Source organism: Chaetodon auriga, chromosome 11 (genome assembly GCF_051107435.1).
Source record: "Chaetodon auriga isolate fChaAug3 chromosome 11, fChaAug3.hap1, whole genome shotgun sequence".
Taxonomy (NCBI): Eukaryota; Metazoa; Chordata; class Actinopteri; order Chaetodontiformes; family Chaetodontidae; genus Chaetodon; species Chaetodon auriga.
The window spans coordinates 5,366,821-5,438,909 of record NC_135084.1 but is presented as its reverse complement, the minus strand read 5'-3'; the positions used below and the strand labels follow the sequence as shown (position 1 = coordinate 5,438,909).

The following is a 72,089-nucleotide window of genomic DNA, read 5'->3' as shown; positions in this document are numbered from 1 at the left end:
ACATCATTTACATATTATGTGCTTCTAAAGTTGGTATGGCTAACATGTTAGCAAACCGTTGCCTACATACACGGATGCAGAGCAACTTCAATTTCCACTTGTGTTTCTGGCCACCTGATGAATGTAAGCCCTGTAATCACTCTCCTTTTAGCTCCGTTTTTGGTCTTTAGCTGTTAAATGCTCCGCTGTGTTCACCAGCTGTTTGTATCAGACTCACAGAAGTATGGACTCACAAAAGCAGACGACAGACTGATACAGCTCAAAAGGTTTAATCCAGGCAATGGTCGGTACACGGGCAGGCAAACCAAACAGGCAGAGGTATCCAAAACGGCAGGCAGATGATGGTCAAAGAACAAAGACAGGGTCGAAACACACACTAGAAATACCGATACTAAGGACGCTGGAACTCTCACACGAAGGCAAAGAAGACTAAATAAACTAGGGGGGAGGTAGCACAGGTGAAGCACATTAGGGCGGGGCAGACAATCACAACGGCGGGAAGGAGAACAAAGGGAGGAAGTAAGCAGTAGTAATAGCAGTAGAGACAACACAGGGGAAAACGAGACTATCAAAATAAAACAGGAAACAAAAGAAAATAGAGACATGACAGATCATGACAGTTTGGTGCTGGGCAGTACTGTGGGTTTGTCGGAGCTTTTTTGTTGAAAACACCTGAAAAAAAAGTTGATGAGAGCAGTGAGACTGAACCAAAACAGGAAAGTTGGGGGACAATGAGCTGAAAGGTGCTAAAATGCTCTGTCCAGCTGGGGATAGTCACAATTATAGTTGCTGTTCACAACCCCTGTAAACGTTACACATAGGTATTTGATCCCTCCAGTGTAAAACGTTGATTAGTTCACCATTAACACCTCTCCTTGATTAATTGATTCTCAGTGCATCGTTTTCAGGATCTAGTAGTAATATCTACTAACAACATTTTGTGTGTCTGTCTCGTGCAGCTGTACAAGGACCAGAGGAGGAGCAGCGAGAACGTTTCCCATAAGTCCTCAGACAGTGATGTCAGCGATGTGTCAGCCATCTCTCGAACCAGCAGTGCCTCTCGCATCAGTAGCACCAGCTACATGTCCATCCAATCAGAGAGACCCCGGGGACGCTTCAGGTACCCACACATACTCACCTAGACACTAACTTTTTTGTGTGTTACCTTACAGTAAAAGGAATTATTAAGACACATGAAATAAACTTACTTTTGGGTGACATTATGTGATTGTTATTGTAAAATGTGACCATCAGCAGGGCCATGCGCGCAACGGGACGCCACATGATGAAGAGCACCAGCGTGAGTGGTGAGATCTACGGCATGGAGCACACCGACGGCAGCCAATCAGACACGGCACTCGGGAGCCTTGGAAGCGGGATCAAGAAGCGGCGCTCGAGCCTCAGCCAACGTGTCGTCGCCATCCTGCCATCCAGACGCAGCCGGAGTACCTCGCAGCTCAGCCAGACGGGTCAGAGAACAGTCCAACTGACAGTCTGAGAAAACGCCACACAAACGCACGCAGAGAGGAAGAAAGAAATACACTTATCCTTCCTAGCACTACATTTCAGCACCTGTCATAGACCCCTGTGGAATGTTGCTGTGTGTGTCATTTCTTCAAAGAAGCACCTCCACAATGATTTGAAGACATTAGTGTAATCACTGTAAATAAATAATACCGTCGCCAAGAAGATTGGCAGCCTCCAGAGGCATCTAGTCTGTTTTATATTGTGTAGCAAATCATTGCCTTTGGCAGATGATGAACAAAGTTTAAAGGCTAATATAAAATATTCATGAGTAAAGCTGAAGCAGCAGGTTTTGCTTGAAATGTGTTTTTTAATGTTTTTCTGAAAACCACAATATGTCTAATTATTTATGCAAATGCGGGCTCTTTGAAATGATTCAATCTCAGGGGATCGTAGTGGCTGTCGGCTGCAGTGTCTGCTTTAATACTACTATGAGATGTGCACTCAAAGGTACTGTGGTGGTACAGCAGTTTGTTTGTTTGTGGTGCTCTGTCATCACATGCTCGGTGAAGCCGAATGCATGCTATGAGCACGGGGCGATATGATGCCCATGTTTGCAGGCTGCAGAGGACTGTCGGTGGCTGCAGTATGCTGTGTAAGAGCAGTACAAGGGGAGGAGAGCTAAGCTAATGTGATCAATGCAGGTTTGAAAATGCTCCAAAACAAGGATTGGCTAATCTTTGTGACTTATAAAATTGATTTAGTATGTTTGTTAGGGTACACATTATGTGTTTGGGGAAAATGTGTTTGTTTACAGTGAAATCTCAACAGGGTACCTTTAATATCATTGTCAGTTCTCTAAATCTGGACAGGAGCTTAGCATTCGATTACTGTTGGAGCTACAGTTTCATTGAAAGAGACGATGGAAATGAAGCTGTCTTAAATCTTGGAGAGGCAGTGGAGTTGCATGTTGTTAACGTGGTCAAACGCATCTCTGATTGCCAATCAGAGAACCAATATTTATCATGGGTGCATTTATTTATGGATTTGATGCGTCTTCATATGAAAACAAACTGGTCTGAAAACAAACACACACACACACACACACACACACACACACACACACACACATTTGCACACACACAAACGCAGACTACACATGAAGGCTTCAATGCAGACAGACAACAGCCTCTAAGTAACTAACATGGTAACACATTTTACCAGTGTATCCAGTGTTGCTGTTGTTTCTGATGTTCTTGTTTATTGGCTTTGTTGTTGTTATGTGTGTTATTTCAGAGGCGGCGGGTAAGGCGGCGGACAGACAGAAAGGTAAAGCAGACAGACAGTTAGACAGACAGACAGTTTGAAAAGGAAGACAGCTAGACACTGTAAGACAGGAAGAAAGACACTGTGTGAAGTAACACCTACTTCAGGTGATGCTTGGCCTTATAGGAGCCATAAAGTGCATTGCTGTTGCATGATGAACCAGCATGCTATTATATTATACAGCAAGAAAGAATGTTTAGATGGTTAAAGACACAATGTAGCCGCTGTTACATGTAACTTCTCTTATGTTATTTAATTGCACTGAGTAATGTTAAAGGTTAAGTTAACCAATAAAGCATCACTATACACTTAGTATTAAGTTTTTTATACACAAAATAGACCAAACTCAGGCAGACAGGGAGCCACAGAGAGAGAATGATAGTAAGGGAGAGTTGCAGAGCAGCTCTGTTAGACAGACTGAAGTTCCATGCACCTCCAGCCCTCCCTAAACTCTGTCTCCGGCACGCTTCCTTACTCCACCCTCTTCTGCCACCATTGTGTTCAAAGGCTGGTTCAGTTCTGCAAGAAGCCTGGCTGAGTCATACATGTTTTTTCAGTAGTCTGCAGACCCGATCTGCCTTAATCTGCCAAAAAAGAAGCTAAATCTGACTCCATATATGCATGTCATTAAATGAAAGACTTGTTTTCTTGTTGGGAGCTCTGAAAGGACGTGATGTGTTTCTGACAACAGCAGGCTTTAAAAAGAGCTGAACTTCTCCTTTACGTCTGGACGTATGATTTCTTCAACCCTTTCTTTACCTTTACATCCTTGCCAAACATTGAAGAGTGGGCTGAACTGACTAAGCCATGTCATCTTCCTGCACTGACCGTATCACCTAAACAATGACAGATCATTCTTGTTTTGCAAAAGTTGCCTGATTTTCCGCACAAAACCCGTCTTTAGCATCCTGAAGATTGCCGTGTATTTGTCTTGTACAGAAATGATGTTTAGGGATGTTGGTGAGGTCACCATGGAATATTGATTTGCATGGGGAAGCCTGCAAATTGATAAAACTCAGCCTCTAGTTATCAGGCTTGTCAGAGTTGATGCCAAAAGTATGACTGGAAAAAGAGTCAACTTAACCTCTAACAACCTGTGATGTATTATATTCTATTATTTTCAACTTGTATAATATTCTTAGTCTTCATATTCTCAACAAATGCGGGTCCAGTTTGAGTTCTGGGTTGGTATTGTACGACATGAGATGCCTGATAACTGATAGCAGCCTTGGCTAAAACGGCACCTGCAAAGTCTCATTGTTTAACACCTCGTGTCTGTGTGTACCACAGAGGCGTCAGCAGGTAAGAAGGTCGGCAAGGCCGGCAGCAGCAGCATCCAGAGGAGCGTGGAGACGGGCATGGCTGTGGAATACCCGCGGGGAGGGTCAGCCATGAACCGGCAGGCCAGCAGAGAGTCGACTGATGGCAGCATGAACAGCTACAGCTCTGAGGGGAAGTACGTATACGCTGAAGGATAGGCCCGCGTGTGAACGCAGGGTGCATGTTGTACGGACTGTTGGCTCTCACTGCACTGTCTGCGCTGAGAGCCCGTCAGCCGTCTTATTCAGTCGTCTGTTTCACGAGAATGTGACGGAACAGATACGCTTCTATGTTAATCAATCCAGCTTTCTATAGAGGCTGTGTTTCTGCTTGTGTTCCACTTGGACTGTACACAACCCAAAGCACGTTTTTACGCTTCAGATCTATTTTCTACCATTTTACTCGCGTAACTGTGTATTGATTGTGTGTTGGACCATCTGTTATTTCTTTAACCCTTAATTGCTTCTTACGTGTTTTGAGTGGTGATATATGAAATGAATCTTTTGTGTGTGTGTGTGTGTGTGTGTGTGTGTGTGTGTCAGTCTGATCTTCTCAGGTATGCGGTTGGGTGCCGACAGTCAGTTCAGTGACTTCCTGGATGGTTTAGGCCCCGGTCAGCTGGTTGGCCGGCAAACACTGGCAACACCTGCTATGGGTGAGTGATAGCTCCATCAAATCCACTGCACAGTTCATACCACAAAATCCTACATCTGTTATGCCAAAAAGAAACCGCAAATATAAGCTTCTTATATTTACGGGTTTTTTATTTATATTGCTGGTGAAAACAGAAGAATGCACGTGCATTTCAACTTTTGTTAATCTAGTTATAGTATACTGTATATACTGTGTATGTGCTCCTTTTAGAACTTGGAGAGGAGCTAAAATGGGCAAACTGATACTTTTACGATGTGTCTAAATGTGATTAGTATGTGTGTTTTTATGTGCCTCAGGTGATGTCCAGATCGGTTTGATGGATAAGAAAGGCCAGCTGGAGGTTGAAGTGATCAGGGCACGAGGCCTTACCCCCAAACCAGGCTCCAAATCCCTCCCAGGTAACACACACACACACACACACACACACACACACACACACACACACACACACACAGACCTTAAATCCAGCTCTTCTGTCTGATACCTGAATGTCAAACTCAAACACACACATGACCTGACAGAGCTTTTCCCTCACGCTTCTTCTTCTCCCTCCTCCATCTTTCTGTCCGTCCTCTCTTTTTGCTCCTTCTTAACCCCACCCCTCCATCCCCAGCTCCCTATGTCAAGGTGTACCTGCTGGATAATGGAACTTGTAAAGCCAAAAAGAAAACCAAGATTGCACGAAAGACCCTGGAGCCGCTCTACCAGCAGCACTTGCTCTTCGATGAGAGTCCCCAGGGCAAGGTGCTTCAGGTAATACTCTGAGAGTGTGGGGGTGTGTGGGAGGGTGTAGCTGTAGCAGCTGAAATAAAATTTTGATTAATGCCAAAAGAGAAATTCTTTAAGTCAGGGATTAACAGGAAATGACCACATTCTAGTGTAGTTATCTCTATGCTGTGAGAATTGGCTTAGACTTGAGACTTAACTCCCTGAAGACTTGACTTGGGACTTAAAAGTAAAGAACATTGTGTCTCAGGTTTTGACTAAGCAGGCCTTGTGTGGACACACATCTTGAATATTTAATTAACCTCATCTCAGCTATATAAAGAGTAATAAAGGGATACTTCAGGTTTTCAGAGGTGGGGTTGTAAAATGGACTCATCCACGATCAGACCTACAGTGGATGGAGTACAGCCTAGAAGCTGAGCGCTGTGCTGCTGTGGATAGCATCAGAGGCAAAACGGATTTTACCCACCTAGAAAAGGCCCATCTAAAAAAATCCTTATCAGTTTAAGTGTCTGCTGTATTTAGAATCATTTCGCCGCTTTCCCTCTTCATCACACAGCCCTTTCCTTTGGCACATTTTCTAAACATAACTGTCTGCACAGTGCTGAGACAACTTGTGTTTCTGATGAGTATTATGTAAAAACCACCACCCAGTTAGCCGCATAGACACTTCCTTAAAATCACTGCTGTACCCAAACATCAGGTCAGATAGCTACAGATACATGAAGCGCCTTCCCAAACAAACAGTAAAGACATGCAGTTTCCACAGATGGGTCCCCCCTCTCTCTCGCTCTCTTTGGGCCCGTTCAGTCTCTTCTTCTGTATACTCTAGTTCACAGCAGCTTAAAACAGCTTAAAAACACACTGAAAACCAGCTCTGCATGACTGTGAGTCTGTAACTTCTGCCTTCTTCTCCAGCTCAGTGCTGATAGTTTAACTCATGTCGACCATTCTCTCCTCCAGGTGATAGTGTGGGGCGACTATGGACGATTGGACCACAAATGTTTCATGGGTGTAGCACAGATCCTATTGGAGGAGCTGGACCTCTCAAGCACGGTGATTGGCTGGTACAAACTATTTCCGCCATCCTCATTGGTGGACCCTACATTAGCTCCGCTCACGCGGCTGGCGTCTCAGACGTCATTGGACAGCTCAGGACCGCCACCAGGCGTTCGGTCTTAGTGACCGGATGGCGAACGCAAACTTCCCAATATCCCTTAAATGACAAAAAAAAATGGACCACAGCTACTGGACCAGAACTGAACACGCCCGAGGACAAGAACGAGAAGCCCTCGGTCATCCAGTGAAAAGCCAGACGGAGCGACAGGGAATGAGAGAGAGAAAGAGAGAGAGGGAGAGACAGAACTAGCCAATCAAAGCTTAGCTGGAGTCTGACAATCACGTCTCACACCTTCCCTCTTCCTCCTCCCAACGCCTTTTTGTTTTCAAAGCTTTGCTTTCTTTGTTTTCTCCTCTGAGCTGCAGCAGTGGAGGTCTCTGTCCAACATTCTTCACTTCTCTCCTCTGATGTCCTTTCTTTCTTTTCTCCTTACTTCCCTATCAGAGTCCTCCACCTAGTAGCCCTCCAGCCAATCAGAGTAGAGCTTACTGCTAGGCCACGAGGATGAGTGGCGTAAACAATGTGTCGGAGTTAGTCAGTAGCAAACGGAGGCAGCTTCGTGCAGCTGTCCCGTCACATAGAGGTTGGCTGTTGTTTCCTCTGCTGTTACCGCGCCGACAGCACTGTCGTAAACGAGCACGAGGGGCAGCGGTGTGGCGCGGCGTGGTCACCTCTTTAGATGAAGGCGACCTGCACATGCCCGTGCACATTCTTAGCCTTGTTGTGATTTATGAAAGCAAGCACAAGAGAAGCTTGGCTCGTTCACCGGGACAAAGGAAGCGTTCGCTCTTTGTCTGAACGAACAGGACAGAAATCAGAGGCCAAACTGACGATTTGCTCTTGATTTTTTCATTTGGAATCATTTTTTTCTGTCTTTGTTTTGCCCAGAGTTCAGAAAGGTACCAAACGGTGCAGACTCCCTCTGTGTGCGTGTATGTTTGGTTTTCAAGCGACGGTGCGCCAGAGGCCAGCGATAAAGGTCAGGTCACACTCGCCCGAAGACCCTCAGCCCGGCCCCTCACCCCCCGGTCTCCTCCCCCTTCCTGACCTCTCAGACTCCCCCTGTAGGAGGGAGCAGCATGACTCGGGGACGCCCCGCCCCGGCCCCAAGCTGCATGCACGTTTCTTTTGTTCTGTTTGTTTCGTTTTTTGTTTTGTTCTCTACTTTTTTGTAAAATAGAAGACGAGACAAATTAACGAACAATTCTCAAAAAAACAAAAACAGAAAAAAAGACTAGACTATGTGTGTTAGTTCCACATACTTTTAGGCCAGCTTGTATGTTGCATGTTCTTGTACAGTTTGCTCGTACTGAATATGAATACAAACCAGAAAAGCCAAGCCATCCCCGCCCCCTAACAGGAGCGGACCAATAGGGGGGGGATCAACTCCGCCCAGGCCACGCCTACCACTCTGGGTCTAAATATACATATTAGGAAGTCTCCGAAAAAAAAAATTCTCTTTGTTTCAGTTTTTTTCGTTTGTTTGTTTTGTTTTGTTTGTTTGTTTTTTAACCCTTTGAACAACAGTGCTGTTCTGTAGTACTGAGCATACTCAAGCCCCTGGCGTATCTGAGGGTGTAGGTGTCTAAACTGTAGTTTAACACAGTCGGGGCTAGAGACAGAGATAGAGAATGTGTGTATAACAGCTAAATGTATATGAAGTATCATTATGAGTTTGACAGAAATTATAAAGATATAGATATATGAATATAAAAAGAGTGTATCTGACTGCACACCCGTCACCAACACACACACACACATGCACACCTTGTACATACAAACCAGGATGAGCGGCTTGAACTTAAGTTATGAACAAACAAACATCGCTGACACACAAACATTCCTGGTCTCGTTGAAGGGAATTTGCGTCCTGTGGATGTGCTCGAGCCGCTGAGCGGCGCGGAGCCACGAGGGGGCGCTAATAGGCCTTTGTTTTTGTCCCAGTTGCAGAAAAACAAGCAGAACCAATTGGAACAAAGTTTACTTTCTTCTCCTTAAGTCCCCTCTCCCCTGTTTATTACTATTGGTTTGGACTGGACTTCTAAAGCCAATGAGAATCTGATTTTGCAGACATATTTTGCGGATGTTTCTGTCGAAACCCTTGGCGGTGTGGCCGACTGCCCTTTCCTTTGTCAGTATTACTCCAGGAATACTGATTGTTTACAGCCCATGGCTCCCCACTCCCAAACCACGATTTTAGATGAAAGACTAAGTATTCACTGCAACAGTTCTTGTTTGTATAACAGATGTGGCTCTACTGATGTGTATGTTTTATATTCAAGAGTTCATTTTTATTATTTACAAATAAAAGACTGTGTGGAAGAAGATCATGGCTTTTTCGAACCGAGTGGTCTCAAGTTCTTGACAAGCAGGTGACTTCAGAGCCTCATGTGACGTGGTGAATGTGATAGTGATGACTGGTTTTTACTGGTGGGCGCACGCACACACACACACAGCCAGAACAACACAAGGTAAACCCTTTGTCATTATATGAAGTGCACTCTCCATATTCCAGCTTTTTCTTGGAGCCACCTACTCCGTGACTGAGAGAGGAGCCGCTGTGGGAGGAAGGTTTGTTATTTGTCCAGACACCAACTTGTACCCTGAAGCTGAAACAATTATTTTTTTTAACAGGTTAATCAACAGAACATGAACCAGCATGTAATATTACAGTAACTGAAGATAAGTCATGATAAAGAAGTAGTTTTCTGTATTTATCACCACATAAGCTCTGAGGTTCCTTCATCGCGGTAGCTTCAGCTTCAACGTGCACTGACCCTAGTCATCCTCAGCCCGGGCTCCTGCTGCCACCCTGTGGTGTGATTAGGGTGACTCATGTTTAAAATACACTGGCTCGCAGTTCATTTCACTCTATATGGCCCCATTCTTAACAAAGAATATGGTAAAGTATAAGATTTTGTATACAGATCTATATTGTCTACATGTTTTCCACTAGTTCAGTACACAGCAGTGATCAGAGTTAATTAACCTTAGTTTATTAGCCATTACAGAGATGAAAATAGACCACATGTCATTTTGTTGGCACACATTTCCCATTTTTATTTTAGTTACATATCACGTACAAGGACGAATGACCTGAAACAGACCAGTATATGCACATGGAAGTGCAACACATACACACATCACTGCAGTATAACAGGACTCCTCAGGCTCATGAATGGTAACATCTTTTATCTGAGACTCACTGGCCGCTTAACAAATCTAGAGCTCTTCCTGCAGGTAAGACTTAGACTTCTTTAATGTCCATCAAACTTTACATAAAATGGAAATTTGTCTTTGACAGTGCCATAAAAACACACACACACACACACACACACACACACACACACACATCACAGACAACACTGCACAATAAATGGATGTAAATAGGAATATATAAGTAAAAACTATGAAATCAGTCCAGTTTGCTCCAGATGAGGTAAAATATACAAATAAATAAAATAAATGAGTAAGATAAAGTGCCTAACTGCATACGTCTATCTGACCACGGGCAGTTCTTTGTTAAGAACGGTCACGGCTGATGGAATGAATGACCGCTTGTAAAGGCAGCTGGGAAACGTTAACATTAAACATATTTTATTGAGGCTAGCTGCATCGTGAGCTCAGAAAGTCAGGAATCAGAAGTCTGACTTAATTATTTAGCCATGCAGTCCTAACCGCTATAAAAGAAAAAGAACCTTCTGCAGCTTAGATGACGAGGGGAAAAAAAATCAGCAGAATTTACAAGATGTAGCATGATACTCTAAACACAGCGACGGGGACACGAATGTCTGATTTTAGTGTTTCCCAATTACAACCGTTTTCATTCCAAAGTACCCAGTGTTGTGATCTGCCAGTGACACTGCTGGACAGAAGTGTGCTCAACTCTCTTCAGCTGGTAGTCACCAAATTTTGGCATTCATTATGAATACAGTGATAAACAGTGCACATTAGAGCTGCAGTAGTCAGACTGCACCTTCAAAGAGCTTTTACATCCTAGTCGTCTGGCAGCCTTCCAGAGAATCCCAGTGTTTGTTTAGACATTTAAAGTTCAGACGAGGCAGCATGCGTGGTCATCAGTGGGAAGAATAGACGGGAAACAGTGTAAAACAGCTCACTTTCATATGCTTCAGTGTGCAATAGTGTGTGGAGGTGAGAATGCCTTCAAGTAGACTTTTCAACACTACTCAATAGGGAAATAGGGCAGGAAAATGTCCTGCAGCCAGATGAACCATGAAACACACTGATTTGAACATAAAATGCATAAAATCTAATAATATACTTAGAGCACACACTAAAAATCCGGAACATGATGACACACACTGAGTGTCTGTGCAGAGGAGAGCGCCTCAAACATCTTTAGCTCTTTAATGCCATCTTGTGGTGAGTCCGGTGAACTGCATTAGGCTGTAAAAACAATGGAAACGCTGACTGACGTTCACACTCCACCTCTCAGCTGCAGCTCACTTTACATGTGTGACAGGTAAATACATGCTAGCGTTGACAAGTCATTTAGAAAGTAAAATAACTAATAGAGGAATAAAGGAAATGAAGACAATAAAGTCTAAAAATGAAAAACTGAACATTGAATTATGAAGGTATGAGATGTGCAAAAAAACAGCATTTCCTACAATGCAGTGTTGTAGGTATTCCAGCCTTTAGGTTGTATGTGCAGTACATATGTACTGTTTTTATGAAAGTACATTGATGGTAGTAGTAAAAGCAATTCATTCTTCATAATAAAAGCCAACTACGTCAATGCAAGTGATCAGGACTGATTCATTCTGAACATGGTTTCAAATACAGACCAGAGTGATCAGTGATGGACTTTTTACAGTGTGCGATACTTCACGCTCAGTGTTTAGAATCAAATTAAAAATAACTAATGAGTATTTGTTAGGTTGCTGCTCAGTATATGCATGGAATGCCAAAAGCTAAATGATGCTTCTGTCTGAACAAAGACAAAATGAACCGACAGTTTCAACAATATATATATTGAAAAAAATCTGATTTATTTCAAAATTTCCCTGAAAAAGACTTCATTCTCATACCATCTGCAGCAGATCAGGCTTTGTATCTGTGGGGGAACGAAATGTTCACTCCTGCCGGCTCCTTTGGATGCCACTTTTTTTTTAACTTCAGTTAATCTGAAGTCACTCCGGGGGCTGAGAATCTCTTCAGAACTGAGCTGTGATTTTCAGACACGCATAAATACATCAGTAAACAACTGTGCTAATCTCTTCTCCTAATTTCATCCTCAGTTTACACACCAGTCAGAGAATTCCAAGCGTCGCAATCCATCATTTATCTCGAGATGACTCAGGGATATTGTGTTGATTTCTGCCATGATGACGTGTGGAAATAAACCCTCAGCTCCAACAGACACTATCAACGATGCTGGTGTGAAAATAGTCCCATTCAGCAGAAGCGACATGCAGCAGGTACTCAGGTTGAGATCCTGAGACCAAACCCTGCCCTGATCCACACGTAAAGTTAAAGGAGATCACGCTCCTGCTGTCAGGGCTCCAGACGCTGGGACATCCCTCCTGTCGGACTCCCTCAGGCTCCCTCAGTGGCTTCCTTGCATCTCTACTTTCTCTTTTGGAAACTTGCATTTCTGTGTCTCTGTTAACTTCATCCTTTTTTTCTTTCTCAAATATGTCTCTTATTTCATTGTTTTGGCATGTTTTTGCTTTCTTTCTTTCTTTCTTTTTTTGCCCTATAAAGCACTTTCTCCTGCTGTCTGCTGACCTTAAAATATTGGACATATTTCGCTGCAGTCATTCTAAAAAGTAACCTCCTATATGCTTTACAGTAGGATGAGTGTACTGGGATCTGTTACTTCCTGTGATTTGTCATTGATGAAAACAAAGAGAAACAGTCTCATTTCCACCTGATCACACAGGATAATAATAATAAAAATAATATCTAGTCTTTGTCCCCTCAGATCCGGAGCTCAGAAGTTCAGGAGTCAGATGACTGGAGACGCTGCCTGCTGGTGGAGTGACGCCGCTGGTTAACAGGCAGGCTGAAACAGAAGGGTGTCATGTCAGATTAGATTTGTTATGTTCCCCCCTCGGTGTTAATGGTTTGAAAGCCCCCCTGGCTTGGCTGTGTGGCAGCGCTTCAGAGCCCATTAGAAAGTCGCTGCCGTCATAGCAGTCATTACCGCAGTATTCCCCCGTCCGGCCCGCGCCGCCCCTCACCGCCGCTTAATCTAATTAGGTAGCCGGCTTCTGGCTTTTTTTTTCTCCTTCCAGCCGCTGATCACTGCTGCGGAATTATTGGACTGCATTAATAATCCTTATAGACTCAATCAGTCGGACACTGTTTAATATTACAGCAGTTATAACAGTGAAATAGTTGCTGCCTTTATGTTTAGGGATATTCCCTGCAGCGGCAATAATAATAATAATAATAATAATAATAATAATAATAATAATAATAATAATAATAATAATAATAATAATAATAATGAAAATAGACAATTCAACGCTAAATAGTGTAAAGGACGTTATGAGAATTAGGAAATCTTCTCACCATATTTTTACAGGTTTGTTCAGGAGACTGTTCTGACAAATAATATATGATAAATATATTTCGTTTAAAAGAATGTTTCTAGTGAAGTCCTGGGAAGAACAACGCTGAAAGATGAATATTTTTTTTGTATTTTTGAATGATCTCTTTTAAATAGACAGTGATAATTCAAAGCACCGCTGGCAGAGGAGAGGTGATGCTGTAAAGAATAACAGGATTTCAGGGCTTTGGTCTCATTTTGAAACATATGTTACACCAAACTCAAGCAGAACACCAATCTCCAACGTTTCAATTTCAGAATTATTGCGCACTAATCCGAGCCATAAAAAAAATGACAATTACAATCACCGTTTATCTTTTGTTCTGTTGTGGTTTTTACTCCTAAATGCAGGCCACCCCCCATTTGACCAGCTTCTCTGTGTCATCCTCACTTCGTATTCAACACGAACTCTTCTCCAAGATGCTGTTTGTTTCGTTGATTTTATGACTATCTACAATGTTGTAGACCAAATTATGACATTTTCGTTAGAAAATCGAATTCTTTACATCCACCCCGGAGCTCAGCTTGATGCTGCGGGCCCTCTGCTGCGGCATCAGGCTGTAGGGACCCCACTCTAACACTTCGCTGCGCTCCTCCACTGGCTGCGTGTGGACACTAGGGGACGCAAGAGTCCGTGTTTGCAGATGTGAAGGCACGAACGTCACCTCGTCGAGAGCCAGCCTTAGAGTTTGACGAGAGCTTTCATCTCTTATTTTAAAGATTAAGCTGTGGGGCTATTAGATGAGCTCAATCACCCCCAAATACAACAGTCCACCACCTGGCCCCTGGTTCACTTAAAGGGTGAAGTTTCTTTGACACGCTGCAAGAAAAGCAACGTGTCAAAGAAACTTCTGGACATTTATCAGCTATTTAGAGTCCAGCCGACGTGACGGCATCGTTGAAATGACAGTTAACTGATCATTATCCATGAACAAATTTACATCTGTCTATTAGTTTAGCTTTTTTATTAGGTTTATTTGAGAGTTTTAGTGTTGATCTAAATTCAGATTCTTGATCCAAACATATACAATAACATGTATATGAATATTTGTAACAGATATTGAAAATCAGCTACAAAGTCACTTCTAACTTCCAACCATGATGTGTTTAAGACCATCTCAACATCACCAACACAAATAGGCCCCTCCAGACCACTCTCCTCTCACACCTCCTGTCTTAACACGTCCCTACAGCTACATAGACTCCTCTCAGAGCAGAAAATGCTCCTCCATCCCAAGTGTGCCATTCCTCTCCTGTCATTCATTCATCTTCATAACAACCCGTTTAGTGTAAAATTAACAACGACTTAACTACGGCGGACGTAAACACGTCCTTGCATCGCAGGCAGATGGATGGATGCGGATTGTGTGGCGGTGGAGGGTTGGAGAGGGGAATGCGCACCGGACAGTAAACAGTCTGCAGAGAATGCTTGTGGTCTGGGGGTCCTTTGAGGGTTTTTCAATTAGTCCCAGTACAGCAAAATGAGAGATCTTACAGCCGTGCCAATCACTTAATGTAAAGACTCCCTCTGCCCAATGAGATATACAGCGTAAATATGAATAGCCTAATTCTCCCAGCGTCCTCTAAAATGAGCATTTATCTGGTTGCACAAAGTTTGGATGCCCTCATTTCTACTTAATTTGACTGAAATGGTCTCTGATTGCCTTTTAACTCACGCGTCACATCAGTGCCACACATTTTACAGAGGAGGGAGGGATGGAGGGGGTGGAGGGAAGTGGTGGTGGTGTTGGGGGGTCTGATAATTTGGTCTATAGCCGTGTAATCCCACCTGATTTCATCTAATACCACCGGCCCGACGCAACGGCGTGCGCGCACATCCCCCGATGTGATAATGGCACGTTGTGAAATCCGCCCCGCTCCTTTATTGCAAAGCTTCTGGGATGGAAGGGTGGTGGTGGTGGTGTACAGAGTACGTGTGCGAATGTATGGGGACAGGAGGGACTGAAATTCCTCCGCAAAAAGAAGCCAGGGACTAGGTTTAACAGGGATTTGGATGTAATTCCCATCTGAAATAAACATAAAAAGCGACAACCTAGAAAAGTGTATTTTTGCCACAACGTTGCATCTGCTGTGCTAGAATTACTTGTCAAAAATACGCTTATTAGGATCTTATTTTTTCTTATTTTAAACGTAAAGCATAAACTTTTAGTTGCTTAATAACTTCAGATGAATAAGAGGATAAACAGGTGCGGATCAACAGAGTGTAACTGCCTGGCAATTAATCATAAAAAGCACAGTGGAGCTATGCTGAATTCCGCTGAGGATTTACTAAATTGCATAAAAGTAATATCAAGTTTAGCTCAGACAGGTTCGTAAAACACCGTAAAACAATTTAAAACGGTAATTTTTATGCCTGTGAATATAAACTGTTGAGGCGTAATCGTATGTACATTTTAGAAGAACACCCTGTTTTTGGAGTTGATTTTAGTGTGTGCGCGTTTTGCTTACATTGATCACAGACATGAGATCAGATCCTTTAATTTAAAAAATCATGGCTAGGCCCCATTCACCGCAGATTCAACGTGCTGGATGTAAAATTCTGATTTCATATATAACGATGTAGTATCACTTTACATGGCGCGTCTTCACGCACACACGGTTTAAAAGCAACAAAAGCAGTGGTGGGGAGGCGGGGGTGGGCGCGGGGGATGAAGGTATGAAGAGGAGCATGGAAAAGAGAGGGGATGCTGTGTGCAGGGTGGGGGTGTGGAGGGATTGGAGCTGATTTATCTCAGGAGCCCCCCGGTCATTTCCATATATTGAAATGCGCCCCCAGTCACTCAATTTCCCCGGAGCTGTCGTGCGTGCAGGGAAGGCGCGCATGTGACCACCACCGGTCTGATGCCATGCAGTCTCTCCGCTCTTTTCACACTCTTCACAAAGCCTAAATTCTCCCCCTCCCCGTTTTATGAAGCATCATCAAAGTCCGCCGCTGTCTATTCACTAAGTGCACATATAGACTGAATATATACTGTAGGCTGATGAAGGTTGTAACCGCCTTAGCAAAGCGAATAAAAGTGCTGAACATGAGAAATAAAGTTGAAGATGGTAGAGTGTGGCCTACATATGGCGCAGGAAATATACTTTTTATCTGAACACACACCAGAGTGCGGCCTGTGGCTTCCGAATCATTTCCAGGTGATAGTCGATAAAAATCTGCACTCGATTTTTTAAATGAAGAAATAAAAGATGAAATGTGGGGCTGTGAGATATATCACGCACACATGTACCCAAACACGCACCCGGGCCCTGCAGAGTGCTGCTGCACCTCCACAGCATTAAGCATGCAGCCTGACTGATGTATGACGGAACCGGCGACGCGCTGCCATTTACATATAGAGATTCCCCTGCGCGCTCCATGAGTCCGAGCAGCTCCACGGGCTTTGATCAATGTCCCGCCTTGACTTGGTGTGTGTGTGTGTGTGTGTGTGTGTGTGTGTGTGTGTGTGTGTGTATGTGTGTGTGTGTGTGTGTAAAGTCAGAGGAGGAGGCAGAGAGGAGGAGGAGATGGGAGGAAGAGAAAAAGGAAAAACACCCTTTGTTGCCAACAGATGGAGCGGGGTGCAGGGAGAGGTCAAGGTTAGCGCTCTTGGACGTGTGTGTGTGGTGGTGGTGGTGGTGGTGGTGATGGTGGTGGTGGGGGGTGTAAATGAGGGCCCCTTTAAGGGTGGGTACCAACTGGGGATAGCATGGGCTCTATTAAAATCAGGAGAACAAGTTTTGGCTGATAGATGGGCTGCGGGGCTCCCATTCTATCACGTTTCAGCCCATTATGTACAAAGCCATCAGTCGCTGCTCCGCTCTGTGAGTGAAGGCTTCTGGGGACGTAAAGGTTTGGGAATGTTGGTGCCAAAGGATGCGAGGACTTTGCCAGACCGTCCTGAAGTGAAAACAAGCCACTTTCACACACTGCCAATAGCTGATCAGTCATAAAACCTGAGAATAGAGCCCAATCAGAAGTCTCTGTTTCCTCCTGGATGTTTTTAACTCCGGGTGCAGCTCCGAACACTCCGCCGTGTCATCCAGCCTGTAAAGGCTTCTACTGTTACTGGATCAGGTTTAGTGGCCACGATGGCCGCCTGTCGCCATCCAGACAGCGATAGGCCACCCAGGACACCCGATGCCCGCGATAGAGAGCTGTACATCCTCCCATTTATCCCCAATTACGCTCTTTAATAGGACGTGTCATTTTTCAAAGGAACAATAAGGAACTGTAGCTTTTCTCTTTGCACTCTGCGGGCTCAGTTTTTCAAGCGCTTTTCTGAAATTCAGGTAAAACCAAGAGGATAAGTGTCCAGAGCGAGGGGTTAACGTCCACCTGATGAAAAGTGTAAATGTCAGGAATCTTATTGCAATCACTCCTTCCTCGGTCTAAAAAGTGCCAGAATGAGACGAACACAGACAGAAATATATCAAAATCTAAAGTTCCACCTAACGTTCACCGTCTGCGCTTTTTTGATCCACTTTGACGCCGAAAAATCTTTTTTCACATTTTGAAATCGATTCTCTAGATCCAAGCGCTGCCCGTATTCAGAGATATTGCACTGATTCACTTTTAAAAGATTTCATTCCATTCTGTGATCTTACAGCCTACTTTAAACAGATTCCTGTTATATTGTCTTTGCTTTTCACTGCTGCGTTCAAAGAAGAAAAAAAAAATCAGCTCATAATAAAAATATAATGGCCAGTCCCTCTACAGAAAGACGGCAAAGATAAAGTCTTCTGATTAAGATAATCCCCAAATCTATCAGCAGTATCATATTCAGTTGGCTTTATGACTGAACATACAACGAATGGACAAAGTATGTACGTGTACCAGTTCATGGGTGACAGATCTAACCCACCTTTGCCTCTAGATCCCACACTTTTTGTTTAAGATCATATTGTTACTAGAATTACGTCAGAAAATCTCCTCTGCTGGGTTTAAACCTGCCTGAACTTAGACACACGGTCGCAATCGGGATAATCACCCTGTGCAGGATAATCGCCGTGCGCGCACGCACACACACACACACACACACACACACACACACACACACACACACACACACACACACACACACACACACACACACAGGTCCGTCTAATAAGCCATGCAGCGAGTTGCAACCTGCAAAATATTTCACTCACTGGTCATGCATTTTTCCCCCTTGACGTTGAACCTCCTCCTCCTCTCCTCCGGCTCCTCTCTCTCTCTCTTTCTCTCTCTCTCCTTCTCATTCTCTGTGTCTCTCTCCCATCACCTCCCTTCTCCTCCTCCTCTTCCTCCTCCTCTTTCTGTCTTGCCTCCCTCCACCACCCCCACCCCCTCGGTATTAAGTGCGCGTCCTCCTCGGTCAGTGCGCGTAGCTCCAGGTCTCCGAAGCACCATTAGAGTCGCCGCTGCCGCAGCCAGTGCTGCTCCCGCTCCGGGCTCCTGCTCCGGAGCTGCCGTCGCCGCTGCCGCCGCTGCCGCCGCTCTCAGGGCGAATCTCTCCGGCTTCTCCTCCTGTACCATCCCTTCCCTGTCTTCCACCTCGTCGAAACATAACCAGTGGCTCTCTTCTTCCTATTTTGCGCCGTGTCTCCTCACTTGATATCTGTTTTCTAATACCCGTATCGCGTCGGGATGCGCGGCGCCTTTGCCGTTTTAAACCCTGCGTCTTACATTACCAAACCCCCTTTATTACAGCAGTATTTACAATCTCTTCCCCCTCCTCTTCTTCTTCTTCTCCTTCTTCCTCCTCCTTCTCCTCCTCTCCACACCCCCCGCCACCACTAGCACACCCTCCCCTGTACCGTATGCAGCTCGAACCTGAGGCACATCTGAAAGTTATTACACGGGGCGCTTATGTGCCCGCTCGCACTCCCACGGTCTGCGCGGGGCTGCAGTGTGGATTTCACGCACACAGATACAGACCAACAGGCAGAGGGGCATTGGACCCTATAGTGCCCCTTCTAAACTGCTCCCCTCGACACACACACACACACACACACACACACACACACACACTCACACACACTCTCTCTCTCTCTCTCTCTCTCTCTCTCTCTCTCTCTCACACACACACACACACACACACACACACACATACTGTACATCTCCAATGGTACAGATAGTGCGCGTTATCCACAAAGCAAGAGCTGGACTTCAATTTATGGCTCGAACACTCGTGTTTAAGTGACCCAAACCTCAAAATTAGATATGAATGTGTCTACTTTCTTAAAATGACATCATAAAACTTTTTCTTAATGTTGGAAAAATTTGTTGACTCTTCAAAGGAGTTTGGTGCGAATGTTTTCTGTCTAGGCTTCAGGAACCCGTTCCTAGACCTTTTTGTTACGAGTGTAAGTTATCATAAATCTAAATAATTATGCACGACTGTGGGGAATAGACAGGCTCGTGATCATAATAAATTATGATAAACATTTAGAAATACTTTGTTAGGAAACTGTTTTTAGATTACTTAAAGAAAAGAGTGCAATATTGCAATTCCTGGAGTTGCATGCATGCAAGGGATTCTTTGTTTTATGGGGCCGGGAAGTGATTACCATGTGTAAGCAGAGCAGCACGGACCGCTGTGTAAATGATGCTACTGCATGTTAAGCATATGTGAAGCCACCCGGGTTATATATGTCTTTCTTTCTGCTGGTGGTTCAACCTGTTCGTCCTGCTCGCTGCAACCGGATAGTTTGCAGCGCTCCTTGTCATCTGAACACGTGCGTCCCTTTCTCTCGATCTGCGTAACGCAGCCTTTATGTGCGCGCGCCTTAAGGACACACACGTATGCACAAGTCCGCGTGCGTCCAGGTGAACTTATAGCCAGCACTACGCGCTTTTCTCAGGCTGAAACAGTGGCCACCAAATGCGACAGACTTTGTACACACACACACACACACACACACACACACACACACACACACACACACCTCCGGTCTGTAGTATATGCAGCAGTACAATATCTGCAACCTCCAGTGAGCTCCTGTCCGCGGCTTCCCTTGCCCTGTTTTGCGTCCACCTCTCTCTCTCTCTCTCTCTCTCTCTCTGCATATTGCTTTCATTAGACATCTCTGCCTCTCTCTCTCTCTCACTCGCGCGCTCACACACACACACACACACACACACACACACACACACACACACACACACACACACACACACACACACTCCTCCCTCCCTCATAGTGCCTCTAGTCCGGCCCCCCTGATCTCTGTGTCCATTGGCTTCCACTGGGTCTTTTTCTCATGTCCAGCCCCCCCCTCCTCCTCCTCTCCTCCGTCCCCCCCACCTCTCTCTTTCTCTCTGCCTCTAATGACCGTCCATTGGTGTTGTTATTGCGCGTCCCGTCTGTCCCTCCTCCCACTCCCACTCCCACTCGGGTGCCTCGGCCCTGCCCATGTTTTTGTATGTCGGGTGTCTGTCCATCGCCTGACGTTCAAGTTCGCCGGGAACGTCACGTCCGTGCACTTGAACTTGCACAGCTCAGAGGGGGGGGGCGGGGGGGGGGGGGTTGAGGGGAGGGGTGGTGGGGGGGAGGGGGGGCTTTTGCCATTTTTTCCATCTCTCTCCCCTTCTCTCTCTCTCCATCTACCTCTCTCTCACTCTCTCTCTCTTTTTTCTCTGCTCTCCTTTCTCAAAAAAGCCATGACGGCGATCCCGCGATCCATCTTCGCCTCCGCGCCATCTTTGTATTATTTCTAATTTATTTTATTTTTTTTTCTTGTGGATGTCAAAGGTGTTGGATGAAGATATTTTTTTGCCCCACCGGAGTCTCCTCTCTAACCCCGGCTCTCCCCGATGTGATCCGCGCTGAACGCCGCCGCCTCCAGCCACCATGTCTCGCCGCAAGCAAGGCAAACCCCAGCACTTAAGCAAACGGGATTTTTCGCGTAAGTAAAGATGAAAAAAAGAAAGGAAAATGTCACTTCTGGCTTCCCTTCAATTCATTCAGCAAAGGGGGTGAAAAGGCAGCGAAACAGGAGCTTGTGGACACCAGACGCACCGCTCGGACCCGCGGTCAACTGGACTTAACAGCGTGGAGAAAAAGTGCGACACATCCGTGCGTAAAAGCCGCTCAGAGATCCCAAAAGCCCGAAAGAGAGAAAAAAGTTTTGTGTGTCGGTATACACCCGTTACTGCTTCTCTGTTACACGGCGAGAATGTGCATTCATCGGCTGTTAAATGCACTCGCTGTGGCTCCGGTGCCCCCACGGTCGCTCCGGTCAGTGGAAACGCGCAGGGCTCCCGGTAGCAGAGCGCGTCCTCTCCGCGGAGCTTCGTGGAGAAATCAACCCCCCGGAATATCGCTGTCTGATAAACTCTGCGGGCAGGTTTTTCATCTGCTCTCTCTCGTTCTATTTTTGGATTATTTTCAGAAAAAAAACTTGGAGGTGGATTTTTGGATCGAGGGGGGAAAAATCTCGTGTCCGACTGTTTACAACTGCCTCCCTCTACCAGCAGCTCGGCAGTAGAGACAACACAAATCGATTTATTTTTACACAGCTTCAAAAATCCTAATGCCTCTTATGTAAAGGCTGTTTATTGATGTTTAGCTTAGATGAGAAGCTTTCTTCCTAAACAGACAGCAGAGCCGCTGCAGTCCAGAGTTAGAGGCAAGAAACACAGCAACAGGACAGCAGCATATCTGGTCCTACCGCTTTTGTTATTTTTCTAGTAAAAGCAAATTTGGACCAGCAAAAAAAGTACAACTTAAGATTCTAAAGCTTCGTGTACAGTGAAGGTAAGACACAATCCGTTCATTGGTGTGTTGCAGCTGCAGCGTGTGAAGAAAAGCGACAAGATCCCAACTATTTTTAGTTGAGTCGGCAGAATCCGTCTTTACGCACGGCGTTTATTTTATTCCCAAAGCTTTATTTTTTCCAGTTTACTTGACGCACACGTCTGATATGTGACGAGAGAGCAGATAAGTGTGTTTAGAAACTGAGGGGCGACTAGCAAAGTGGCGTTTATCACCGCACCATGTGCCACACTGTCTGTCGCCTCGCAGCGTTTCAGCGTCGCTCCAAGAGTCCCGCAAACAGAAAAGAAGACAGTTGAGCATCTTTACGTTTAAGTGCTTGATTGTGTTTCGGTATGTTGACTGGCTGTCGCCTATGTTTGGTTTGGGCAGAGGAAATGTGTGTGTGTGTGTGTGTGTGCGTGTGTGTGTGTGTGTGTGTGTGTGTGTGTGTGTGTGTGTGTGGCCCCGGCTGTGTGACAGCGCAGTCACCATGGCCATGTGCCGTCGCTAGGAGGCAGAGCGCGATCAGAAAATCCAGCGCTGAACTTGAACCTGATCAGTTTCACCGCCACCCCTATCTACACGGGCTACTATTTGGCGATCTCTTTAGAATAAAGGGAAGGTATACAAGTCATGGGGAGGGAGGGGAAGGAAGCAGAGGAGGGAGGGAGGGAGGGAGGGAGGAAGGAAGGAGGACCCCCCCATATCCAAATCTACAATTCCTCTTCATCACCCCAAACCCACCTTTTCTCCTTGTATCTCATTTTTTTGTGCATCACAGTCTTACATAGATGCAGGCTGCAATCAGCATATGCAGCTCCGCTGTAATATGCCTGCAGACCTCGCCTTTTACCCCCCTCAAACTTCACACCACACACACCACACATTTCATTTTGCATTCAGATTCACATTTGTCACTAATGGATCTCTCAAGCAGCCATCCATCCCTGATTATTTCTCCTTTTCAGCCCCCGCATTCTCATCTTCTATATTCTATATTACAGTTCTATATTTTTGTTGGATTGTTCAGCATGTGCTGCATTTCTACAGTGTGCTTCTTAACGGCATGATCAGGGTGAATTTAAGCGGCAAAACTGAACAGCACTCATCAGTGTCACAGCTCTATATTTTCTCCTCCAGACAAAATAACGTTATCAGTAATTTTCATATTTTGCCAAGATGGAAATATATTTCAGGTTCTTTATTTGGGTCTGCCTTCCCACAGTCACATTTTCTAGTTGTACCAGTTTTATAGATTTATCAGACAGGTGGAACTTTCTGCTTTCAGCTTCATGAAACGATTTCTAGTTGACAGTATACTTGTATCTTTATTTTTTCCACATTATGTTCCCGCTTTAGGAAATGTGATTGTATTGTAATGCATGTTTTGATATATTAATATGGTGTACAGACACATTATCCTCATCTCTGCACCTCTCGCTGTTTATTTCACCCAGTTGTTCTGCCTTAAAAATAGAATCAAATCTGTCATTTGTGCTTGTCTCATTTTTATTCAAATTGAACTCTGTGCAGTGAAACCTGCTTTGTGTTAAAAAAAAACAAACAAAACTGTTTTAGGTTTCTCTCCATCCACATGCCCCATTAAATCAAACAAAATGTTTTTTTTTTTTTTCAAACCCCGGATATCCACTCTTGAGTTCATCTTAAGAGGTGAGGGGCTTATGCAGCTTTCATTACATTTTTTTTGTTGTTTTATCCTGTGAATTTAATGCCCCCCCCCCGGGAGCTGTTGTGTAACTTGTGGCGTTGTGTTGACCTGAAGTTAAATCAAAGAGGAGAAGGGTGGGGAGGAGGAAGAGGAGAAGAAGGAGGAGGAGGAGGAGGAGGTGTTGATAGGGTGGAGGGCGGTAGTGGTAGTGGTGTTGGTGCAAGCCGGGAATTTATCATGTTATCTCCATGTCCCAGTTTGTGCACAGATGTCGCGCAGGATTGCAGCGTTCAAATGATATTTCCTTGAGGGGATGTAGTCCAAATTCAGCCCCCCCCCCCACCTCTCTCTCTTTCTCTCTCTCTCTCTCTCTCTCACACACACACACACACACACACACTCTCTTACACATGCATGCACAGGAACCCTATCCTTTTTATCAGACAAAATCTGTACCAATCACCCAGACAGTGAAAATTAAAATCTATTTTTTGACTCTCAGTGGTTTTAAGTTCATTAAAATGTGAAATTGGCGGCTGAGTAAAGAAGGTCAACATGCATTAGGCGGCTAGCACAGAGTCAGACTCTTCACCTTGGACTGGAAGATTTCCTTTAAAAGAGGGCCAGTGAATTATGTTCTCCCGTTTCGCTTCTCTAATTCAGCGGGCCGTTCTGTTCACACTCCTCTCCCTCCACTGCAGGACGGTCTGAGCTTGACAAAAGGCTTCTTAAAAAAGTAGTCAGGAGTTAATCCGGCCTCGGAGGGGTGAGGAATCGGGTTGAACGGCTCATTTTGGGGTGATTTCCTGCTGTACAAGCGGCTGGTATCTAAGAACTATAAGTCCGGCACATGTAATCGAGGCCGAGGGAAGAGTTTTCCCTCTCCCTGACACACACTCGCTGCGCTGCCTGTCTTCCTTCTCCTATCCCCGGCACATATGTTGGACATGTTTGTGACAGCTTTCCCTTCTGCTGATTACAGGATCAAAACCTGTACAAACAAGGTTAGGCAAGTCAAACTCATCCACATATTTAGTTTTTTGGTGAATGCTGTGTTTAAGCATCATTTTCGAAGCGTCCCCTGTCATTGGCTATGAAATTGTTATCTTTGAGGAATCTGATTTGAGCTTTGCAGCTATTCGGGATATTCTTTCCCACCATTTACTCTTATGATGTGTGATCCAGATCAGCTTGCATTGTAATCATTTTTCCTGCATTACATGCATTTCTATCATTACAAGGCACATTTTCTCACCCCGTTATTGTGTACACCACATGTCAGGCTTGTGTTTAGCTTTGACTCTTTAACTCTCATCCTCTATGTGACAGAATGAGAAAGGTCGTGTGTGCACTCTTCTCTTGTCATCTATTCCCACAAATAGTTGTATCAATAGGTTTCAATTACAGGAGAGACAAAGAAAAATATAAATGCATGGTTGTTGCTTTTTTTTTTTTTTGCCAACTTCTAATTTCTTCCTTTTTTTTCTTGCTCACTCTCCCTATTTCCTCCCACCCCCCTCTTCTTCTCCCTCTTCCTCTGTGCTTGTTCCCCCCTCTGCCTCGCCAGCAGCCGAGCCCCTCTCCACGGCCATCGTCTCGTCGGAGGAGCTGTCGGAGCGCTGCTCGGAGCACTCGGAGGAGAGCGGAAGCCTCAACGGGCACCACCCGGGCTCGACGGTGGGCCGGCTGGCCCGGCTGGGTCATGATGCTCACCCTTCTCTGGAGCAGGACCTGCTGACCTGCGGCCAGTGCCAGGCCACCTTTCCCCTGGCGGACATCCTGCTCTTCATTGAGCACAAGAGAAAGCGATGCCATGGGCCACCCTGCCTGGCTGTGGGCCGGGGACTGGACAAGCCCCCCTCGCCCTCCCCTGGCCTGGCCCTCACCCCATCACCTGCACTGGGCTCCCTGCGCAGCCGGCGGCCCGTGGAGGTGGGCGTCCAGGCCACACTGGCAGATGACGACGATGACCGGTTCTCATCTCCCCGGGGGATTTGCCCCAAACAGGAGCCCCTCCCAGGTAACCAGACCAGCTTCCACACCAACCAACATACACCACCTCTGACTGGATTTGACCACAGTTACAGCAGCACTCACATTAAGAGAGAGGCAACAGCTTGCTCAGGCAGTGGCTGCTACATCGTCTTTGCAGAGGATGTGATTGGCTTTTGTGTAAATAAGGAGGTTCGATCTTACAGAATATTAAAACTAGACAATCAGCAGTTTTCTTTCCTCGAAACGTTCTCTGAAATGTTATTCGTCAAGCAATAAATGAGCTTCGCCAGCCTGTGAGCAGCTTTCCGTGTTCAGATTCTACTTTTCTAATTGGCACGTTGTCATTTTGGGTGTGTGCATTGCCCTAGATGGGGTTATTTTTGTGGGTGTGTGTTTCATGCGATGCCAGATCTTGTTTTTATATTGTCGACACAATGCGCGTGTGTTGTCGTACCACAAGCCAGCACAGTCTAAAGTCTAGTCTACATGTTACAGATGATCTCCATCCAAACCTTGTGTGGGCTGTAGTCGTCTGAGCACAGGGTTTTTAGGGGAAATACACATACCAATCCTTGTTAAGGCAAGAAATCTGATTGGCTGAGACTTGTTTGAGGGGGGGCTTGGCTGTTGTCAGACAAACAACAACAGAGGGACGTCACAGGTGGGGAGGAAACCCGAGAGAATACGCCTCTGTTCTCTTTTGCAGCTGACACAAAAGCACACACACTGGTTTGATTTAGGATGGCTTTCTCCTACTGTGTGTGTGTGTGTGTGTGTGTGTGTGTGTGTGTGTGTGTGTTTGTGTGTATATCCGAATAGTCTTTTCTCTTTACTGACTAGTGTAAAGGGCAGCGTGTATCTTCATGTGTGTGAGAGACTGTGTAAGACAATGTAACAGATCTTATCATCAACCCAAGTCTGACCAATTATCCTCCCACTGATCTACTGAGTTTACTGCAGAACGCATGTGTCAGTGAATGTGTGTGTATATTCATGTGTGCGCGTGTGTGTGTGCGTTTTCCCAGTATACCCAGTTTGGCCATGGTGACCAAATCCCACCGGCCAGTGGCAAAGAGACATGTGTGACCTTGAGTTTGTGTTACCACTGGTCAATGAGTGAGTGCACTTGTGAGACCACGGTGTGTGTGTTTGTGCGTGTGTGTGTGTGTGTGTGTGTGTGTATGCAGATGGAGGACCAGTGGCTGAACTGTATGTGTGTTTGTGTGTGACTTTCAGTCTGGGGAGTAACTACAGCCTCTTTCTGGGATTGGGTGTGCGGAATGTGTGTTCTTGCATAACGTGTGTGTGTGCGTGCGTGCGTGCGCGCGTGTGTGCCTCTCTCTCATGTGGCCCTAGCAGATGTGTCCTGCTCTCGGTGTGGTTTCCCCCTTTCCACTGCCACATCTTACCCGACTAAATGCAGCCCAGCTCTCCATCTCTTTCATTCTGTTCCTTCTCTGAGTTTACCTCCATACCAAACTTCATAGGTAAAACGCACAATTTTCCTCCAGTTTTATCACTCCCTTTCCTTTCTATCTCCTTTCCCAGGACAAAAATCAAATGAGAGGCGAGCGGAGAGAGTGGGAAAAGCCAGTTTTAGTTTTGCTCTTAGAGGGAAAGTCGTTTATTTAAAGCGTCTTAACACCACTAATTATTTGTTGCAGCGCCATTTTTTATCTTCCTCGTGCATTTTAATTAGCAGTAGTTTTTAGTGGCGGGCTGCCTGTACTAAATTAGCCGTTGCAGAGAGACAGAGAGGGAGAGAAAAAGGGGGTGAAGATGAAATAGAGCAGCGGAAACACACTAGCAAAATACACACTTTATCACTTTGCTCGTTGAATGCAGCGCAGGAATCCTAAATGTTGCAGTTTGTTTTCCATGTTTTTGAGGAAACAAGCAAAATAAGCTGTTTGAGGCACTGCTTGTTGTTTCTTGTAATTGATTTCACTTCTCACAATTTTTGCAGCTGCAGCAAGTGGAGATGAGGAAAATTGTCAACAAAGATGCATTTGACCTTTGACCTTTGGTCTTTGCCGCCCAGAGACACATCTATCTACTGTATGTCAGCTGGAAGGATGTTTTTTTTTTTTTTGCCAAAGCTGCTTGTGTCTCTACCATGACTATACATTTCAACACCCACTCCCACACACACACACACGCACTCTCACAGACACTCACCAGCTAAACTGGGTTATTAGAGCGATTTACATCATAATACAGGCGTCTGGTTGCCTCAATAGCGTTGTGTGTGGGAACGTCTTGGTAGGAACAGCTGTACACTCAGACAGGAGAAGAAAACAGGACAGCAGTGTTATATATCTTGTCTGATGTTGACGTCAAGCTGAACAGCAGACAGACCGGGCGTTATTAAACGTGTGGAATTTTAAATCGAGAAGAAAAACTCTGCCTCGAAAAGGATCCATCTGCAACAAGGAATTCGTCATTTTATTTACATCAATCCTCCTTAATCGGCGCTTTTCTTGGCCCTTCTCTCAGCCACTGGACACACACCAGTACAAACACCACCTCACATGCTGAATTAACGCAACACATCCATTCTGATAGCTGATAATTAAAGCCAGTATTTTCCTCCCCCGACCCCAGCTTTCAAGCTAATTGACCCCAAACTGTCATGGTGAAGTAAATATGTGAAAGGCATACAAAAAAAAAATCTGGTGGAATTTCAGCCGCAATGATAGCCATCCAAAAGCATTCCTAATGACAAAAAAAGGAGGCGAGGGAGGAATGCGTGTGTGTTTCTTATTTGTAAATGCTGGCTTGGCGTACCACTGTGTCTCGCAGGTTTCTCTTACAGTATATAAAGCCTCTGCTCAGCCAGCGAGGCATCGGAAATACCAATAACAAGAATTACATATGCAGAAAAAGCATAATTTCATACCTCTGTTTTTTTACCTCGAAGACTAAACATATGTCAGTTCAATACAGGTGATCCCCCTCAATATTTTAAATTCAACACGCTCGTCTGTATAGCTTTAATCTGTTGGTATTTACATGAAAACATGATCCATCATTTTCAATTTATCTTGCCTTTTTTGGGGGGGATTTACTATTCTAATGAGAATTCCATTTTATGTTGGCTTCTTTGAATATTTTTCATCCTATGTCGCAGGACATCAGACGCCCTTTGCTTTGTCTCTGCATATGCAGCCTGTTTTTCTGCGTGCATCTGCCTATATAACGTGATGGCTGCATGGCTGCTTGTTGTAAAATGTGCATCTGCGTCTATGGTCAGAGTGCTACAGAGCTCCTCTGGCTGCTGCGAGGCTCAGAGGAACACAAAGCGTCGGACTTGTGCCGGAACGCTGCTATTTACATATCAAACAGCTCCGACTGAGACATTACCTGTGTGTGTGTGTGTGTGTGAGGGAGAGAGAGAGCACTGTACAGGCAAAATGCCGATCAGTGATGCAAAAAGGCAGCATACCCGCCCACCCACACCACACACAGACTCACACACACATGGCTAGTGTTCTCTCTCTTGCCCATTTATTCTATTAATCCCTGACTGAGATGAAAATTCTGATTATAATCCCTGAGGCGCCCCTCATTCAGAAACAGCATCGCTAATGTCTCAAAAGAGAGGGGTTTGTGTGTGTGTGTGTGTGTGTGTGTGTGTGTACACTGATGTGTGTGAATGGACATGTCTCGCTCCCTTTTTTTCTTTTAACTAAAAGTGGTTCTGATTGGGGAAAAAAAAAAAATCTTGGCTTGAAAATTGAAATTTAGAATGAATTCTTTGCAGATTATTTCGACAGTAAATACAATTTCTGCTGTCCAGTTTGCCAAGTGATTTCTCATAATTAGCATCAAGAATTTAATCCTTTCCTCTATGGGAAATCACTCATAATATGTGTGTTAATGAGCTGAAATTGATACGTGGCCAGTACAAAGAATTATTCATCATATTGACCACTGACTTTATTGAGCAATATTGACTGATAACTGCATTATTGTCGTAATATTAGCTCATTAACAAAGATACCAGTACTTGTACATGATTACAAATCCCCAAATTTCTAGAGACCCATTCATCAGACACACTGATATTTTTCGCCCCCCAAAAAATCTGGTTTTCTGTCCTTCATTATGGGTGAGCCCATTGAAGAGTCATCCTGGCTTGAAGCCTCGTAACATGAATATTGTTAGTCTATGATCTAGTGATTAGCAATTAGCTTATCATCACTGGCTAATGCTACCCACCTCAATACACATTAGTGCATTTTTAACACCCATTCATTGTCTGGCTCCGTGTCAGATCTCTCTCTATCTCATGTCTATTCTCTCCCTCCTCTTCTTTTTTTTCATTTTCTCTTTTGGCTCATGCGTCCGTCTCTCTCCCTGCAACATTAGCAGTCAATGCAAATCCGGGACAGCCAATTGATACTGAATCAATTACAGTATGTTTGGTGTGTGTGTGTGTCTCTTGCTGTAGCACGTCCCGGCAAGCCTACAAAGAGATTTCACACACTGGCTGCCATTACTAATCTATTGTAGTTCCCCCTTTCTTTCTCAACATAAGATTTTATTTAGTGGACTCAAGTGCAGCATTTGAACTCCAGCGTTTCTCTCCCAGAATCTGACTGTGGAGGCATTTTGAATGAGCTTACTGAATGTAAACATGGTCGTGTGTGTAGAAAACATCAGCAGCAGGCTAACATATCCTGCAGGCCACTGGAATGACGGGAACAGCTAATAATCTGCCACTGAGGCCAACAGGCTTTACTGTGCTTTATATTCAGGACTCACACACACACACACACACACACACACACACACACACACACACAAAAACTCTCCATAAACTGCATATTGACTGAACTGTTGATTATTGTCTTGCTGTAAATGTGTGGGTGTGTGTTTGCACAGCGTGTCTGCAATCCAGACGGAACCAAAAAACTTGGAATTCACTGCTGACAAATTTTGGACGCTGTGATAAAACAAGGAAAGGAAAAAAAAAAAAAAAGTACTCGGTGTTTGCTCAAAATAGAACATGAAGCACTTCACGTGAAAGTTTCTTTTCTTTCGCCTGTGCTGGGAAAGTCCACATCGGTGAGCCTGTTGATTTGTCGTTTATCCTGTTTGGTAATGCTCACAAGCACACACACACACATACACACACACACAGACATATTTTGTTACATAATATAGTATTAGGGCAGCAGCATTGAATGGCTGAACTAGTCTGCTTTAGTCGTGGTTCTTTATTTAAAGGCGTACTTCAGCAATTTAACATTGCACGTACCAATAACACTGGCAGACTCATGAGAGACAAGGGATTAAGAGAGATTATAAAAAGAATGGTCAAATTTGAAGTACACACAGAGTTTGGGTCAAGCTCCAAAAATGCTGCATCCTACATTTCCCACAATGCAACTAATGCTTATTTTTAAAGCACCTACAGTTGCAGTTTGTAGTGCAGGCTCTCACTGTTAGAAATTTGTGGTCTGCACGCCTGTGCTGAGAGAACCATGATGATGTCACTGTGACATCATCAGGGTTTATTTGGTTTTACAAACACACAGAGGATATTATTCCACTGTTTTCTCAGCCTGACCGAAACCAGCACGCTGATCCGTCTGTCTAAAATCAGTGGAGTTCCCCTTTAAGTGACTCAGGGTTAACCTAGAATTTGCCAAAGTGACTTGGACCTGCTAGGTCCAGGGCTGCTGCTCTGGATGTGAACTCTGACCTCTCTGTGGAGTGAGGAAGAGTAGAGACAAGAGAGTTTCCCTATGCTGAATCAGAAGGCTCTCACATTATGATTTCAGCCGTTTGAAGATGGACGCTGTTCAGGCACCAACACAGTCACAACCATTTGTTTTTTTAATCACCTGCCTTTTGTTTTACAGTGCAAATGGCATTCATGATTGTAGCAATAACGTGCAAAATGCTCTTATTTAACAGTGCAAAATTTTACAACAGTAGCTGGTGCCTTTTCCTCAGACAGCTGCACAGGAAGCGATGCATTTTGCATGTGCGGTGGATTTGGAATAAATAGAAGAAGAGCAGGGCATGATCACCGCCACCGCAGCTGAACAGACAACAACAACATCAACATCAAAGGGTAAAAAAGAAAAAAAAAAAAAAAAAAAAAATCCGAGAGAAATACGTCACGTTGCCCACACACTTTGAATGACAGCTGATCCCTGGGAAACGCGGCGCAGACGCACCGCAGCAGCGATGACCAAAGATGGAGACAGATATGCAGAAAACAAAAGATCTCCCAGATTACGGTGGTCGGCAAACCATGCTAAAACAATGACAATGGCAGAGAACAATAAGACATTAAAAAGACCAGTGTTATTTCCCAGTTTGCAGTATTTGCAGCCGTGACAGTGTGTCGGTGACGTGCGTGACGTCAAGCGGACTACTGTACGCGCTGTGTGATGGAGGCTTGTTTATTGATCTGGCTCGTTGTGTTTATGCGAGCGATTCGACATCCACGCTACATCTACTCCTTCGCGGTGAGAGGGAAAGCTGCTGTTCTTGGCTCTCTCGCTGCTCGCTCTCTGGGTGTGTGTGTGTGTGTGTGTGTGTGTGTGTGTGTGTGTGTGTGTGTGTGTTTATTCCTGCGCACTCCCCAAAAAGACGCACACGCTCGGTCTGCTCAGGGGGTGCACATGTAACTCAGCTCTCTTATTATGTTGAAGGCAGTTGAAGGCCTGTTCATAAAACTGTTTATACACTACAAAGCTTATTTATATAGGCCACTGGATTACAGAGTGGCTCTACACACATACCTCACACACACTCACGCACGCACGCACACAGGCGCGCGTTCACTTCTATGTGTTCATTTGTCAGTGTCTCTCTTTGTATGTACCTGTTAATACTTATGCAGCATGCCTACATGTGTGTGAGTGTTTCAGTGTGGTACAAGTAAACATGAAAGAGTGTGTGTGTGTGTGTGTGTGTGTGTGTGTGAGCTGGCAGTGTGAATGCAGGACATCCCCTGGTGAAGTGTGCCAGGGCTGAGCTGGCAGTGTGTGTGTGTGTGTGTGTGGCCAGTATGTGTGTGTGTGCATGTGTGTGGAAGGGCCTGGCTCCTCGCTCTGGTTTCATGTTCCCCATTTGGCTGAACTACAACTACAACTGCAGAAGGGCAGCACACACACACACACACACACACACACACACACACACACACACACGGCAACTGTAACTGCGTGTGTGTTGATACTGTAAGTAGAGCACATATAGTGTATGCACAGCTCCGTATGAGTGGGTCTAATCTTTTATTTTGGCATTGTGAGTGTCAGCCTTTCTCCTCCTCTCACTCCCACCACCTTCTCCACTTTACCTCCTTCTTCTCAGCAAATGAAAAGCACGTTGAGCGTCGAACAAAGTGCTCCTCAAAGCAGGATAACATATGTAATTCTTGTGATCCCAGGCAGCTCACTTGATATTTATTTTAACACAAACTGCAAACCTGCAAGAGGAGACAACCGAGGCTCCTGATGGAGTTTCACAGTTTGTTCTCTTGGAGGGAGACTTCAGAACACGCAAGGAGCCAAAAACAAGCTCAGTCGTGTATACTGATGATGTCATGGATGGTAAAGATGCTGTTAGTATTGTTAATATTATGACAGGAATATGTCTTTAAAAGTAAACATAAAAAAATCAGCTACATCTTCTGATGTCGCACAGACGAGCATTTGTCATGTTAAAGCCCAAACCCCGTAATCACACGCGCTCCGTCCTCAGATGTCGAGGAATACACCGTTTAATAACGCTTAAAAATCATACGCATAAACACACACACACACACACACACACACACACACACACACGCACACACACACACACACACGACATATAAGGAACTCCCCCACCACCACCACCACGAGCAGCAGCAGCAGCAGCACTGACTTTTGCCGATAATTTGCGGAGGCTCATTTGAATTTTAAGCGCTACTTTAATCTTCAAAGCTCAAATAGCTTTATGAATATGCATGCAGTGGGCAGACTTTAGTTCATTACCTAGTTGTAAATTCTAATGACCATTAGGTCCTCACAGTAATTGCCAATTGTTTTGCATTTTTGATTGGCCTATTACCATGCGCATTCGCGGCGCGCATCAGCTACGCTTGTCAGAGCCGACATGTCAAGGGGTGTTTGTGTGTGTGTGTGTGTGTTTTCATGCCAGCGTGTGTATTTTCTCATTTGTGCCTTGGGTGAGAGACGTGTGTGTGTGTGTGTGTGTGTGTGTGTGTGTGTGTGTGTGTGTGTGTGTGGGCGAGCTGGGTGTGTTTTTTAGGCTAATATAAATGAAAGTTGCATTTTTTTTAATTGTGCGAAGATTGAGAGCCGCGCCAGAGATTGGACATATTTAATTTACATGATGTCTCGTCTGTTCCCTCATTACACTGCTTGTCTCTCACAAACACACACGCATAAACACACACACACACACACACACACACAAACACACACCCAAGATATACCCAATGCAAACCATCTGGCTCTCTCCTGTATGTGTCCGTCTTGACATGGTAAAATGATTTCTCAATGCCCATCTCTCTCTCACTCTGTCAGCCTATTCATTTTCAGTGTCACCCCCCCTTTTCTGTTTCTCCTTGAACAAACAGATGTCAGATACTTCTCTTTTCTCTCTCCTCGGCCCTCCCCGACTCTGTCTCAGGCTGCCATTTTGGAGACAGTGATTCGTCTTCCTAAGTGAGTTTCTCTCTAAACATGGATGAAAACTTGTGAAAAAAAGGAAAGAAAAAAAAAATTCCATTGTTCTGTCCTCAGCAGAAAAACACAACTGTGTGTGTGTGTGTGTGTGCGTGCGTGCGTGCCATGCGGTGGTGCATACACACAAGAAAATAGGCACCTGTGCGTCAACACTCACTTACGGACGCACACCTTGTTCTTCCTTTGTGCTCAAAAAGAGGCCTGTTCTGAAAGTGTCTTTTGTCAGAGCAAGACAAAAGAAAAAAAAAAATCAATAATATAAGTCAATTTTCATCTAATAATGAGACAGGACAATTAAGAAAATGAGAACAAAGACAGAAGCAGCAACAACAAACAAGAACAACTAGTGCACAGGCGCTAATCTTTATGTTTTCTTCTCTGCTTCCCTTTGTTGCTTTTTTTCCCATCTTTTCACCCTCCCCTTCTACCCCCCAACGCACGCACACACACACACACACACACACACACACCTCATGTCTTCCCAGTTTGTGTACAAGTGCTGTGAGGGAGATATGTGAACCTACATAGCGATGAAAAGGAATTCTTAATTGCCCAGAAATGAGCAATGTTACAAACGGCGGTGTAATGGACGCAGCCGAGGGGAAGGATTGTGTGTGTGTGTGTGTGCGTATGTGTGTGTGTGTGTGTGTTTCGAGGGGTTGTCTCCAGTGGGACTCACGAGGCCTGTTTCCTGAGGTCTCTTTTAGCCCCCCTACACACACACACACAAACACCCTATATACCTCTGGCTGCTGTTACTCACTTCAAAGTTGTTAATATTCAGCTGGGAAACTGTATCCAGAGCACAGCTAAATTATTAAGCGTATGAACTTTTTAGGCAGTAAGATGAACTGATGGGCCACATCTATGAGATCCTCTTCTTCTTCACGTGTGCATGTGTGTGTGTGTACATGCCCTCTCCTTCTGCCCGATGCTTGGTCTTTGGCCAAGGGCATGCATAATTGATCCCATGCCCACTATCATTTTCTTGATGTAATTGCCCCGGTAAGATATGATGAAATCTAATGGATAATTTATTCCTCCAAAACGGATAAAGAACCACTAAAATGTACTTTATAGCCGTTTTTGTGCACATGTGCCATTTAGTAGTACGCTGATATGCACTAATATTCCAGCTGTGTGTGGTCAGTCTGGAAAAAACGGTACCGTTCCAGAGGGGGAAACCTCAAAAATGTTTAAAATGTCGACATTTGTGGGAGATTTCTGAAGGTAAACTCACCACTCAGTCACTCACTGCTGGTTTTTGATGCTGGCATGAATCATTATAATGTAGATTTTTATTATGTGTGATTACAGCACAAAAAATAGGTTAGGATAAAGTGTTTTGAAGGAAATAAAAATGAATGCTTTCCAGGAAACGTAGCTGATTCGTCTTCTGTTTTAAGGCTGCCTGAAGGTCATAGTTGAAGTCCCACTGCATCAGTGCGATGTGAGAAAATCAGCTGTGTTTTCTGACACCATAAAAACCTTCAAGAGTTGTAGGAGTTTGTCAAATTTTTTTCCAACTTGCGGAGGAATCATCCAGTAATTTAACCAAAGCTAAAATGACAAAATTGCCCTCAAAATTACCGCGGCGGTGACAGCAGCATTATTTAACACTTGCTTCATCTCACCACCTCTCAAATGTTCAACTCAACCTGCCCCCAACCACACCAAAAAAAAACATGTATTTAAAAATAAAGATGTCTAGTTAAATGAAGAGTGAAGTGTGAAAGAGACGATAATTCCTTGAACTCTTGCCCCGCGACAAATAATCCAGGGGCAAAGCCAGCCTTTTGTGCGAGTGTGTGTTTTTCAGCAAAGAGAGAAAATGCACCTTCACCTGCTCTTTCTCGTCATTTTTCACTCTCTTTCTGTCTGTCTTCCCCTCCTCTTTCTTTGCCGATCTCTCTTTTTCAACTCTTTTTTTTTTTTTTTGCCTCCTGTGCTGCAGTTTTCCGTTGGAAGACAGATGTGTTTCAACATGCTCTGGACTGTAGTTAACACTGCTGATCTCTCCCTCTCTCACACACACACACTCACTGTTCCTCTTTCTCTCTCTCTCTCTCACACACACCTGCACACACACGCACGCACGCACACACGCACGCACGCACGCACGCACACACACACACACACACACACACACACACACACACACACACTCTATTTCCCTTAATTTAATGGAACCCAACATCTCTTTTGGCCTTTGTTTGATATCTGACTTTTTTGTTTCTAGCCTGTTGAAAAGCGTCTGTTCAAAGGTATTCTCTTAAGACGAATATGTGTGTGTGTGTACATGCAGCACACCCCGAGCACCGTCTGTTGACAGACAGACAGACAAAGGGACACACACTCACACACACACACACACACACACACACACACACACACACACACACTGTTTATCTTTGCCATACAAGGGAAATGCAGGCCCCAATCTGCAGCCCTGGGAGAGGTGGGATGGGAAAAAAGAGACAGAAAGAAAGAGACAGGGAGATGAGGAGAAGAGGGCATAGGGGTAGAGTGCCCTGGGGGATAGGGGATGTGTGTGTGAGAGAGAGAGAGAGGGTAGAGCGAGGTAGGAAAGGCTGGGTCCTGGCGGTGGCTGTCCATTAACAGATGAACTTGGCAGACGTCCAACTGTTTGATGAGACGGGTGTCATAGGGCTGGCTGTGTGTGTGTGTGGATGGGTGGGTGTGGGGGCTACGCACACACAAACACACACACACACACACACACACACACACACACACACACACACACACACACCATCATTCCTTGCTTTGGCTTTGCATATTAACCCACTGCTAGCGTTCAGTGGAAGCTCTCATTCCCATTTTTATCTACCTACATACACACCTCTCCCTCACACCCACCCACATGCACACACACACACACACACTGAGTTCAACAGGCCCATTTCAGACTGGCTTGCTGGCATGCAAACTGTGCCGTGGAGGGTTAAATAAGGAAAGTACAAAAAGGAAAAACAACAAAAAAGTTCAAACACACACATAAAACGAAAAAAAAAAAAAAATAATACAGCAGATTTCCACTAATGCCCCTGACCTGCCAAGCCCTCCACTTCAAGAGGCAGAAAAACGCACATAGGGAGAGATAGATAGACAAGGCAGAAAAAAAGCAGGAGGAAGTAAAATATACATATTTTTAACCTTTGTGGAACTGCTGCTTGTGTAACCGAGTGCGAGTTGACAGTGCAGGAGCACATTTATATTTACAGCAGCAGCCGGGGTCAGGAGGTGCAGCAGGAAGGAGGGAGGGTTACACACTTTCTGTAAATTTACACTGCCGAGCCGCCGCTGGCTGCCGAGCAGGTTCAGTGAGTTTGGTGCCTTGCTTAAGGGCACTTGCATGACGGTTGACTGTCTGGTTGCACAGTGGGAAAGTGGGTACAGCGAGCTGAGTTTCGACGTTGTAATTTCAGCTGTCATGATGTTCTTTTGCTTGATTGATAGGATTAGTGCCACACTCGCTGGTATTCTGACACAGGCATTTATTTCTAGTTGAGTAAAACGTTGTGCTCCTGCTCAAGGGAACTTTTGCTGCATTCGTTTTTCGTAGATGTGTACTTCGATGGTAGTTTTTAAGATTGTGCTTACACGTGTCTCCTTCCTCGACTCTGGCTCGGCCACAGACACACTGTACTTTACCTTTGCATGACTTTGCCCGCTCGTACTGTCTAGTTAAGCACATGCCCTTCATCTCTATCATGTTGTACAAGACACACTGTCTTTTACACTTGTAATAAAGATCAAAGGTGACGTGGAGAGTGAGAGTTGCATGACTAATATATGACTGCAAACATACAGGAAGTAAGTCATAAAGTCTACAGTTACTGTGCAGGTTAGACGCTCTCTCCCTCTCTCTCTCTCTCTCTCTCTCTCTCTCTCTCTCTCTCTCTCTCTCTCACACACACACACACACACACACACACACACACACACATAAAACTTCAAGAAGAAGACTCAAGTATCAAGACACTTCTTGAATATAGAAGGTTTCTGGCAAGTTTATTAACCAAAAGCACTGTACTGATGCAGAGCTTTAATGAATGGCTCATAAAGCATTAAAACTCAGTATGCCAGTACGGACTATTGCGAAAAGGTACACAGGAATGTTTCATTTGGAACTTCAAAGAAAAGAATTTAATCTTTAGTATATTTTGGTCTTTGACACACAAGATGGTTGCATTGTGTAAAAAGTTTAGCTTTTTTGTATGCAAAGTATTCAAAGTACCTTGAACACTGCATAATGTGACTTTCCTTACAGTAAATGCTGAGTCATGGGAGATACGAAAATCTTATGTTGAAACTTCTTTAAAGAATTGTTGCCCTCGCTAATGATCAGACTAATTCATCTTTGTGCAGTTAAACCAGCTGTGTGAGCTTGTGCTGGCAGGAAATGTGACATGTGGGCCCAGCATACTGTAGATGTGTAGAAAGTTTACAAGAGGACCAAATGTACAGCTTCTTTGTAGCCGTGCATGTGTGGGACTGCAGTAGACATGCAGTCATTTACTCAGCTGTTTTACAGTACACAGACATCACATGCTTATGTCATTTGCCAAGGGTCAGTGGGTGTATTCTGTATGTGCTATATGTGTGTGTGTGTGTGTGTGCCATATGTCAGGGCAGGTGGTATGTGGACTTTATGTTTGCAGTATAGGCCCTTACAGTACATGCAACATGAACTGTGAACTGGACACCATGACCTGCACCTTTAAGTACAGACTGAAACACATGCAGCAAATATGGGACGGTCACCTTATGTAACAGGCCCTCCTGCCGCCATATTGGAGGTCCAATTAAACAGACCGTGTTCGGTTATGTCATTTCATCACTTACAGTCTTGCCAACACATTTGATTTCACACTAGCTAATATGCAAATGCTTAACATTTAAGTTCATTTTAAAGCGGCATTAATTGATCATTTGGGGCCTTGGGGGCAACAGAACACGATGCAGGCTGAGCCACAGTACCTAGCGTCTGTCCTGGTGGATTAAAATTCTTGTTCAGGTTGTCGGTGTGGAAATGTGTCAGCGCACTCCTACATGAGGAAACGGGATTGTCAGATCTTCTTGAATCCTGCCTGATCAGTGAACGTATTTGAGCTTTAAATGCTCTTTTCACATGCTGAAGACTAAGACGTGCCACCTCTCATGCTACAGGCTTCTCATGTGGGTATTTGCATCAAGGTATCAGCCAAATACCTTGTCACCGTTATTACAAATGTGCAGCGCGTGTGTGTATCGATGGCTAAGATCCCTGACCGCTGCTGCAGTGCACCCATATTCTAACATGCACACATGCACCCCCTAAGGCCTGTAAGTGGTGTAACTTACTGTTCCTACCTTTGGCTATATCTCTCCTCAGCCCCTCTCCTGCAGGCTGTTTGTGGCAGCATTTGCTGCATTAAAAATGAGAGCTGCTTAGCTTGGAGCTACCATATCGGCTACCTTCTTTTCTCCCTGCGCTCTAATCTTATGTAAACATAGAAATCAGCTCCCAGCTCTCTCTGGCAGATGCAGGCCAGCAGTGATGTCCTACTGTGATACATCCCTCTAAAGCCTGGATTAAAAGTTTGGAGGCACGGGGCGTTTAGGGGAGGGGAGTTTATGTAGGAGTTGGGAGGGGGCAGCTGTCGTCTTTTCAGTGTATTTATACCTGCGAAAAACAGACAGAAAGACTGAACTAAGGTCTCAAGTTTGTTGCAATCCAGGGGGTTCATATGAATGCGGTCAGACTTTGCAAGAAGTCGTCTAAAGAGGAAGCTATAATTGTTCAGGAGAAGCAAATGTTTGCCCACAGGGTTAAAGAACAAATGAGAAAGCCAAATCTATTTTTTCATTAATGGGAGGGTGGCAGCGCTACGCTTTAAAGTGTCTATTCTGCCACAAATCCACAAGAAGAAGCGAAAAACGAGGGAGGGAGGCAAGCATCCCAAAAGAGAGACAAAGATAAAGTGGAATAAAGAGACGGAAAGAAAAAGATATCTACACCACGCTGAAAGAAGCACGTTGTGATGTGACCCATGTCCGGCTCCATGTACGCATAAAAGCATCTGTCTTCAAAGACATATTTTATGTATGTGTGTGAGCGTGTGTGTGTGTGTGTGTGTGTGTGTGTGTTGATATCTGCGTCTGCGGCTGTCTGTGTGTATCTGTGTCTGTGAATGATCTATGGTTTGTGTTTACCGTGCCATATTTCGGCCTGGCCTGCCGTCACCGGCGTATGAATGATAAATTGCGGATGTCCATCGGATTCACCCGAGCACCTGTGGTCCCTCGCTCCCCCGGCCGTGTGGCAGGAGAGCAGAAATAATAAATAAATAAGCAAAGTGAGAGATAAACAAAAAGGCCTCTTAGGGACGGGACTTTTTTTTTTTTTTTTTTTTACTCCAGGATTTGTTCGGGATGCAGGATTTATGGAGGACATTTAAGAGACGTATTCTGTCTTTCAGCTTTACTTTTTGGGAATATGAACGTGAACGCATCATGAACCTCTTTTGACTTAACTCATCTGAAATCTATCATATATAAAACCTACCCTGACAAGCTGTTTCACCCCGATGGGTAATTTAATTGTTTTCTCATTTTATTGATTTGGTCTATAAAAATGATTTTGTCTGACCCACAGCCCAAAACCCAAAGATATTAACCTAACAATCAATTTGAGAGGCGAGAACCAGCGGATTTTGCTTTTCATCAATTGATTATCAAAATGATGACATATTAATTTTCTACGAAACAGCTCATATATTAAACGACAAATCATTTCAGCTCTCCGGTAATTATCTGAAAGTCAGATATTCCGCTAAGGAAGAACATTTCCTTTCCCTCTCTCGCTCTCTGTCTTTCTACCTTGTTCACCTTCTGTTAATCTACTACCCTAATCACAGAAGAAAGCTCTTGGACACTTAGTCATCAGTTTATCTTCTAACTGCCTTTATCTACTGCTTATGAAGTGCTTTAACTGCAGATAGGAGAGATTTCAGCCTCCCTCTGAACCTGCAGGTTATTGTCTGACTGGTAAATGGACATTATGGACACAGATTGAGATAATGTAATCACCGGTGGGAACAAAGATTTTGGAATCTACGAGATTCCTGTTTTAGACTTTAGGTACAGAAAGCAGGAGAAAAGGCGCGTGTCGGAGGTGGAATGGTTGTTGTGTCACATACGGTTCCACCACAAAACGTGGTTTTGTGTCTCGGTTTGGATATTAGGAAGCGGATCAGGCTGTGAAATGAGTGTGTATGTAGGCCGTTGTTATAGCAGAGCTGTGTGAGTGTGTGGCCGGATCAGGATACTTTTTTTTTTTTTTTTTTTGGATCGTACCAACTCATTTCTGATGGAGGCTGCTCCGTCGTTCAGTCACAAGAACTCGCACTCTTGCACATACACCTCTTCTCCGCCTTTTCTTCATCTCCAAGTCCGACCTATTTAAATGTGTGTTTTTTTTAATGAAGTATCTGCAGTGTGTACACTGACCTGATGTCTGAGTTATGCTTCGCAGAAACAGCTTGTCAGCTGAATTTCTGCCGTTCCAACACGCAGCCAGTCATCTCTGTGTGTGTGTGTGTGTGTGTGTGTTCGGACATGGCTGCGTTCTGTTCACCACAGAGGCTTTCAAAGCTTCACGGCTCGTCCTTCTCCTCCTTCACCTCCTGGTTTCTGTCTCACTCTCTCCCTCTGTTTCTCTTTAGTCCCTCTCTCGCTGCTGTGTTTGTGTTTTCTCGGCCTGCTTGTCTCAGTAACAGTAAATACCCTTGCTACCTGACACAGATCCACCTTTCTACTTGACCGCGCACACAGAGAAGGGCAGCTGTGCGTGTGTGCGTGTGTGTGTGTGAGTGAAACAGTGTATTCTCCAGTGACCCTCTGCCCTCTGGTTTAAAGGACTGAGTGAACACACACACACACACCCTCACTCACACACACTTTCCCCCAAGCAGCCCCCTTCTTTGAGATAAAACACAGGTTTAATCTTTGACACTGTGTCCAAACTGGCCTCTTTGCAGGTGAGGAGAGCCTCCTGGGGAGTGTGTGTGTGTGTGTGTGTGTGTGTGTGTGTGTGTATGCATGCGTGCGTGTGTCTGTATGTGTGTGTATGTGTTCGTTTCGGCCTGACCTAAATGTGGAGGACAATAGCCTGGAGGCTGTGTGTGTGTTTGTTTGTGTGTACACACTGTACAGTATGTCTTCTTTGCTACCTCTGTGTGTTTGTGTGTTCCCGTTTTTTGGTTTTCTCCTCAGTCTGCCTCCTCACTTTCAGCCCTGATCTTTTCTTTAGTCGGCGACACAACTGTGTCACATATTGACTTTTTAATTGGTCTTTTCATAATGTGGATGGTGTTGGATACCTAGTCAGTCTTTCTCTGCTCAAGTCAGTCTATCAAAAGAAAGCAAGCCCTGCCTTAAAAGGTCAGTAAAAGGATATAAACACATTTTCTCACTTCTGTCTAGTGATAGCTAAGCATGCAGATAGTTTTAGTAGTCTAGGTTTTGAGATACATACACGTGCACTTGTCTTTTGGGTGAGCTGGCCCTTTAAGGAGCTGTGAGACCACATAAAAGAATATTTTAATTAGTATTGAGAGTTTTAGTGCTCTATTAATACTTGTTGGGCCTCAGTTATGACTACATACTAACTGTATACAGTATAATCTACTGTATATACTGATTGTATTAGTATATTATTTTTGCAGGCACAGTACAAAATAAACATACTACACTTTCTGTATGAACATAAATCATTATGTTTGCCAATCCAGTGACTTTAGAATACTACTACCAATGGAACCTCACAAATAAAACCAAAAATATGACAATTCAGTATCTATTTTTTGTTTATATTCGTTTTTTTTTTTTTTTTTTCATTTTTGCAGCCATGGGCCTCCATTTCCCTACAGTTCATACAGTCCAGCAACAGCTCACTCCTCATTCAGGAGACGTGGTCATGATTCAGGTCAACTTTAATACATGTTCAGCCCACGTTGGAGCATTTGTTTAATCCCTTGTCATCACTGTGGCGATACAGACTGAAGTCTGTTTGACATGCTACAGTGCTGCACAATAGAGTCACACAGAATTACTTTGCATAAGTACCAAATAAAGTTCGTTTCATTTTCAGTTCTCCTCACACACTCACTGTCTCGCGCTTGCCCACACAGTGTGCTCTCACTGTCACTGTCTGTTTCGTTCTGTCTCTTAGCGTCTGTCAGACAAATATCATATTAATTCAGTTACTCTCCCTGCCTGTAAAGCTCATCAAGGCTGGCCAGAGTTCGACCGAGTGCAACCCTGGTTGAGAGGAGGTTAACCGTTTTCAGATCGACCACAAAGCTGCTTCGGCACGCATCGCTGACAGTCTGAAAGGGATATTAAAGACGGATTTTGGGACTGGTGTTTCTTCTAAGCCAGTGGTTATGCCAGTTATCATTTTAAACCAAACATCAAAGTAAAACGTTCCCCTTCGCTCCCTCTCGTTTACTCTGACAGATTATACTCAGCAAGATAAGGGGCTGTAATTTGGTTGGAAAAAAACAGGACAGGACTGGACACCACTGGCAACACTAGTCAAGAAAGTTTGTGCTTGAGGGCATTGAAGTCAAACTCAGAATCTCACACATTATACAATCATCTGTTGGACCGCCACAAGCTGGCTCTGACTCATTCCAAGGTGGAAAATCAGTCCTGCTGGCCAAATCTTTGCTATAATAGATGCCTAGAAATGGTATTTTGTGCCCCCGGCTTCTATAAAATCCCAGAATTCCTGTTTCTATTGCAGCGCTCTCTGATGATGGTGATGTTTCAAATGGAGATATTGACCTTTTAGGAATATTTACCATGTAATGCAATTATACCCCTAATGGATTTGGACCACTGATCTTTTTATGCACTGTGTCAGCGGGCCAGTAAAACATTGCTGGCTTTATTACAACACACACACACACAGACACACACACACACCATGCAGACCAGTCGGGCCCTGTGCTCATTTGCGTGTGTATGTTCAACATCTATAATCCTTCCTCCCATGTGCAATCACACACAGGCTCAAACGCACATTCATGCATGCACACACAGCCACAAACACACACGTGCACACCAGACCCCTTGCGAGTGTGTGTCTGCCAAGTCGGACGGCAGGCTGCCAGCAAAAAAGGGGGCTGTGATTGGGGTGAAGGCTCATCTGCTGGGGTTAGCCAGCTATAGCCACACACACACACACACACACACAGACAGACACAGACAGACAGACACACACACACACAAACTGACCCAGCGCCCACTAAGATTAACAGGGTTAATTAGCTCAACACGGCCCCCAACCCTGGCTACAGCTGAGGGGCATCGGTCTCAGGCCGGGGTTACAGGAGTGCTGGCGGTTTGCGTGTGGAATGCTAATGTTTTTAGCCACCGGGGTCAAACTGGAGCCTGCTAGTGCTAATGAGCTACATATACACTTCCAGGTTCCAAAATGCAGTATAATATAAGTACAGTTAAAGGCTGACTGGTGGAGCAGCATTATGATTTTAGCTTTTCACAGAGGGATCAGAATTGGTGTTGATTTAGCAAATAGTACCAAAAATCCACAGTACCAGAAACGTGTCGGGAAATGAAGGCTAATTTTAAACATACTGATGAAGTCATTATTAGTGACAGGCTATATTAACTATCAAAACAGAATTTTGATTATTCAGTATTTATAATAGGGACTTTCACAGTCATTGGTGCCATGTTTATTATAGCTCAAAGTGTTAAGTAGGTCCATACAGTCTATTTTTCTGTACATTTGAGATCATGCTTTAGTTCATTTTGGTGAGTAAGTTCACCTGAAAAAAATATGAACTCAAGATCCACTTACCTGCTTTCTGGTGCTTTCAGCAGCATCTCATGGTCTTCGTGAATTCTTTAGTCAAACTATGTTTTTGTGTTTTTTTTTTAATTTAACTTTATATTTTTTATAGTTTTTAACCAAACCTGCAGTGTGGAACTTTTGTCTCCTGCTTCTTTCACAAACACTGTGGACGCGCTTATGATGCTCTGCTGTGCGGCTAGCTGCTGTAGCTTGCTCCGTCGCTACGGTTGTTCGGCTCTGGCGAAGCAATCATTGCTGGTTTTTATATTGTGAAATACAGAAAGCATTGTGTGAACTCATTAGGCAAGGCCTTGATTGTAATTTCATTTACAGTATATGCAAAAGTTCTGCACTCCAGATTATAACTGCCAGCATAATCCATATACTATAGCAGTGTATATACAGAACACCAGCAGCTTCTCAACACTCAGCAATATCTGGCTTCACATGTGAGCCCTTTCTTTTGGATAACTTGCCTTAAAATTCAAAAGCAGATTTAAAGAAATTCAGGAACTCTTTAATCTTAACTGAAAGCTGCACTTTCTCTGCTGTGAATATGAATTCCCCATTTTCACTGTGTCACTTCAACTTATTAACCAGCGATAGGGCTGACTGCAAACACCTGTCCCACCACCTATTATCACACGTACTGGTCAGTTCCTCTTTCACTCTATTCTTTTACATTTACACACACAAACACATACACACACTCTCACACACACACACACATCTGGCTGCAGGCCTGACAAAAACAGGTAGTGAGAAACGTGAATGGCTACTGAGGCGAAACGTGTCTGTCTGCGATGGGATTGATTTTAGTGTGATTTGTGTATGAATGAGTATATCTGTCTCTGTGCCTGTGAGTCATGGTGGTTTGTGTTGTGCGCTCTAGTCATCTAGTCTAAATATACCAAGGGACCATGAGAAAGATTCGCTGTTTCTTTTTTCTGCAGCGACCAGCCCGCTGACACATATTGCCACTTTGTCACTGCCTTTCACTCCTGATATGACACCATTTGTGAGTGGAAAAGATTTAAATACGAGCCATTTTAAGGCCAGAAACTGCATTTACGGAGCCGTGATGGCCGTCAGGGGTTTTGGTGAGACAGAGATATGCTGCATCCTTGTTGAGACCTTGAGGCGCTTTTAATGGCGAGAAGAGGAAGAAAGGAGGTGGTAGGAGGTTATGCATAAGCCTGTATCAGCCGGGCAGGGAGAACGACAGAGAGAAGGAGAGCGATATACAGACACACACAGAGACAAAGAGAGAGGGCAGATGGTAAAAAGAGACGGTGCGATGTGTGAAAAGCAACAGTTAGCCCGTGTCTTCGCTGTGTGCCAGTCTGGCCTAAATATGGCATGCTTTTGACACTTTCTCCCCTCACACACACACCCCTTCTCTCACACACTGTTTCTGCAAAAAACTATATAGAGTCAGTAACACAAGTCGTGGGTTAAAATTGGTCCCTGGTTGTTGCTTTTTTAACATATTTTAACACGAGAGCTGTAAGCACAAAGCCGTAATCACAAGCTGACTTCATATCAGTGCTTTTGGAAGAGTGCATTTGTATTGAATTAGACCAGTAACCCAGACTGCTCTTTCTTTCTTTCTTTCTTTCTTTCTTTCTTTCTTTCTTTCTTTCTTTCTACGAAAAACAAAACAAAAATGTGCAGACAGGACTCACACTGTGGTTAGTTTTTTCTCCCTGCACCACTTGAGATAAGCGTCCAGGGTATGTTCCTTCAACCCGTATGACCCTGACAGACAGCACCAAACTTAATCCCACACACACTCACACATGCATGCACGCCTTCGTCCCCTCTGGCTCTTCCTCCTCCTATAGGTAGACATATAGGGAGGTAAGGGGGGGCGGTTGGGACACATTTTTTGGCAGCGGTTAGTAGGCAACATACAGTAATAGACACACACACACACACACACACACACACACACACACACACACACACACACACACACACACATGCAGAGCTATGTTTCAACTTGATTTACAGGGCTCAGCTGCAGGGAATGGGAGAAAGAGAGAGGGTGGGGGCCATAGACAGACACAGTGAGAGGGAGAGAGAGATGGGGGAGTGCAGCTTACAGGTAGCACATCTGGGAAAAGAAGACGTATAGCAATTGTATAGCAGTTTTAAACAGAAGTGGTGCAGGATTTTACAGGGTTCGGGAGTGGCCGCCCTGTAGGCAAGAGAGCAGTTTGTGGTTCGGAAATATTAATTTGTGTAGCTGACACAATATGTATGTCCTCCATACACAAACAAGCATGTGTGTTTCATTTTAAGTAGACAATGAAAAAGGATCAGTTCATCCAAGTAACAAAACACATAGTTTTATGACATTAAGCTGTGGAGACAGGTTTAGTTTTCTGTGTCCACGTTTTGAGTCTGAACTGATGCTGCTCCTGTTCACCAACCAGTTTTACAACAATGGCTAGTGCCAAAATTCAGAATTAACTGCCCATAGCGACTATAGTATGCTTAAGGCTAGGGGAAGGTTGTGGTTAGAGTAATTAAAAGACCAAATTAAGTGTCAGATTGTGATGGGATGCAAATTCTTGTCTCCTGCCTGAAAATCAGATACACACTCATGACACTTACCCTAAAACATGGTGGATTCCTTTAACATAACAGCATCAGTCCTTCCCGTGAAATGCATCCAGAGCTCATTTGACTCTCACAGTCTGCAGTTAAATGCTTGCTGTGCCCCTGTTTAATTACTGTCCTGAACTTCCAACCTTGTCTAGCACTTCCTGATTGTAATCAGATATGTTTGCTTGATTCATATGTAGTCTTGTTGTGTGAACAAGCAAGCTGATGTGTGACTTCGGCCGGCATCAAGACTGAAAAGGATGCAGAAAATAACACCCCCCCCATCACAGCTGTTTTCTGCCAGTTCCTTCATCACTCCTCCTCCTGATTTCTTAGGAAACTATTTTGAGCATAAAACAATCGAAATGTCGGTTCTGGCAAATCAAAGCAGGAGAAGAAGTTAATCTCATTTTGACACTGGAGCGACTAATTCCATTTCATGTAGCAACTTGTGGTAATGAATTATTTTTTTTCATGGTGTGGCCACTCCCAGATTCTGCAGGATTTAGACCAGAAATCACTGACAGGCTTGTCTAATAGGCTGGTTGACCTTCTCATCAGGAAACATTTTTTTAAAAGATTGCCTAACAGCTGTTATGAATATGATGGCCTTCTGGGTTGTTAAGCGCTAATGAGGAGGAGAAAGATACCCTACCTTAAATGTGAGGAGTTTGTGTGTATGTGTGTGTGTGTGTGTGTGTGTTTGTGTGTGTGTGTGTGTGTGTGTGTGTGTGTGTGTGTGTCAGGCCCCGGGGGTGCCTGAATGTTTCCTTTTTCTTACTCTTGTTCTTGCATTCCTTTATTTCATCACGAGGGCATAAAAATCCTGTTGAAGAGCTGAATGATTTGCTGTTTATGCTGAATAAGGTTGAGTCAGGTGTGTGTGTGTGTGTGTGTTGCTGCATTTGCTCCATGATGAGTGATGTTTATGTTTTGTCTTTCTCTCACCCTCTTCTGTTCTGAAGGAGACAGAGAGACAAAATTGTAAAAAAAAAAAAAAAAAAGAAGAAAAGAAAGGGAGGGGGTAGAGACAGAGAAGCGGGGCTGGTAATAAACAGGTATGCCCAGCTTACCATCTCCTTCTAGGAAAAAGTTGCGTCAGTGAGTATCTGGTTCTAAATCATGTCTGAACCTGACCTGACGTGATTCCCAGCCCTCTCCACTTGCAAGGAATGGACCCTGTTTACCCTGGAACCACAGCTATTTTCCCCCTGTCAGAAGCCTATAGTCTCACTGCCTGCATTCAAATCTCAGGCCCATTAGTGCTTCAAGCACTCAGGAGAGTGGGGAAAGTTTCAGCTTTACCTAACATTAGCAACCGTGGCTGACAATCCAAATTACAGTATTTAAAAAGACAGCATGTCCAAAAAAAAAAAAAAAAAAAAAAGGTTTCAAGAAAAAAGACTCATGGTGTCCAGTGCAGGTGAGCGAGGACAGAAGCTCCATTTGGATGGAAGTGAGGACGTGTGTTTAATGTTCTGCATACGGGTGAATGACGTATATCCCCCCTGTAACAATTACAGCCCCTGCCATTATACATATACTTTTTTGTGCACTCGTTCATTCTCCCATACAGTAAATGAAGCGCAGTCTGGAGAGACACCTCGTATTTCGTTCACTCTTTGCAGAGTTTCATCAGTTCACTGAACAGTTTTTGTTTTGTGTGACAATTAAAAGATGAGAGGGAGCTTTAGGAGATGTTTGTGTTAAAGTATTTCCTTCAACAGCCTTTTTCTGCCTTTATTGGGTAGTTGACAGGAGAGAGCTGTCAGGAAATTATGGGGGAGAGAGACATAACAAAAGGGTCCAGTCAGAGTCAAGCAGGACGTCGCTCCAAGGCGTCAGGGTGCCCACGCCTGAGAGAAATTAGGCCCATTCCAACTGAGCCATAAAACTGAACAACTCGATTAAGTGTAAAAAAAACAACAACAAATAAATAAGGAAATGGACATCAACATCACCTGTCTCATGTGAGTCCACACACTTTCGACACAGGAAATGCAAAAACTGTCCCAAAGACCCTTTAAAAAGTCTTTAAAAGATATTACTGTACATACTCCTCACTTTGACAGAGAACAACATGTGGACACTCCTCTACCTTTATCCCAGGGGGGAAGTATGGTTTCTCAATTATCCTTGTTTGGCTATCCCCTTCCGACCTGTGGCTGTATTTACGCGAACGCCCATTTTATCCATGGCTTTTAATGGCATATAAAAAAATCACTTCCCCATCAAAATGCCCTCTCCTAATAGCTTTTCAGAGTTGTTTGGGAGCTGTTTGGGTTTGGTCATTAGTGGACCATGAGTGTGTGTGCGTGTGCTTATGTGTGTGTGGTGTTTTGGACCCGGCTGAAAGGCGCTACTAGGCTGTCCTAGGTGGGGTAAGGGTTGGAGGGGGGGAAGGGGGCATCCATGCCTCTGAGGGTGGGGTTGGTTAGGGTTTTGGAGTGTGTGTGGTGCAGCACTTAGGCCATACTGGGCCTGATGGGAATGCCAGGCCCCCACACCACTTTCCAAATCACTAATGGAGCATCTTTGGGATCACACACATACACCACACATGCACACACACACACACGATTTCATATACATGTTGTATTAATTTATGTAGACCCGAAAGAGGTGTATACAATTTCATAAACGCTCAGAAAAAAGAGCTGCATGCATGGTGGCACCACCCACCACTCTCCCTTTTCTTCCCCTCCGCCGCTTTTCACACTTCTCAATTATTTACTGGCCTTTTTGTCATCTGCTGGTGGCCAGGCCCCATGGCATATGTCAGTGTGTGTTTTGTGTGTGTCTTTTTGTGTATGCAGAAATGAATACCGCTTCACACACAAACAGACGTGGCTTTCACATCCATCACAAGTCTTTTATCATTCACAAACGCTGTCTATACCATATGCTCATGCAGGCGTTGACCAGTCGCAAGCACAGAGGTGACGCACAGGGGAGACGGTGCGCTGACACTTTCCACATTACTCTTCAAGTGCTTTTTTTTTATATAATAGTCTCTACATAATAACCTTCTGCTGCATATCATTGACCTAAGGACAACAGAAAATATTTTGAACTTCACAACCTCTTACTTATTTAAATTTCTACACTTAATTAATACATAAATCGTATAAGCTACTGAAGTGGGTATAATGTTGCACCTTTTCAGGAAGCTGAGCCACATGCGCGCACTGCAGAATATTTACCGTCTTTAAATCAAGAAAACTTGGTGGAAGAAATTACAGAACCACCAAGAAATATTTAAGAAATATGCATAATACTGCACTAAAGCTCACTGGAAATAATCAACACAAGGATATTATATATTCATTATCCTTTTGTACACCAGCATCGTACTTACGGAGGAGTTATGGCTGTTACCATTAATTCTAGTACAACTTTGTTAATGCACATTTTGCTTGTTTTCACTTTAAAATATTCTGAGAAAATGAAAAGTTTCTTGTTGCTTTTTGTTCCCATACGGTACACTGTCATCTTGAGGCAGCAAAAGAGCATCTGGGTGAGGCAGTGGGTGATCAGTTTGGGACTGATGTATTACCTTAAGACTTCAGTCATCAAAAAATAAAAAATAGAGCATCATCTCAGCCAAAAAACTATAATTTGTGCAGCAGGTTACGGCATTTCACTTTATAGCTGCCACAACTTTTCCTTTTCTCATTATTCTAACATTTTCTAGTAATTTAATATCAAATTCTATCATTTTATAAAGGTGGTAAAATCAGCTGTACAAACAAAAAGCTCATTAAAGTGACTTTTGCTGGATTAACCTGTGAAATCTGTCACACTGACTATGAGTCAAACCCCCAGCATACCAACCCTCACCGTCTTTCCAGTGGATGTGACTGGTGGTTTTCGCACAAACCAAAAGTCTCTCCATCATCTGACTTTGGTTCCAGCTCGTGCACACCTTGTTTCTCTTGGAGGGCGAAAGATTTCCTTTGGCGATGAGTGGGGCGCTTTTCTCTCCGGGAGCCGTCACAGTCGCCTTGCACACTAGGATGAATTTAAAGGGGCAGGTAAACTGCTGCTTGCTTCGTATTAACAGAGCCATATATTCAGCCGGTCTCTGTGGCTTTCTCCCCACCGTTGCTCTGTTTCCCCATCTCTCTCTTTTCTCTCTGCTCTCAGTTTTTTCCCCGGCCTGTTGAGAACGTCTGGGGGATCGATTGGGCTCTCAGGCTGTAGTGACTGCAGCTCTAATGAATCAAGCCCATGTGTTTGTTAAGTAGACAAGGTTGTGAAGGAGCGCTGGAGGGGGATTTGTGTTTTATCTCAATGCAGCACTCCATTTGCTGTTTGTTCCCGGACGTTAAAAAACAGTGACCAAATCTGAGGACTTTGATAGACACTTAATATGTAGCTCCTCACATATGTGGGATTTCACCTCTTTTGCCTTCAGCAGGAACATGATCAGTGGAAACAACTAGAAACAGTGTACAATTTTGCCGTTTAAAATGCATATTATTAAAAACTGATTATGTATGCCATATTTGCGTCTTAATGGCCTCAGGTTTCGTCATTTTCAGTAGTCATGAAGCAGTTTTTTCAAATCTGAAAATAACCAGTCTATATATGTATTTATAATGCCTGCCAAAATGCACTGCTGTGCCGGAGTCCATACTGAAATCCTCTTGTGAACTGTGCACTAAAATCAAATGCTTGAAAAACCACCGAAATACACCCGAGACTCACTTGAAGTTGATGCCTTGTCTAAAAAGAAAAGAAGAAGAAGAAAAACAAACAAAAAAAACCCCAACCAAATCTTGAATTCTCGTGTTTTTGTTGCAGCTTAAACCGTATCTCTCCAAGGTCGGACAGTGAGACTGTGGGAGGCTGTTTGTGTTAAAAGCAGGATGGCTTGTATTTCCTCTCCTTCTTCCTCCTCCTCCTCCTCCTCCTCCTCCTCCCCTCTTCTCTCTTTCACCACAAGCAAGAGCTATCTAGGAAAAAAAAGGCTTTTTATCGCTGATGGCTAATAGTCATAAATTTGTATTAAATATGTCCTCTATCGATTGGCCTTGTCGGATGAATACAATTAAAGAGACGGCACTGAGTGCTTCCCACCTGGGAGGGGAAGATGGAGGGATTAAAAGAGGGGAGGGATGGATGGAAGGAAGAACGGTGGGAGGAAAACAAGGAGGGAAAGTGGGAGGGAGGGTTGGAGTGAAAGAATAGACGGGCAAAAGGGTTTTTGGCAGCAGCAAAGCTTCTTCAGTCGAGTCGCAGCTTGTCCACATGTTGCCATAAATGTGTGTGTGAGTGTGTGGGCGGTTAGGGTGTGTGTGGCTGTTTGTATTTTAGTGATTCATCTTCTCTCATCATGCTCTTCTTTCCCGATCCCCCCCTCCTCGATTCGCCCTCGCCTTTCCTTCTCCTCTCTGTTGCATTGCCGAATCATCCGGAAGAAAAGAGGCAGTGAAAGAGACGAAGAAGAGAAAAAGATGGAATGTGGGAAAGAGAGAGAGGGATTGAGCGAGAGAAAGGAGAGAAAAGGATGCAGAGAGAGGAGACAGCCACCTGTATGCAATGTTGATGGACAGATGGAGGGATGAAACCAACTGGGCGGAGGAGGGATTAGATGAAGAGAGGAAGCAAAGAGCTGTGTGTGTGTGTGTGTGTGTGTGTGTGTGTGTGTGTGTGTGGGCCTCCGGCCAGCTGAGGTGTTTGCTTGGCTCAGAGTGATCTCCCACTGCGGTCACTGCAAGACTAACACACACACACACACACACACACACACACACACACACACACGCACACACTGATGACTGAATTGTCCTGCTTGGCAGCTGTTGCAGGTCCCTGTAGATCACTCAATACCACACTGGCTTTGTGTGTAAATGTGTGCGTGACTGTGTGTGTATGTCTTCAGTGACCACCAACCTCTTGCTTGTGGCACTAAAGAAAATCTGCTTCCTCTCAGTGTGTGCTCTTGTCTCATCAAGGATTTGAGATACAAGCGTGTGCGTGTGTGTGTGTGTGTGTGTGTGTGTGTGTGTGTGTGTGTGTGTGTGTGTGTACTTCCAGGAAAAAAAGCACATGTATTTTTAGTAATAATTAAAATTACCTTTTCAAATTTGTCAGTTTTAGTAACTCACACTTTACCCTGATTTTGCCCGTACCCATATTTTAGGACTGCAGCGGCAAATAGCTGATTGAGAATATTTTTTTTCGAAATCATTCACATTTTCAAATATTGTCTATCATTGTATTTTATTTTCAAAAGTCTTTTGAACCTTGACCATGGGACCTTAAACCCCTCAGGAAATTGTGATAGAACCAAATCACTCACCCCGTTTGATTGGAATCATCATTGTTGAAGTTAGATGACAACAGGTGGAAATTTAAAAATCACTGCTGATTTCATCATTCACTGATTTCAGTAGAAGGTTTTGTAATCACTGATTATATTTGGTTTGACAGAAAAGTCTTAAAGTCCACAAACATGCTCTGTCTGTGTCTTTCAAGCACTCAGGTGTTATTGTGTGACCAGTAGGTGGTTGATATTCAGCTGAATATAGAGTTTGTTCATTTTTTTACGCTGGTTCCAGCCCTTGCATCACTGCTTGCAGTGATGGAAAGAAAACTGCTTTGGACTGTCTTCAGTCTGTCCATGTTTGAACTGTTCAAGAGATCAAATGCCACCTATCTGAAACAGGGTTATTACATCATGACGGTTTCAGGGAAGTCGCTCTTTAAACCAGAGAATAAATTCACAGTTAACCTGAACGTGCCACCTTCAGTCACCACTGAGAGAGCAACCACATGAAAAGCTGATCTTAAAGATGTCTTTGTTCATGCTAAGGACGCCTCCAGTACCAACAGGACCACATCCTGAAATAAATGGTATTCAGACTGAACACATCTGTGCATTGGTGGCTGTGTTACTTCAGCGGCTGATGAGATGATCCGGGAAGGTCAGTTTGAGCGATGGATCCAGTTGTTTGAATGATTATCACCGGAACATTGACGTTACAAAGTAAGATACCCAGAACGTGTGCTTGCATGGGTTTGATTGGCCAACACAACACATTACCACATGACGTCACTTGGCTTGGCATCATAAATGATTCAGGGCAAAATTGTTGCCAGACGACCTTGCGTTTCTTTGCCAGAGCTCTGCTGCGTCAACACAGTGGACTCATTGAAATGAATGAGGGGGTATGCATTTTTGTCATGCAGTGCTAATGTCTGCCTGAACATGCACTTTAATATATAGTACTTCTGCTTCCCAGCACACACTTTACTGTGTCTTCATGAAATCTTTGTATTTTTTTCTAAATATGACCTTGTTGTCAAGCTGAACACCGACCTGGACAGTTGTTCCTGTTGTTTATAATACAAAGGATACAGGATGTTATCAAGCACATAGACTGAGTTTTTGAAAGGATGTAATCGATCAGATGGCTGCATGAGCCGTGCAGTGACAGCAACGTTGAAACCAACCTCAAATGGCCACATAAAATCTGATCAAGGGTCAGCAATCTGCAGCAGATTCACGGCAGAAAGTTTCTGCATTCGGGGTTTCAAGTAGAAGTCAACAAGCTGACTCATTCAGTATTGTGTGTGTGTGTGTTTGTGCGTGTGTGTATGTGTGTCAGGACCAAGGTTCCTCTTTCAAACCCCAGTCTCCCTGTGTCTGTCTGTCTGTCTCTTTGTCTGTCTCTCTGCTCACATAAGTGTTGTAATTTGGATGCTCTGTAATTTCACCATGGTGGTTTAGGGTTAAGTGGAGGCTGTCCCTGCCATCATGAGTGCCGATCTTCCAAATGGACACACACACTCGCTCATACACACATGCACACACTCTGGATCATTGCTACAGTGCGCTTGGATGCTTCTACAAAGCCCGGTCCATTTAATTACATTTATAAACACAGTTTAAGGGCCCTGGCTGTGTCATTAGAACAGACTTTACGAGATACATTACTGTGTGTGTGCATGTGTGCGGGAGTGTGTGTGTGTGTGTGTGTTTGTGTGTGTGACAAAGAGAAAGAAAAAGAAACTTTGTCACATGGCAGCTATAAAGCAGACACGGACACACACACACACACACACACACACACACACAAGTAGATTACTGGAGAGTGAGTTGCAGATAGCACAGTCTGTAGCACAGCAGGGGTTCCAAACACAGAGACAGAAGGTATTGATATATTTCACACACACACACACACACACACACAGACACACACACACACACACACACACACACAGACACACACACACACGTAAGGACAGACGGTATTGATATTTTTGCTCATCAGCGTAGAGTGTATGGCTGTTCAGCAGGACCACACAGATACACACATTCTCACACACGGCCATGTACACACAGCAGAATCAGTCAGGCTCAATAATCCATTGTTGTTTTTGATAATTCAAATGCGTTTGTAGTTCTTTCTTCCATAAAAATACCACATCACTCCTGTCAGGCCTGGAGGTTTCTATTTGCAAAAGTTGTTTGGAGCTATTTTAAGTTCAATTAGTACGGGTCTTACTAGTGACAGTATGTTTGCTTTTCACCTTGATATTCAACATCTATAAATATGACAACTTCAAAGTTGATTAAACTGCTTTCTTATAAAGATGAAAAGGTGTTTTTAATGTTTCTAAAGCCTTTACCTTGCAGAACTTGTTCCTGTTGCAAAGCAGCTAAGACTCTCTGGGCTTTGTAGTGTCCGATTAGCATGTGTACATGCATGCTTGTACTCTGCTTTTTCAACAGATCATCTGGCATGCAAATACTTTTTTGCCTTATTTATGCAGGAATGTCTTTTAATTTAACTCACAAAGTCGATGATGATAACAAACCATGTAATGATGATCCAGAGGCTAAAGTGAAAATGTAACCCTGACACTGCTAATTCAGATTGACTAGCTTTCATTATTATTATTATTATCATTATTTCATCTTTCATTAGCTTTCATCAAGAAGACTGATAAGATGAAGAAGTCAGATCTGGCAGAGCGTGGTAAATGGTCCAGGAACCCAGTTAAACCAGGAAGCCTGATCCAGATCAGAACCAGGATATGAGCATACATGAAGCAGTGACAAAGAGTTGCTTGGATGTTAAAGGGTCGAACACATGTACCTGAATCATTATAATAATTCAAAAAAGGAGATGAAAAACAGGGCCCTCTCTGACCTTACACGTGGATGTACTCAGTGATTCGAGGTGAATGCAGTCGCACTCTGCCTTCCCAATCTCTCTCCAGGAACTCTGTGTCTTTTGAGCATCGTTCGTTCGTACAGTCGTGGATATCGGCCCACGCTTGCGACAGTCTCTCCCTGAAAGCCTTCTTGGAGTTGCACTTGGTTACATGCACAGCAAGTGATGGATTGTCAAAAGCAGCTCCCTATGACTTTTTTTGAAAAGCATGTCACAACCCTGCATAGTAACATGACCGAGAACGGTTTCTTGAACACCCAGATGAGGTCAAAGACTCTCCAGGCCAGCAGATGCAAACACTGCTGAACATTAATGAGAGGTAGAAATGAAGCCTCGTCATTTGTCACGGAGGTCGAGTCCTTCTTCAACAAACAGCTCAGAATGCAGTTGGACTGCAGGACAAGGAATACCGATTCTTATTCATATATTGTAAGGTTGTTTCTGTAGTCTGACCATCCCTCTTATTACTACACAACCATTCTTTGCATCAGGACTGGCATGCCCTTTTTGAAACTGCAGTATTTGAGGAAGTGGCTTTGATCTAGCTGGCGACTTGTAGCCAGTAATAGAGGCTGATTTCCTTCCAAGCAGACCACTGCCTTTTTGAGCAATTGCAGTCATGTTGTTATTTGACTGCGTCGCTCCCTTCAGTGAGCGGACAGGACACCAGCTGCCACTGTTTGCATTCCAATTGTTTGCTGTCCAGTTAGCGAGAAAAGCTTGAACATAGAGGGGAAAATAATTGGAGGACAGGAGGACAGTGCATATCCCTCCTTTTTGGACCACACTGGAAGTTGTTGTAGAATTTAGCCCAGTACATTGGTAGGAGAGTTTATGATGCCAGAATAGCAATTACAGGAACTTTATGACAATTTAATAGGATGCCCCTCAAGTATGCAACAATGTCCTTCATCCCAGATTTCATAACAATCTTGCTTTTGAACTTGACCACCATGCATTTTTGAGTTTAACCAACAAGGTTTTCAAATGGTCTCATATATATGCCCAGGGGTCAGTGAATTCCCCCAGCCCAAACAAGAACATGTAGCTCTGAAATTAAAACATGAAAAGAGCCATAATTAGGGTGACGAGATTTTCACACGACAACAATGATATGGTTTAGTGCTTTTGGGTAGTTTAACTGACTGTTGGGATAGAAGCTGAAAGCCACAACTGTTGCACTTAAGTGGGTGATGATGGAGGAAGGACGGCAGGGAGAAAGGCTGGATTATGACAGTGGAGTCGATAATGTCCATGTCTTGCAGAAACCATTTGAAAATCGTTTTCACTGGTATGGTTTGCTTCCAGGGTCATGACAGAGTTTTTGGTTAAGTATGACAGTGTATCAGTGCAGTGCGAGTGCATGGTGGGAGTCATGAGATATGAGTGTCTCAGTGTTGATAACAGGCTGTGTTATTTGTCACTGAAAATACATCTGAATTGTAAAAGAGGGAGAGGGAAGGCAACATGAACAGAACTCTGTATCACACAATGATTGTATTCATATTTTGTTTCCTCTTAATACTAGAAAGTGCGATCATGAGATTATTGTCCGCATGACATTTTGAACCCTATTTCAAAGGAATATTACAATCATTTCAGTGGGATTTCATTTTGGTTTTGACCAGGCAAGTGAAGAAAAAACATTGCATTTGCCTTTAACTACCTTTTGCAGAGTCATCCACATGACTTCTTGTAATCTGATTCCTGCTGACCTGCCTTATTTTAAAGTGATATTGCAACAGTTTCAGTGGAACTTTGCTCACTTTTTGAGACATTGTTCTTCTGCTGCCTTAAAACTATTTATCATTTCTCTACTACTTCCGTGAACTGACTTGGACTTTAGCTATAAGATATTGGAAATTCTCTTTCTTTCCCTCCTTACTGAGAGGTCAGAGGTCAGGATAACACACAGAAAGTGTGCACCAAAGGTGGCCACGACTGTTTTAGGAAAGTTTCTTAAACATGTAATATTGTTTGTAACATTCATTTTTATATAATTAATTAGGCAATAAATATGCACCAATATGTCTTCAGACATTATAACACACATGCACTGTAACACAAGAGTAAAAGCCTTGTGGAATGTCGAGGTACTCCTTTCAGGTAAAGCAGGAGGTGATCAGAGGTGAGCGGTGATGCCCAGATGTAAATATAAGCAGCACATCCTGAAAGCCTGAGGCTCGGATAGAAATCCCAAATTGTATTAAGGGACATTGTCCCTCACTCCCAGTATGCGTACCTAATCCTGTTTCAGCGATGTTCCATTACCTCAATTACTATCATCTCACCCAGAGGTGGACCCAGCCAAGGACACCACCGGAGAGACAACGATGGGTGGGAAGAGAGGGGGAGAGGATGGAGGAGGTAGAGAGGGAGGGCTGCGAAGGAGACAGGCCTATATAGTACAAAGAAAGAAGAATGGAAGCAAAGAGATAAGAAACAGGGAGGCAGAGAGGGAGGATGGAGAGATACTGTAGGAGGAAGGAAGTTCTAGAGAGAAATCATCACAAGGGATAAACAATAACAGGAGAACAAACTGAGAATGAGGAGATGGATAAAATTCATATAAGGCCAGTAAGATAGTGGTTGGTCTGTTCTCGGTGGTAGCCAAGACCTGGCATCCATTTTTGTTTCCCAGCTGGTCATAGAGGGATGGAATGGTGGCAGTCCAGCTAATTTACAGGACAGAATGACTGCCTGAAGAACACACAGTTATGCAGGCTACCATTATGAGGTGGATTCATTAAAGACAATTTCTATTATATAAATTTGTTGTTGGCCTTATGTTAAATGTCCATGTATGTTTTAAGTGTTCCATATAGTAGCACAAACAGGCCAGTTAAACCAGAAACAGACAATCATGCACACTAGAAATCAAAATGCCAACCTTTTGATACGGCTGTACTGCGTGTGCTGATGTTCATGGACATGAGCAGGTCATGCAGACATCTGTGGAGACTTGCAGACAGTCAGCCTCCAGTACTTCTGTCAGTTTCCACTACAGGAGAACTCTTAGACTATGTGAAGAAGAGGGGATCTGTATCATTGAAACTTTTTAGCAAAAACATGACTTTTGAGGTGGATAAATTTACACAGTTGTGATATTATGACCTGCAGGATGGGGTTTGATGCATTATAGCTCTGGCATTTTCACAGTATGTTGCACTGTGACATGAACTTTGGAAACCTATACTGTAATTGCTCATTGTATAGGACAATGGTTAGTTTAAGGTCCTAATTGACTAAGCTAACATTTTTTCTACAGTCTTATTCTTCTATTACTGCACCAAAAGTGAGAAAAAGGCATTGCAACACAGTTGACATTTAAGTCAAGAATATTTTAAAGGGAAAATTGTTTGCTACAGCAAAAAATAAATAAAATAAAAATGCTAAGTTTTTGGTTTAGACATGGTGACACTCAGCAAGAAATGTGCATTTTGCCATTGATAAGATTTGATACATTTAAAAATGCGCTTGATGCTTCCAGTGCATTTTGGCCCGAACAAATCCCATTTTCTGGATGTACAGTGTGTCTCGTCAGTTTGGTGCACTTGCTTTATTCAGCTCCTTTGACAGCCATTGGATCAGAGTACTACACTTCCTTTTGAGAGGGATGGATAGAGCCAGGGGAAGCTGCTGCACACACGCACGCACACACACACACACACACACACACACACACACACACACACAAAGGAGTCGTGAAACATGAGCCAAGCTGCCTCACTGCCTCCTTCTCCCATCTAGCGCCACATAAGTGTCCAGGCAATGCCCTTGGCTTAATAGGGCTTAATGCCTGTGCTTGTCACTGTAGCATGGCTGGTATTGAGTGTTAGGACGTTTCTGAAACGTACGTGTGTGTTCTCTGGAGTCTCACTAGTGGCTGTATGGCTCTGACATTTACCCCAGGTAAAGAACCAGATGCTATTATTTACCCCGTCTTCCCTCTCTCCTCCCTGCTCTCTCCCTCTTTCCCCCTCAACATTCCAGACTTCAAAGTTGAAGCAGGTATTTGTCACCTCTATCTAAACTTAAACCAGAGGCATTACGTCTCTCATCTCATCTCTTTCTTTCCTTTTCTCTGACTCTATCTATCTTCATTTCCCATTCTCCATTGCGCTTTCTCTCTTCATTTTTCTACCTCCCAGTGGTGGAGAGTTTGCCTAATGAAGTGGCTGATGGGAGTATATTACAGCGAGACAGAGTGGAGCGGTCGCCTACTCTAAAATCCATTAACCTTACAGTTTCAATCAGCGTGCAGACAAGTCTGAGCTACGAGTCAAAGAGGAGTGTGTTAGCTAAAGAGTCACACTATTGTGCCTTGCATTTGTTTTGCTCAATATTTTGCTTGCGTCTTTGTCACAACACAAATCCTTCTTTTACTGTGTTATCATTGTGCTGTCAGCATTTTACAGTGTTACACAACCCCACAAGCCTCGTTTTCATCAGCTGATAGTGTTTTCTTGGGTGAAGCAGATGTAGTTAGAGTCAGGCGTGTGGGACAAATATTTGGACCTTGTGCATTTGGAGCCACAGTGAGCCTCCTTATCCTGGCAATATATCAGTTTCCGTGCATGGATAAACTACTGAATTCCTTGGGGTGCTTATAAATTTTTAGGTCTTGGTTGCACAACTTGTACCAGGTGTGATCAGTTTAACCAAAGAGTGAATTCCTGACTGTATTTTAAAAGTTGTGAAATGCCCAAAATTATCCAGTAGGGAAGCAAAGATTAGAGGTAAGCACAGTATGAAAAGAATGAACAGAAATATGTTCTCTATCTGCTTTGCTCACCTGCTGATAATGTTGTGGCTTCTCAGGTTTACGTTGTGACCCCTTGTGTGGGTCCCGACTCCTGACCCCAGTTTGGGAACTATTGTATTGTGACCCCTTGAGAGGAGGACAGGTGCCTGAGAGGGTCCAAAATCATTCTATAAAATACTCTAAAACAAGTCTGTCAAACTATTTATGCAGCAAACAACATTAATAATATATATATTATTCTTCTGTGATTAGTTAATAAATTGATTATTTCCCCTATTACATTGTGAGGGTGGAGTGCTCGCAATACCAACTTCCCTTTGCACAGTTATGTCGTGAACAGTTATATTGTGAATATGGATTGTGAGTCCAGACCATCTTTTTGACTTTGAATAGATGCTGATATGATGACCCGCATCATTCTTGGAAATGCAGTATGAAAATGACAGTTTCCAAAGGGCACTCTGCTGTCCACAAATGTTTGCATGACAAGTCTACTTTGCATGTAGAAGAATGCAGGTATTTTTACTTTTCATGTTCGAAACAACTGTATGTAAATTTAAATGTGACTGCTTCATTTAAAGCAAAAAAAAAAAAAAAAAAAAGACCCCACACCATCTGGTCAATGAAGTAAAAGACTGCCCCCATGCTGGATAAATGATGGTTCCCATAAGAGACATAATGTGTGCTGAAAGGATAACCCATCCCCTGATTCAACAAAAGGGGAAAAAGTGCAGCGTTATTGTCAGTACTGTCAGTGTCCAGGACTAGAGTGGTACAACCAGAGGAAAAAAAAAAAAAAAAAGATGAATAAATGAATGAAGCCTGCCTGGTCCTGATAATGCAAATGATATTCACAGGTTAGATCCTATGCAGGTGGCCACAATTAGTGGTAATTTGTGCCGATTTTAATGATCCATAATTTAGCTGTCTTTCCAAACTGTTGGTCATGTGGGATAAGTGTGTGTGCAGGAAAAACAGACAGGGAGAAATGGAGGGATGGTCACACAGGAGGAGGAGGAGGAAAATGAAAGAAGGGGAGGAATTTTCTTCGTCACATTGAGAAGCACAGACAGACAGAACCCCGTCTACACGCGGGCACTTGAACACACAACAACACACAATCCTTTCACACTTCAGCATCATCGATTTGAATGAGCGTTAGTGTTTGTGTATGTTGTGAAGTAAATCCCATAGCGTGAGGAAAATGACATCTCTTGGAAATACACGCACACACGAACACACTCTCAGAAGCAAATACGCAAATTTTCCCTTTACAGATAGTTTTGAATCACTTTTTTCACCGCAACCTCTTTGACTCTCTCTTTCTGGCTATTAGAGGTAAATTGCAATGTGTGGATGTATAAAAGCTTCCATGTAAACCATGGCATGCTTTTAGTATCACTGCTGATTTGTCATATTTGTTCTGCCAGTAATTAGCAGGTGATACATCTCAATTTGTGCCTATTTTTACAACCCACTTTACCTGTTTACATGTTAATGGGATGTTTTGTAATTTATTGTCCAGACACATTACAGCAAAATAGCTTTTTACCAGAAAATCATCTGAGATAATTAGCATCAGTATTACCACCCCTAGACTGACACCTTGTTATTTATTCTGATTTTGCAATAATATGACAACAAGTCTCAATTTATTATATATGCCAACTTATGACATTTCTGGATGTTGATATGATTGCTGTGGTTGTCCCATAAATAACTGTATTTCTATCCACACCTAAAAGGTAACTTTGGATTTTTACTAGAATTTGAAATGTTTTAGTAAAAGATTTAAAATATTTTGATTTAGAAAATAGATTCATGGATGAAGACATTGATTTCTGGTGTATCAGGGCTTCCTGCCAGTATTTCAGCTCTCCTGGTATACCTGCTATAACGTTTACTATGGACACAAGTATACAGTATGTCCATGTCGTGTAAATGCTGTAATTAATATTGAAAAGTGACAGAACAAGAATCTATTTAAGTGGCCTTCCTTCACAGCAGCATTTTGCCATTATTTTTCCCCTGATTTTACAATAATACTGCTGCATTTTTGCCCTTATATTTTTTCTCAGCTCTTATATCAGTTGGTTTTGTAGCTCTTTGCCTGTATGATCGCAAGAATGTTGTGAGGCTTTAAATTTCACTCTTGGTGAAGTTTGCATTGCTGATGGAGTGAAGAATGTCAGCTGAATGGCTGGAATGTGACATACAGTAAATATCTGAACATCTTGTTCAATCAGGTGTATATCCGTTTGTGTATTTGCGTATGAATGTGTTTTTATCTGCTTGCTGACTTTGTCAAATGCAGCCACATTGCGCTGTGCCTCATAGTGGAATGGCTCTGAATGGCAGAGATGGGGGTTCGCCTGTCATCTAATCTTGTAAACGAGCTGATGGCCGTCCGTTCCGTTCCCTAATGAGATTACACATGCACTGCAGGTCCCACCACGGGTCATCATTGGCGAGGCCATTCAAAGGCAATTATTGTTTTAAATGTTCTTTCATCGCCATCTCAAAGTGACTTGGCATGCTTCACTTAGGGAAGAAGCTTTTAGGCAGACTGGATTTGTTTTTCCTCTTCAGTTGGAGCCTAAATGTTTTCACACTCCTTCAGTTTTACTTTCCTCACGCAGTTGGGGTGTTCTCTTCTGTCTGTGATTGGGGAGTGTGCATGTGCATTTGTCTGTGGGTATGAGTATGACCAGTGCATAAGAGAACATGACTTCAAAATGCAGTATACATAACCTGGAAACACATTTGATTTGTGAATTTTACTTACTGACAGGGTTCTGTGTAGAAACAATAACTCATCAGTCTTAACCTTTTCTCAGCTGTATTAAAAAACATTCCTGTTTTTGTATGTATTTATGCTGTTGCTACAGAAATGAGAAAACAGTAATTTAAAGGTTTAAAGGAGTCTTCTCTGTTGCCTCTCCTGCATGTGTGTGTATGTGTGTTTGTCAGCGGGCCTCTGTTTTGGTAGATCAGTGGGAAGTGGTAGTCCGCTGGGATAGCCCTGTTTCTTTGTTCTGCTGCTGACAATGGAGGAATCACAGTCAGTCTAAAGGGAGAAATTATGTCCCAGAGCAGTCTGGGAGAAGAACAAATGCACACACACACACACACACACACACACACACACACACACACACACACACACACACACACACACACACAACAACTCCTCACATGCTACTCATGTGGGGCATGACCTCAATAAGAGCTACTGTTGTATTTGCAAAGCCCTCAACACCATGTGCCGACCACTTTTAAAAGCTGTAACAGTTAGGCCTAAGGTTCGGATAAAAGATTGGTTCAGCCAAGTTTGAAGCAGTTGTCCTTCATGGATTTCAGTCTGCACACACTGCTGTTTATGTACAGCTGTGTGAATGCTTCCAGATTTTTTCAGATGCTCTGCAGCAGCTGCAAATCCTTGAAACTGAAATGTTTAAAGTAATTTACATGGATATTTATTAAAAAGTAGCTGTTTTATATTTATTGGTTTGGCTTTTCTTCCACACACAAATTAGAACGTTTTAGTGTCACTGAACAGAGGCCTTTTGTAAAACTCCTTTCAAAATTCAGTTTTGTTACATCAGTAGTGAGTGTGTGCTGTTATCCTGTTATCTTTACATGAGGTGACATTTTGTGCAGTTATGTTTAAACATCAATGTACAGTTACCCCTCTGCTATATTGAGGAACAGATATGTCAGAGTGCATGACAGAGGTCACTGATACATAATCTAATACTTCCTTGACACCAACATCGCCGGTTTAGGATGACACCCCGTCAGACCTCCAGTCGCATGTAGCCTACTGGTTAAAGCTTTTTTCATGCTTCTGAATGGCCAGCATGGCTGTAAGGTTAGGGGTGTATCGCCTTCTCTTGATTTGGCATGCTTTTGAGAGTGCTTCATTTGTGTTTTTATGTTTTCTGTTGGACAAAGATTAAAAAAAACAAAACAAAACACTGCCTCTGTGGACAGGATTTTACTTGAGAAGGAAGAGGAAACATCCCATTTTTAATACCTGTGTACACGTGAACTAGTCATAATTTTGACTGATTCAAACGTTACATGCCTAACATAAAGTCTGTATATTCTTAAAGGTAAATGAATTTTTCAGTTAAACTTTGTCCTAACCAGATTTTTTCTTCTCTGTCACAACAGGTAAGGAAGAGCCGACCACCTATACCTGCACTACATGTAAGCAGTCATATGGCAGCGCCTGGTTCTTACTGCAACATGCTCAGAACACCCATGGCTTCCGTATCTACCTTGAAAGTGAACATGGCAGCCCTCTCACCCCACGCATGGGTGGGCCTTCCTCACTAGGTGGTGGTGCAGATTGCCCTTCTCAGCCTCCTCTCCACGGCCTCCATCTGCCTCCTGATGCAAGCCCCTTCAACCTCCTCCGCATTCCCGGCTCAGGCTCAGGTGGAAGGGACAGTGTCGGAGTAGGGGGAGGAATTGGTGCCGGCGGTGCTGTTGGTGGGGGCCATCATCAGCGTTTCCCTCCCACACCACCCCTCTTCAGCCCCCCTCCAAGGAACCACCTGGACCCCCACCACCTGAGCCCAGAAGAGCTGGCGCTGGCAGCCCACCACCCGAGTGCCTTTGACAGGGTGCTGCGCCTCAATCCTCCTCTGCCCCTGGACCCCCCTCCGACAATGGACTTCTCACGGCGGCTACGGGAGCTGGCGGGCAACACCTCAGGGTCCACTCCTCCACTATCCCCCAGCCGGCCAAGCCCCATGCAGCGGTTGCTCCAGCCGTTCCAGACAGGAGGAGGAAGCGGAAGTGCAGGAGGTGCAGGGGGCAGCAAACCTCCATATCTTGCCACCCCACCCCCTCTTCCAGGCTCCATGCAGTCACCTGTGGGTTCTCAGACCACCCCTACTGCCCCTCTCCCCTCAGCAGGGGCAGCACCCACCTCCACCACCCCCTTGAAATCAAAGTGTTGTGAATTTTGTGGTAAGGCCTTCAAGTTTCAGAGTAATCTAATTGTGCATCGGCGCAGTCACACAGGAGAGAAGCCGTACAAATGCCACCTGTGTGACCATGCTTGTACACAGGCTAGCAAACTGAAACGCCACATGAAGACTCACATGCACAAATCCTCCTCACCAAACACAGGAAAGTCAGAAGATGGGCTCTCAACAGCCTCCTCCCCGGAGCCCGGCACCAGTGAGCACATGGGCAGTGCAAGCAATGCCCTTAAGTCAGTGGTGGCCAAGCTGAAAAGTGTAAATGACCGCATGCTACGTGAGAATGGCGGGGAGGAGGAAGAAGAGGAGGAGGAGGAAGAGGAAGAGGAAGAGGAGGAGGAAGAAGAGGAGGAGGAGGAGGAAGAGGAAGGAGAAGAGGAAGAAGAGCAGAATGGGGAGAGGGCAGCCAGAAGAAACAACAACAGCTATCACTTTGGTTTGAACCTTGAAGCAACGCGTCAGCATGAAAACAACGGTGGTATAGGAAGCCGACTGGGAGCAGTTGCTGATGAGGGTCCCATCCCTCGCTCACTGCCAGAGGTGATGCAGGGGATGGGTTTGGCTGCCAGCATGCAGCACTTCAGCGAAGCCCTCAACGCACACAAACGGAATGCCATGGCCCAGGAGAATCACCTGCACCACCACCTCAACCGAGATCATCACCACAATCGTGAGATGTGTGATGGGGACTCCGTGTTGGAAACAGATCGTGGGGAGGAGGGCTCTGTCTCAACAGTCAATGGGCGGGGAGCATCCCCAAACGAATCTGCCTCCGTTGGCCTCTCTAAGAAACTGCTTCTGGGTAGTCCCAGCCCACTCAGTCCTTTCTCCAAACGCATCAAGCTGGAAAAGGAGTTTGACCTGCCCACTCCCACAATCCCTAACACGGAGAACGTCTACTCCCAGTGGCTGGCTGGCTATGCTGCCTCCCGACAACTCAAGGACCCCTTTCTGAACTTTGGGGATTCCAGACAATCGCCCTTTGCCTCTTCGTCTGAGCATTCTTCAGAGAATGGCAGTCTGCGTTTCTCAACCCCTCCAGGGGAACTGGATGGTGGGATGTCAGGCCGCAGTGGCACAGGCAGTGGGGGCAGCACACCACACCTCGGGGGTCCTGGGCGGCCCAGCTCCAAGGATGGCCGCAGGAGTGATACTTGTGAGTTTTGCGGCAAGGTGTTCAAGAACTGCAGTAACCTGACAGTGCACCGGCGCAGCCACACAGGGGAGAGACCATACAAGTGTGAGCTGTGCAATTATGCTTGTGCCCAGAGCTCCAAACTTACTCGCCACATGAAGACCCACGGTCAGGTGGGCAAAGACGTGTACAAGTGTGAAATTTGTCAGATGCCCTTCAGTGTCTACAGCACCTTGGAGAAACACATGAAAAAATGGCACAGTGACCGTCCTTTGAGTACCGAAATAAAATCAGAGTAGAAGGCCGAACTATGGGACCTTTCCCCTGCAGCTATGTCCGCCATTAGTCCCCTGTTTATTCCCAGCCCCTTGTAGATTTGCCCCAACCCTTACACTCAACTTTCGCCAGTCTGGTGGAAGCTTAAGACCATGTGCTCTGCACCAGCACACCCCGTTTCCATTACCCATTGAATGCATGATCTGTATCGGGGCAATACTCTTGCATTGACGCAAAACTTCGAGCCTTTCTCTTGTGCAATAATTTACATGTTGTGTACTATTTTCTTTTTTGAGTTTTCCTTTTCCATTTTTAAGAATTAGTCAGCATGCATAGTATGTTTTTGCTAATCAAGAAAAAAAAAAAAAAAGAAAAGAACTTGTCCCTGGTTGGTTAGTTGTTGAGTAAATGTGTTGCTGTTTTTCTCTTGTTCTGTTTTTTCTTTTTATTCTTCAAAAAGAGAAAAGACAAGAAAGATACACCATGCTGCATACATTCTGTAACACATATCATGTACAGTTTTGTTTTGTAACATGGAAAGTGAACAGTCTTTGATTTGACCCTCTTCTTACAACCCTGGAAATGCACTTATCCTGATCTTTCTAAAAGATGCCATGTTCACACAGGGTTAAAAAAAATTAAATAAATCATTCATTGGCGTGATGACTAAACCTAAAGTAATGACAGCCTTCAAATTTCTTTCAAAAAGACAAGGGTGTGCTGAGAATTCAATTTGTACTATCATTTGGTAGAATAAGAAAGAGTGCCTTTGATATCTCAAGACTGCATTGGCCAAAATCTTATCTGGTATAAGTTTGGGGTCACAGTAGATAAAGCTAGAAGGTTAAAGCCACCCAGGGAAGGTCCTTGCATCAAGCACCTGACTGCTCAAATGGACTGTGACAACTCATGATGAAAGATCAGAGAGTTCTTGTTAATCATCATTTAGCTACCTATTACATGTTCAATAGGTTATCTTTAATATGTGGATTTCATGGCAAGCATGGTACAAGCAGTATTGTGTATATTTGAATTATTTGTAGTTTTGTTTCTGGTAAGGAGGTACTTTTGAGATAAAGGTAATCTGTAATGTACAATCCTGAACTTGAGGGATACAGCGCATGGCTGAGAAGTGTCATGCATCTGCGTTAGCACAAACCTACAACGCTGCTTCGATATGTCAGTGTGTGGAACAATGCATAAAGTAATATATGAGCTCCAAGTGAGGCTAACTTTATTTGAGAGCATTGAAATAACTACAAGCTAGACAGACAGAAAGCTACACAGAACTGGAAGCTACGTACGTATTACGGGGATCAGAGGCAATCTCTTTCACTTTACATTTCTAATATCAAAACAGGGTCATTAACTATGAATTGCAGAAAAAAAGAAAGAATTGCAAAAAAAAAAAAAAAAAAATATCTGTACTCCAGGACTCTTGAATAGAGTGAAATGCGATAATTTGAATCAGGATGCATAGGCTAATGCAGGGCACATTTTTTTGTTTGCTGTTGCTTTTTACCCAAAAGAGTTTTTTACTTGTTGACTTTCATTCAAACTGTTCATAGTATAGCACTTGTCACTAAGAGTAAGTACTGGCATCTCTCTTGCATTTTCCCACACTGATGCAATGTTGGTACATGTGTTGAGTCTAAAAGCTAGATTGTCATTTATAGGACGTGAAGTGCACTGTTTCAATTTTCCCAGTTTACAAATTAACGCTGAAGGGGAAAACGTTGTTGAAATGCTGTCAGATGATGAGGGTCCCATTGTTAAAAGCAGTAAAAGATGAGACACATAATCTGTTGCCAGCAACTCCAGCCTCATGAACCTTGACCTTTGTACCCCTGCCATTTCACCTTTGACCATTTGTCAATTTGTTACCCCAAGAAACCCCAGTGCTTAGCCTGGGCTGAAAATTCACCCTGTCGGCAAGGTCTGTAAATCAAAAGGTTTGATGTGAGTTACAAAAGTAACCAGTGTTCCTACATGGTTGCAAAATTGCTGCAGCCTTCATTTGCCACAGCAGCACCAAACATCCACATTTTTTAACTAACTTGTGACTTTGCTGTCACCATCACCTTAATAATCTATAGACTTTGCCGCCTAGACAACAGACACTCAAATGTTGTTGCTCACACTGCGAGAATCTGTTTTTGTATAAATCTTACTTTAATTATAGATATGAAAATAAACGTTTTTTGCAAATAACACTCCACTATCTTTAAGGGGAAACTGTATTTAAGTTTTGTTGTCGTTTCTCTTTTCCTCAGCGTCTTGGTGGTGTTCAAGACTCCGATCACAGTATATATGAAATGATAAAAACAAAAAAGATGAAAAAAAAAACAAACAAAAAAATTTCTGTGATGGTTTTGTATTTTATTTTGCCTTGGCTCTTCACAGCTCTTCAGGTTGAAATACAATTTGCATTGGGGAAAGGATTAAGATTATATATGAATATATAATAAAGAACTTAAAATATAGGAAAATGCACACTCATGTCAATTCCTATGCTTAAACACATTTATGGTCTACTTTTTCTGTATTTCTAGAATTGTATTTGAATTCAATGTTCACTTAGAGTAGGCACTATAGTATTTATATTGAGGCTCGTATTTTTAACTGTTGCTTGTTCTCTCTAAAGGTATTTACCATACCTTTTTTTGGTAGTGGAAAAAAAATCCCAAGCTGCCACGGTATATTTTTTTAATTTGGCAGGATAATATAGTGCGAATTATTTGTATGTTTAAAGAAATAAAAGGAAAAACCCCATAAAAAAGCAGCTAAAGTGTGTGGCATTGGGAGGCGTCACAGGCCATCAGATGGCTGCCGCTCTGTTTCCTGTCCACAGAGGTGGTTGTACATATCTTCTTTGGTTTTTGGTTCGGACCTCCTTCCCCCCCTGCTGCCATTCTTGTATGCAGTAATGCAAGCTGACGTCGGCCTGTTCTGTTGTGTGCTTCTGTCTCTCTCACCCCTCCCACCTGACTACATTCCAACATCAAGAAGAGAGGAAAAAAAGAAAAAAAAACTTCATATGCAGTACATGGATTACGAAAAAAAAAAACAAGCGTCAAAATAAATACATTTAAAAAGAAATTAAATGTTTTGCAGTTTTTTTTCATTGCCAAATACTAAATGGTGCTTTATATTTAGATTGGGTATACTTTCATATGCAAAGCATATTTAAAAATGACCCGGGGGACGTGGAGAAGCCTGCTTGAGTTGAGACTTTTTTGTAAATGGCAATGCGGAATATTTTGTTATCAGCCTTTTCTATTCCGATTCTGAGAGCTGTTTGTTGTAACTTGAACTTGAACTTTATCTTTTACTATGGGAGTTACTATTTATTATTACCTATATGCTCTGTTCAAAACAGAGACATGGAATGAATCCTTATTTTGAGTTTCTTTTTATTTTATTTTTTATTTTTTGTTATATCATTTTGATTTTGTTTTTCTTTTGTAATGGTGGCCGATGGTCATTGGACAAACCTAGCTCTTTAATTTCTGTTGTACTTGTTTGGGGTCTCTGTTCAGTTGTATTGGGAAAACCACTGTCTGTGTTTTCTGGCAGATGTCTGCATAATCCTGTTCACACACCCATTTTGTCCCTTTATCGAAAAACAATTAATAAAAAAAAATGAAAGTATACAACACTTGTCGCTTATCTCCACTGTGTGTGTCAGGTTAACTCAAGAGAGCGTGCATGAGCATGTGTGTGTGTGTGTAATTACTCCCATCTTTTTACTGTTTCCTGCTGTCACCTGTAAACATCACCTTCTTCTTATCATTATCATTACCCTTTTTTCCTCCATATTTTTGTTTTAAATGTTTATTTCTCATAGATCACTTCAAATGGAAGAAGTTTCTCAAGTCAGCATGTAGAAACATGTAGTTCAGGGGGCATAGTGTGTGTGTGTGT

At 43.7% G+C, this 72,089-nt stretch overlaps 2 protein-coding genes across 4 annotated transcripts in view; both read left to right on the top strand.

The window, feature by feature from the left end:
* Nucleotides 1-8,937, top strand: part of rims1a (regulating synaptic membrane exocytosis 1a) — an 86,932-nt gene extending 77,995 nt beyond the window's left edge. For both annotated transcript variants that reach the window (XM_076743013.1, XM_076743012.1), the window contains 8 exons: nucleotides 960-1,120; nucleotides 1,255-1,469; nucleotides 2,761-2,793; nucleotides 4,081-4,246; nucleotides 4,653-4,765; nucleotides 5,061-5,162; nucleotides 5,378-5,517; nucleotides 6,454-8,937. In XM_076743013.1, the coding sequence (XP_076599128.1) occupies nucleotides 960-1,120; nucleotides 1,255-1,469; nucleotides 2,761-2,793; nucleotides 4,081-4,246; nucleotides 4,653-4,765; nucleotides 5,061-5,162; nucleotides 5,378-5,517; nucleotides 6,454-6,672 (1,149 nt within the window). In that variant the 3' untranslated portion in view covers nucleotides 6,673-8,937. The remainder of the gene's footprint in view (nucleotides 1-959; nucleotides 1,121-1,254; nucleotides 1,470-2,760; nucleotides 2,794-4,080; nucleotides 4,247-4,652; nucleotides 4,766-5,060; nucleotides 5,163-5,377; nucleotides 5,518-6,453) is intronic.
* Nucleotides 8,938-20,817: 11,880 nt separating this feature from the next.
* Nucleotides 20,818-68,543, top strand: bcl11aa (BCL11 transcription factor A a). 2 transcript variants are annotated; one of them, XM_076742432.1, is made up of 3 exons: nucleotides 20,818-21,077; nucleotides 25,165-25,617; nucleotides 65,937-68,543. In XM_076742432.1, the coding sequence occupies exons 1-3, from the start codon at nucleotides 21,023-21,025 to the stop codon at nucleotides 68,186-68,188; spliced, it is 2,760 nt and encodes a 919-aa protein (XP_076598547.1). In that variant the 5' UTR covers nucleotides 20,818-21,022; the 3' UTR covers nucleotides 68,189-68,543. The 2 variants fall into 2 exon arrangements, with proteins under 2 accessions (XP_076598547.1, XP_076598548.1); XM_076742433.1 differs by having other exon boundaries at nucleotides 20,824-21,077; nucleotides 25,168-25,617.
* Nucleotides 68,544-72,089: the final 3,546 nt, after the last annotated feature.

Bases quoted from the DNA above. Each gene is read 5' to 3' on its own strand.
- bcl11aa (XM_076742432.1), top strand. From the start codon at position 21,023: ATGTCTCGCCGCAAGCAAGGCAAACCCCAGCACTTAAGCAAACGGGAT. The intron at 21,078-25,164 runs GTAAGTAAAGAT...CTGCCTCGCCAG, and splicing joins AAGCAAACGGGATTTTTCGC to CAGCCGAGCCCCTCTCCACG. The intron at 25,618-65,936 runs GTAACCAGACCA...CTGTCACAACAG, and splicing joins CAAACAGGAGCCCCTCCCAG to GTAAGGAAGAGCCGACCACC.